This window comes from Aegilops tauschii, chromosome 2 (genome assembly GCF_002575655.3).
Source record: "Aegilops tauschii subsp. strangulata cultivar AL8/78 chromosome 2, Aet v6.0, whole genome shotgun sequence".
Classification (NCBI taxonomy): domain Eukaryota; kingdom Viridiplantae; phylum Streptophyta; class Magnoliopsida; order Poales; family Poaceae; genus Aegilops; species Aegilops tauschii.
The window spans coordinates 570,300,261-570,372,349 of NC_053036.3; the positions used below are offsets into that span (position 1 = coordinate 570,300,261).

The 72,089-nt window shown below is 46.5% G+C and overlaps 2 protein-coding genes across 2 annotated transcripts; both read right to left on the minus strand.

Annotated features, from left to right (window-relative positions):
• Nucleotides 1-16,088: 16,088 nt before the first annotated feature.
• On the minus strand, nt 16,089-18,081 carry LOC109734072 (indolin-2-one monooxygenase). Its single transcript, XM_020293301.4, has 2 exons — nt 16,985-18,081; nt 16,089-16,896 (listed from the first exon to the last, which is right to left on the minus strand). The coding sequence occupies exons 1-2, from the start codon at nt 17,921-17,923 to the stop codon at nt 16,231-16,233; spliced, it is 1,605 nt and encodes a 534-aa protein (XP_020148890.1). The 5' UTR covers nt 17,924-18,081; the 3' UTR covers nt 16,089-16,230.
• Nucleotides 18,082-28,658: 10,577 nt separating this feature from the next.
• Nucleotides 28,659-29,417, minus strand: LOC109734241 (ethylene-responsive transcription factor 1B-like). Its single transcript, XM_020293458.3, has one exon. It carries the CDS (start codon nt 29,415-29,417, stop codon nt 28,659-28,661), a length of 759 nt encoding a protein of 252 aa, XP_020149047.1.
• Nucleotides 29,418-72,089: the final 42,672 nt, after the last annotated feature.

Below are 72,089 nucleotides of genomic sequence, written 5' to 3' on the forward strand. Positions count from 1 at the left end.
ACTGGGCCACTAAAATATATATAGGGAAATGTATTTATTATATTTACAAATTATTCTTAAACAATGATTTTTTTGTATGTATATGAAATGTTTCTGAAATTGATTAAAACATGACTGTAATAATTGAAACGCGATGGAAATGTATGTAATTATTTTGTACTTATATCAATGTTTATGAATTAGTTTGTAAAATCATTTTGAAACAATAAAAAGTGAGAAGATAATTAATAATCTTTGAATAAATATATTTTTAAAATGTCACTGAATGTTTGGAAGATTTTTTAAGAGGTAAATACATCAGTGGTACTTGAACTTGCTATGAATGTTCATTTTAGTGCCTAAAGTTAAATAATATGTTGAACAAGTTCTAAAGTGCGCTGACGTAGTAGTGTATGTGGCTGATGTGGCATGGGGCCCACTTATAAATAAGAAACATAAAATTACTATAATACTATATATGTCTCAATGACTAATGGGTCCCGATTGTCAGGGAAATTAAAATAAAAAAATAGCCCAGCAGGACTTGAACCTGACACCTCGAGCTATAGCCTGTGCTGGCCACCACGCCTACCAGCAGCATGTTAATTTTGCTTAAAAATGTAAAGAGTCTGTAAATTATAATGACAATAATACAAATAAAGTTCAACTATTCATGTTAGAAATACTCTGCATAAAACTAAACTAATAATCTTTCAATAAATGTCCTTTAATTTTTAAACTGTTCACGTATTATTTAAATATAAACCATGCCTGTAAAAAATATTATTCACTAGAATTTTATTATTTATTTAATTTTTTAAAAAATTATCCATCACCGTATATTTTAAATTTTTGTATCGAGTAAATATTTTTTTAACATTCATGGATTATATTTAAAATAGTGCTTTTCTAAATAATATGTGAATATTTAAAAAAATGCAGGAACATTTTTTAGGATGCTATTTTATTGCATGCTTTTATATATTTATTTTGTGTGCGCACGAATATTTGTGTACCATGAGCTTATTATTTATGCACCACAAATATTTGTAACCGACAACATGGCCTTGTTTATGGACATTTTTATAAATAATATGTGCACACGAATATTTGTTTACCATGAGGTAATTACTAATTACACATGAATATTAGAATGTAACTCTTATTATTAGGATTATTATTTATGTACTTTTTTCTTTTAACAAAAAGAAATAACGTGTGCTAAATGGGCCGCACTGATGGAATTAGCATCGTATCCGCACGTTTGTGTCAAGTTTTGTAAATAGTTCGGCGTATTTTTCAAGTTCGAGCACTAAACTAAACATCCATGGCAAGTTCGAACACCACTGAGGTATTACCTCACCACTGAGGTATTACCTCAATGAAAAAAAATCTAAAAAGATATCAAACTTCTTTTGAAAATTACTTTAGCAGTAACATGCGCAGACAGACCATACTCAACCTAAAGTAACATACGCATCAAATGAACACACGTTAGTTCATAAATACTCTGCATCCACACAAAGCTCGCACATTTTACCAAGACGAAATCAACATGAATGTCACCACAAGAAAACCATGTGGCTAGCAAAAAGAGTATAATTTTATTAGTAAGAGCATCTGTTGCTGATCCCCTAAACAATAGAAAAGTAAATAGCAAAATAAAGTCAATGGAGTAAAATTTACTTCTTTATAAGTGGTCGGACCTATCCGATTCCCTAAATTTAGTGAAGTAAAAAAATTAGCATAAGTTTTTTTATCCTAGCCACATGAACTTCAAACACTTACACAATATATCATCAAGCATTCAAATTTTTGAAGATAAACATTCTCAACATATAAACCATTCACAAACATAAAGGCATCACTTCACCGGTCAAGTTTGATCCAAAATCATCACAGCATAGCATGTTTTATGTTGCGGATCGAGGCTAACCAATGGCATGCGCGAGCACGAACTCAAACACCTTCCTTACCAAAGAAATCACCAGCACCACCACCATACACATGCTCACCATCATCATCACCACCATCCTATCAGCCCACATAACCGCCACCATCCTCTCGGCCGCTGCCACCACCACCACCACCATTCCGAAGAGAGACCTCTGTTGAGGTAAAGATCTCCCCACAAGTTAGCTCCCAATACTTTCTTACGGTATCATCCACTGTGGTTGGGCTCACGAACATGATAGCATGACTTTGGCTTTCTTGGCATCCTGAAGTCTCTCCTCAAGTGCAAACCTACGCTCCTACGTCTTCAACTTTCTCTCTTCGGCCACCAACTTGGATTTTCATTTCCCGTCCTCCAATATCTTGAACTCATCCCACACCGAATCATAGTTGAGATAATCAAGCCCAAGCATATGAGACACCTCTAAAGACGCAAGATTCGGCCGTGTTCATCTCCGCCCTACGACAACAACAACAATAAACTCCATCATCGTCGGCCACCAACAATCACCGCAGAAAACATTGGCTGAAATGATTTATTTACCTCATAGCCATTTCCTCGAGCACTTGGCGGTCGCAGCTCTTTTTGTCGACTGAGGTAGCTGGACGCAATGAAGCATTAGCCGTATGGGTGGCCGGAGACGCCATACGAGCCACCGGACGGGGAAGAGGGGCCGGAGTAACCTTCTTCTTCGTCTTCTTCGTGGCCTCCTTGGCGAGGGCCGTCGCCATGGACGTCGGTTTCCTATGTCGCTTGCCGCCGCCGGGAGCAGCGGAAGGGCTGCCTACCATCCTTGGGGAGGCAGTGGCCACCCTCCCGGTGTTTGTACCGGCGGTGATAGCCGGTGTGGTGGGCTAGAAAATATTTTTGATCCTTAATCTTTTTTTGTTGCGGTGGAGGGGTGGTTTCTGCTGGCAAAGCGCCCGCGGTGGTGGCCGATAGGGTGGCGAAACAGTCTTGGCTACCCTTTCCGGCGATGGCGGCGTTCATTGGTGGCGACTGCGGCACGTGGGGAGGTGGCGCCAGAAAGGATGGATCCGCACGGGCGGGAGTAAAGGTGGAAGGACAACTTTACTTAGCCGCGTGGGGGTCGTGTGTTTTTAGGCGCCGGGGGGGGGGGGGGGGGGGGATTTTGACCGAGGAGTAAAGTTTTACTCTGTTATAGGATTTAGTACTTCGGCTAGGTCTAGTTTAAAGGAGTAAACTCAAAATCTTAATTTTTCAGGGATCGGCTAGAGATGCTCTAAGTTACTAAATATAGCTAAAAGTGTTGGGAACGTAGCATGCAATTTCAAAATTTTCCTACACTCATGCAAGATCTATCTAGCAGATGCATAGCAACGAGAGGGGGAGAGTGTGTCCACGTACCCTCGTAGACCGAAAGAGGAAGTGTTAGGTTAACGCGGTTGATGTAGTCGAACGTCTTCACGATCCAACCGATCTAGTACCGAACGTACAACACCTCCGAGTTCAGCACACGTTCAGCTCGACGACGTCCCTCGAACTCTTGATCCAGCAGAGGGTCGAGGGAGAATTCCGTCAGCACGATGGCGTGGTGACAATGATGGTGATGTGATCCGCGCAGGGCTTCGCCTAAGCACTACGACGCTATGACCTGAGGAGTAAACTGTGGAGGGGGCACTGCTACCTCTTAGCATGTGTTGGTTTTCCCTTGAAGAGGAAAGGGTGATGCAGCAAAGTAGCGTAAGTATTTCCCACAGTTTTTGAGAACCAAGGTATCAATCCAGTAGGACGGCACACGCAAGTCCCTTGTACCTACACAAACAAATAAGAACCTTGCAACCAACGCGATAAAGGGGTTGTCCATCCCTTCACGGCCTCTTGCAAAAGTGAGATCTGATAGAGATGATAAGATAATATTTTTGGAATTTTTATGATAAAGTTTGAAAGTAAAGATTGCAAAGTAAAAATAGATTAGAAACTTATATGATGGAAAATAGACCCGGGGGCCATAGGTTTCACTAGTGGCTTCTCTCAAGATAGCATCAGTATTACGGTGGGTGAACAAATTACTGTCGAGCAATTGATAGAAAAGTGCATAATTATGAGAATATCTAGGCATGATCATGTATATAGGCATCACGTCCGTGACAAGTAGACTGACTCCTGATTGCATCTACTACTATTACTCCACACATCGACCGCTATCCAGCATGCATCTAGAGTATTAAGTTCATAAGAACAGAGTAACGCATTAGGCAAGATGACATGATGTAGAGGGATAAACTCAAGCAATATGATATAAACCCCATCTTTTTATCCTCAATGGCAACAATACAATACGTGTCATTTCCCCTACTGTCACTGGGATCGAGCAACGCAAGATTGAACCCAAAGCTAAGCACTTCTCCCATTGCAAGAAAGATCAGTCTAGTAGGCCAAACCAAACTGATAATTCGAAGAGACTTACAAAGATAACCAATCATACATAAAAGAATTCAGAGAAGATTCAAATATTGTTCATAGATAATCTTGATCATAAACCCACAATTCATCGGATCTCGACAAACACACCGCAAAAAGAGTTACATCGAATAGATCTCCAAGAAGATCGAGGAGAACTTTGTATTGAGATCCAAAGAGAGAGAAGAAGCCATCTAGCTAATAACTATGGACCCGAAGGTCTGTGGTAAACTACTCACACATCATCGGAGAGGCTATGGTGTTGATGTAGAAGCCCTCCGTGATCGATTCCCCCTCCGGCGGAGCGCCGGAAAAGGCCCCAAGATGGGATCTCACGGGTACACAAGGTTGAGGCGGTGGAAATAGGGTTTCGTGGTGCTCCTGGATGTTTTCGGGGTACATGGGTATATATAGGAGGAAGAAATAGGTCGGTGGAGCTACGAGGGGCCCATGAGGGTGGGGGCGCGCCCAGGGCGGGCAGGCGCGCCTCCCTGCCTCGTGGCCTCCTCCTTGATTTCTTGACGTCCACTCCAAGTCCTCTGGATCACGTTTGTTCCAAAAATCACGCTCCCGAAGGTTTCATTCCGTTTGGACTCCGTTTGATATTCCTTTTCTGCGAAAACCTGAAATAGGCAAAAAACTGCAATTTGCACTGGGCCTTGGGTTAATAGGTTAGTCCCAAAAATAATATAAAAGTGTATAGTGAAGCCCATTAAACATCCAAAATAGAATATATAATAGCATGGAACAATCAAAAATTATAGATACGTTGGAGACATATCAGGCACCGCACACGGCTAAGAGAACAATTGATGTGCTATGGGGTGCCCGCCTGCCCCCGTATATAAAGGAGGGGAGGAGGAAGCGGCCGGCCAGGAGGGGCGCGCCATGGGGGGAGTCCTACTAGGACTCCACTCCTGGTAGGATTCGCCCCCCCCCTTTTCCTTTCTTATCGGAAGGGAAAAGGAAGGAGAGGGAGAGGTAAAGGGAAAGGGGGGCGCCGCCCCATCCCCCTAGTCCAATTCAGACTGCTATGGGGGGGGGCACGGCCACCCCTTGTAGCCCTCCTCTCTCTCCACTAAGGCTCATGCTGGCCCAATACTTCCCTGGGGGGTTCCGGTAACCCCTCAGTACTCTGGTAAAATACCCGAACCACTCTAAACCATTCCGATGTCCAAATACTACCTTCCAATATACGAATCTTTACCTCTCAACCATTTAGAGACTCCTCGTCATGTCCGTGATCTCATCCGGGACTTCGAACAAACTTCGGTCACCAAAACACATAACTCATAATACAAATCGTTATCGGACATTAAGCATGCGGACCCTACGGGTTCGAGAACTATGTAGACATGACCGTGACACATCTCCGGTCAATAACCAATAGCGGAACCTAGATGCTCATATCGGTTCCTACATATTCTACGAAGATCATTGCCGGTCAAACCGCAATAACAACATACGTTATTCCCTTTGTCATTGGTATGTTACTTGCCCGAGATTCGATCGTCGGTATCATCATACCTAGTTCAATCTCGTTACCGGGAAGTCTCTTTACTCGTTCCATAATGCATCATCCAGTAACTAACTCATTAGTCACATTGCTTGCAAGGCTTATAGTGATGTGCATTACCGAGAGGGCCCAAAGATACCTCTCCGATAATCAGAGTGACAAATCCTAATATTGATCTATGCCAACCCAACAAACACCTTCGGAGACACCTGTAGAGCATCTTTATAATCACCCAATTACATTGTGACGTTTGATAGCACACAAGGTGTTCCTCTTGTATTCGGGAGTTGCATAATCTCATGGTGAGAGGAATATGTATAAGTCATGAAGAAAGCAATAGCAATAAAACATAACAATCATTATGCTAAGCTAACTGATGGGTCTTGTCCATCACATCATTCTCTAATGATGTGATCCCGTTCATCAAATGACAACACATGTCTATGGTTAGGAAACTTAACCATCTTTGATTAACGAGCTAGTCAAGTAGAGGCATACTAGGGACACTCTGTTTTGTCTATGTATTCACACATGTACTAAGTTTCCAGTTAATACAATTCTAGCTTGAATAATAAACATTTATCATGATATAAGGAAATATAAATAACAACTTTATTATTGCCTCTAGGGCATATTTCCTTCAGTCTCCCACTTGCACTAGAGTCAATAATCCAGATTACATAGTAATGATTCTAACACCCATGGAGTCTTGGTGCTGATCATGTTTTGCTCGTGGAAGAGGCTTAGTCAACGGGTCTGCAACATTCAGATCCGTATGTATCTTGCAAATCTCTATGTCTCCCTGCTTGACTTGATTGTGGATGGAGTTGAAGCATCTCTTGATGTGTTTGGTTCTCTTGTGAAATCTGGATTCCTTCGCCAAGGCAATTGCTCCAGTATTATCACTAAAGATTTTCATTGGACCCCATGCACTAGGTATTACACCTAGATCGGTTATGAACTCCTTCATCCAGACACCTACATTTGCTGCATCGACATAACCATTTATGATAAGCTCCATAAACAAGAAACATATCCTTAGTACTTTTCAGGTATTTCAGGATATTCTTGACCGCTGTCCAGTGATCCACTCCTTGATTACTTTGGTACCTCCCTGCTAAACTTATAGCAAGGCACACATCAGGTCTGGTACACAGCATTGCATACATGATAGAACCTATGGCTGAGGCATAGGGAATGACTTTCATTTTCTCTCTATCTTCTGCAGTGGTCGGGCATTGAGTCTGACTCAACTTCACACCTTGTAACATAGGCAGGAACCCTTTCTTTGACTGATCCATTTTGAACTTCTTCAAAACTTTATCAAGGTATGTGCTTTGTGGAAGTCCAATTAAGCGTCTTGATCTATCTCTATAGATCTTGATGCCCAATATATAAGCAGCTTCACCGAGGTCTTTCATTGAAAAATTCTTATTCAAGTATCCTTTTATGCTATCTCAAAATTATGTATTATTTTCAGTCTACAATATGTCATCCACATATAATATTAGAAATGCTACTGAGCTCCCACTCACTTTCTTGTAAATACAGGCTTCTCCAAAAGTCTGTATAAAACCATATGCTTTGATCACACTATCAAAGCACTTATTCCAACTCCGAGAGGCTTGCACCAGTCCATAAATGGATCGCTGGAGCTTGCACACTTTGTTAGCACCTTTAGGATCGACAAAACCTTCTGGTTGCATCATATACAACTCTTCTTTAAGAAATCCATTAAGGAAGGCAGTTTTGACGTCCATTTGCCAAATTTCATAATCATAAAATGCGGCAATTGCTAACATGATTCGGACAGACTTAAGCATTGCTACGGGTGAGAAGTTCTCATCGTAGTCAACTCCTTGAACTTGTCGAAAACCTTTCGCAACAAGTCGCGCTTTGTAGACAGTAACATTACCGTCAGCGTCAGTCTTCTTCTTGAAGATCCATTTATTCTCTATGTCTTGCCGATCATCAGGCAAGTCAACCAAAGTCCACAGTTTGTTCTCATACATGGATCCCATCTCAGATTTCATGGCCTCAAGCCATTTCGCGGAATCTGGGCTCATCATCGCTTCCTCATAGTTCGTAGGTTCGTCATGGTCTAGTAACATGACTTCCAGAACAGGATTACCGTACCACTCTGGTGCGGACCGTACTCTGGTTGACCTATGAGGTTCGGTAGTAACTTTATCTGAAGTTTCATGATCATCATCATTAACTTTCTCACTAATTGGTGTAGGCATCACTGGAACTGATTTCTGTGATGAACCATTTTCCAATTTGAGGGAAGGTACAACTACCTCATCAAGTTCTACTTTCCTCCCACTCACTTCTTTCGAGAGAAACTCCTTCTCTAGAAAGGATCCATTCTTAGCAATAAAGGTTTTTCCTTCGAATTTGTGATAGAAGGTGTACCCAACAGTTTCTTTTGGGTATCCTATGAAGACGCACTTCTCCGATTTGGGTTCGAGCTTATCAGGCTGAAGCTTTTTCACATAAGCATCGCAACCTCAAACTTTAAGAAATGATAACTTAGGTTTCTTGATAAACCAGAGTTCATACAGTGTCGTCTCAACGGATTAGATGATGCCCTATTTAACGTGAATGCAGCTGTCTCTAATGAATAACCCCAAAACGATAGTGGTAAATCGGTAAGAGACATCATAGATCGCACCATATCCAATAAAGTACGGTTACGACGTTCGGACACATCATTACGCTGTGGTGTTCCAGGTGGCGTGACTTGTGAAATTATTCCACATTGTTTTAAATGAAGGCCAAACTCGTAACTCAAATATTCGCCTCCGCGATCAGATCGTACAAACTTTATTTTCTTGTTATGATGATTCTCCACTTCACTCTGAAATTCTTTGAACTTTTCAAATGTTTCAGACTTGTGTTTCATTAAGTAGATATACCCATATCTGCTCAAATCATCTGTGAAGGTCTAGAAAATAACGATACCCGCCGGGAGCCTCAACACTCATCGGAATGTATACATCGGTATGTATTATTTCCAATAAGTTAGTGGCTCGCTCCATTGTTCTGGAGAACGGAGTCTTAGTCATCTTGCCAATGAGGCATGGTTCGCAAGCATCAAATGATTCACAATCAAGTGATTACAAAAGTCCATCTGCATGGAGTTTCTTCATGCGCTTTACACCAATATGACCTAAACGGTAGTGCCACAAGAATGTTGCACTATCATTATCAACTTTGCATCTTTTGGCATCAATATATGAATATTTGTGTATCACTACGATTGAGACTCAATAAACCATTTATATTAAGTGTATAAACATAGAAGGTTTTATTCATGTAAACAGAACAACAATTATTCTTTGACTTAAATGAATAATCGTATTGCAATAAAAATGATCCAATCATATTCATGCTCAACGCAAACACCAAATAACATTTATTTTAGCTTCAACACTAATCAAAGGTAAAAAGGAGTGTGCGATGGTGATCTTATCAACCTTGTAATCATTTCCAATACACATCGTCACCTCATTCTTAACTAGTCTCTGTTTATCTTGCAACTCCTGTTTTCGAGTTACTACTCTTAGCAACTGAACCAGTATCAAATACCAAGGGGTTGCTATAAACACTAGTAAAGTACACATCAATAACATGTATATCAAATATACCTTTGTTCACTTTGCCATCCTTCTTATCCGCCAAGTATTTGGGGTAGTTCTGCTTCCAGTGACCATTTCCTTTGCAGTAGAAGCACTCAGTGTCAGGCTTGGGTCTAACTTTGGGATTCTTCATGGGAGTGGCAACTTGCTTGCCATTCTTCTTTGAAGTTCCCTTTCTTTTCCTTTGCCCTTTTACTTGAAACTAGTGGTCTTGTCAACCATCAACACTTGATGCTTTTTCTTGATTTCTACCTTCGCCGATTTCAGCATCGCGAAGAGCTCGGGAATCGTTTTCGTCATCCCTTGCATATTATAGTTCATCACGAAGTTCTAGTAACTTGGTGATAGTGACTAGAGAATTCTGTCAATCACTATCTTATCTGGAAGATTAACTCCCACTTGATTCAAGCGATTGTAGTACCCAGACATTCTGAGCACATGCTCACTAGCTGAGCTATTCTCCTCCATCTTGTAGGCAAAGTACTTGTCAGAGGTCTCACACCTCTCGACATGGGCATCAGTCTGAAATACTAATTTCAACTCTTGGAACATCTCATATGATCCATGGCGTTCAAAATGGTTTTTTTAAGTCCCGGTTCTAAGCCGTAAAGAATGGTGCACTAAACTATCAAGTAGTCATCATACCGAGCTTGTCAAACGTTCATAACGTTGGCATCTGCTCCTGCAATAGGTCTGTCACCTAGTGGTGCATTAAGGACATAATTCTTTGTGTGCAGCGACGAGGATAATCCTCGGATCACGGATCCAGTCCGCATCATTGCTACTATCATCTTTCAACTTAGTTTTCTCTAGGAACGTATTAAAAATAAACAGGGAGCTACATCGCAAGCTATTGATCTACAACATAGGTATGCAAATACTATCAGGACTAAGTTCATGATAAATTTAAGTTCAGTTAATCATATTACTTGAGAACTCCCACTTAGATAGACATTCCTCTAGTCATATAAATGATCACGTGATCCATATCAGCTAAACCATGTCCGATCATCACGTGAGATGGAGTAGCTTTCAATGGTGAACATCATATGTTGATCATATCTACTATATGATTCACGTTCGACCTTTCGGTCTTAGTGTTCCGAGGCCATATCTACATATGCTAGGCTCGTCAAGTTTAACCCGAGTATTCTGCGTGTGCAAAACTGGCTTGCACCCATTGTATGTGAACGTAGAGCTTATCACACCCGATCATCACGTGGTGTCTCGGCACGACGAACTGTAGCAACGGTGCATACTCAGGGAGAACACTTGTACCTTGAAATCTTGTGAGGGATCATCTTATAATGCTACCGCCGTACTAAGCAAAATAAGATGCATAAAGGATAAACATCACATGCAATCAAAATAAGTGATACGATATGGCCATCAACATCTTGTGCCTTTGATCTCCATCTCCAAAGCACCGTCATGATCACCATCGTCACCGGCTTGACACCTTGATCTCCATCGTAGCATCGTTGTCGTCTCGCCAACTATTGCTTCTACGACTATCGCTACCGCTTAGTGATAAAGTAAAGCAATTACATGGCGATTGCATTTCATACAATAAAGCGACAACCATAAGGCTCCTGCCAGTTGCCGATAACTGTTACAAAACATGATCATCTCATACAACAATTTATATCTCATCACGTCTTGACCATAGCACATCACAACATGCCCTGCAAAAACAAGTTAGACGTCCTCTACTTTGTTGTTGCAAGTTTTACATGTCTACTACGGGCTTCTAGCAAGAACCGTTCTTACCTACGCATCAAAACCACAACGATTTTTCGTCAAGTGTGCTGTTTTAACCTTCAACGAGGACCGGGCATAGTCAAACTCGATTCAACTAAAGTTGGAGAAACAGACACCCGCCAGCCACCTGTGTGCGAAGTACGTCGGTAGAACCAGTCTCATGAACGCGGTCATGTAATGTCGGTCCGGGCCGCTTCATCCAACAATACCGCCGAATCAAAGTAAGATGTTGCTGGGAAGCAGTATGACTATTATCGCCCATAACTCTTTGTGTTCTACTCGTGCATATAACATCTACGCATAGACCTGGTTCGGATGCCACTGTTGGGGAACGCAGTATTTCAAAAATGTTACCTACGATCACGCAAGATCTATCTAGGAGATGCATAGCAATGAGCAGGGAGAGTGTGTCCATGTACCCTCGTAGACCGAAAGCGGAAGCGTTTAGTAACGCGGTTGATGTAGTCGAACATCTTCACGATCCAACCGATCCAAGTACCGAATGTACGGCACCTCCGTGTTCAGCACACGTTCAGCACAATAACGTCCCACGAGCTCTTGATCCAGCAGATGCTCGGGGGAGAGTTCCGTTAGCACGACAGCATGGTGACGGTGTTGTGGATGTGATTCGCGCAGGGCTTCACCTAAGCACCACGACTATATAATCTGAGGTGTAATCTATGGAGGCGGGCACCGCACACGGTTAAGAGAAACTTGTGTGTTCTAGGTGCCCCCTCTCCCCACATATATATAGGTTGGAGGGGGGAAGAGGCAGCCTTAGGGCACCCCCAAGTAGGCCGAATCCTACTTGGGGTGCAAGCCCAATTCGGCCCCCCTTCTATTTCAGCATATGGGAAGGAAAGAGAAGGGGGAAGAGAAGGAAAGGGTGGAGGTCGAACCCTCCTCCTTCCTTTATTCTTCCCCTTCCTTTCCTCCTACTCCTATTCGACCAAGGAGGGGCGCACCAGCCCACCAGGGGCTGGTCTGTCCCTCACTTGGTCCAATAGGCCCATAACTTTGCCGGGGGTGCCCGGAACCCCTTCCGGGGACCCGATATCACCCGGAACACTTTCGGTATCCAAATATCATCGTCCTATATATGAATCTTTACCTCTCAACCATTTCAAGACTCCTCGTCATGTCTGTGATCTCATTCGGGACTCTGAACAAACTTCGGTCACCAAAAACACATAACTCATAATACAAATTGTCATCGAACGTTAAGCGCGCGGACCCTACGGGTTCGAGAACTATGTAGACATGACCGAGACACCTCTCCGGTCAATAACCAATAGCGGAACCTGGATGCTCATATTGGCTCCCACATATTCTACGAAGATCTTTATCGGTCAAACCGCATAACAACATACGTTATTCCCTTTATCATCGGTATGTTACTTGCCCGAGATTCGATCATCGGTATCATCATACCTAGTTCAATCTCGTTACCGGCAAGTCTCTTTACTCGTTCGGTAATGCATCATCCTGTAACTAACTCATTAGTCACATTGCTTGCAAGGCTTATAGTGATGTGCATTACCGAGAGGGCCCAGAGATACCTCTCTGATATACGGAGTGACAAATCCTAATCTTGATCAATGCCAACCCAACAAACACCTTCGGAGATACCTGTAGAGCATCTTTATAATCACCCAGTTACGTTGTGACGTTTGATAGCCCCCCTTTTTCCTTTCTTACCGGAGGGGAAAAGGAAGGAGAGGGAGAGGGAGAGGGAAAGGGGGGCGCCGCCCCCTCCCCTAGTCCAATTCGGACTGCCATGGGGGGGGGGGGGGGCGGCCACCCCTTGCAGCCCTCCTCTCTCTCCACTAAGGCCCATGTTGGCCCAATACTTTCCCGGGGGGTTCCGGTAACCCCTCGGTACTCCGGTAAAATACCCGAACCACTCGAAACCATTCCGATGTCCGAATACTACCTTCCAATATATGAATCTTTACCTCACGTCATCGAACGTTAAGCGTGCGGACCCTACGGGTTCGAGAACTATGTAGACATGACTGAGACACATCTCCGATCAATAACCAATAGCGGAACCTGGATGCTCATATTGGTTCCTACATATTCTACGAAGATCATTATCGGTCAAACCGCAATAACAACATACGTTATTCCCTTTGTCATCGGTATGTTACTTGCCTGAGATTCGATCGTCGGTATCATCATACCTAGTTCATTCTCGTTACCGGCAAGTCTCTTTACTCGTTCCGTAATGCATCATCCCGTAACTAATTCATTAGTCACATTGCTTGCAAGGCTTATAGTGATGTGCATTACCGACAGGGCCCAGAGATACCTCTCTGATACTCGAAGTGACAAATCCTAATCTTGATCTATGTCAACCCAACAAACACCTTCGGAGACACATGTAGAGCATCTTTATAATCACCCAGTTACGTTGTGACGTTTGATAGCACACAAGGTGTTCCTCTGGTATTCGGGAGTTGCATAATCTCATAGTCAGAGGAAAATGTATAAGTCATGAAGAAAGCAATAGCAATAAGCCTTAACGATCATTATGCTAAGCTAACGGATGGGTCTTGTCCATCACATCATTTTCTAATGATGTGATCTCGTTCATCAAATGACAACACATGTCTATGGTTAGGAAACTTAAGCATCTTTGATTAACGAGCTAGTCAAGTAGAGGCATACTAGGGGCACTCTGTTTTGTCTATGTATTCACACATGTACCAAGTTTCCAGTTAATACAATTCTAGCATGAATAATAAACATTTATCATGATATAAGGAAATATAGATAACAATTTTATTTTTGCCTCTAGGGCATATTTCCTTCAAAAAGGTCTATTCTTTATGTATAAGCCCAATTTTAGGCTTGAAATTTTGTGTACATGAATACTCTGTACATGTTGTAAAAAACCCAAACGCCCCCGCGTCGCCCCCCATCTGGGTGACTCGGGCGGACACCGAACGCTAGTCCTCGGGACCTCACAGATCCCGTTCTTCCCTTTGGCGCCGCTAGAGGAAGCCACCGAGCAAAGCCCGGCGGTGGCGGAGGTTCTCTCCCCTTCCGTGCCAATTTGGGTGATGTGGGGCACCTCCCCGGATCTGGGTCGCTAGCGGCGCGGGTTCTTGCCACCGGCGATGGCGCGTGGTGGCGAGGTTGTGGTGGCCCATGGTGACGAACCAAGGCTTGTGCCAGGGGGGTGCTTGGCTAACTCCCGACGATGGCTTGGGCGGCGGCATTGGTCACGCGTCGGCAGATCTCGTCGCTCCGGCCCTTGTGGAGAACTCTGGATCTGGGGCAGTGGCCCTGATAGGTATTGCGGCGGCGCCCTCGGCCGGCGGTGCTCATAGTGGATTTCCTCCCATTGCAGACTCTCTCTCCCGCTTCATTTGGTGGCTTGCGGTCTCGTCCTCAGCCTCGGTGCGTTGGTGGGGGCTGGTAGAGGTGGACTCGGACTGAAGAAAACTCTGGATGGCTCTCTCATCCCGGCGGTGGCGATGACCAAGGTCGCCGCTCCCCTTTTGCAGGCGCCGTCGACGTACCTCCTCTGCACTCTGACAAAATGCCCGAGTGAAGACCCAAAATCTACTCAGATTGGGCAGCGGCGGCACTAGGTTTGTCGTGCCCTTCTTGGAGGCGTCGCCTATGGTGTTCGGGTGCTCGATTAGAGGAACTGCGGGCGGAGGGGATGGGACCAGTGGCAGGAGGTGGTGTTCGCGAAGGAAGACCGGCATGGCATCTAGCACATCGACAACGGCGGGTATCGGCAGTGGACGCGTGTTGATGGACGAGCGCAGGATGCTGGCGCTGTCTGGTGTCGTGGTGGCGTCGACGTCAGTTGGGTCTGGCAAGGTCGATGTGTCAGTGCCTACTCTTAAGATGGATCGATAGAAGACGGTGGCGGCGGCTTCTGCAGCATGCACTGCAGTGACCACTAAGAGTGTGTCGGGCAGGTGTGTGCCCCAGACCCGGCAATGCGGCTTGGTTGGGGCCTCCGGCTTTAGATGTTGGCCTTTGTTGTGAGGTCAAGGTACGCGACACACATAATCTGCACCCTTTCATCAAGTTGATAGAAATAACGATAAATGTTGTCAAGATAATGGCTTCTGACTTTTTGATGTATTATTTTGTAAGGTCTTGGAGTATATGCGGATTGATTGCACGAACCTAATTAAATGCTTTTTCGAAACAACAAGCACCCCCCTCACTCCGGGTTTGAGGGCGTTTTCGGCTGGGACCCCTTCGTCAGTCCGTCGTGGTGGGCGTGCCTGGGCGCCCTCATATCCGCCCCATATTTGGGTTGGATATGGGGGGTGCCGGTCAGCTCGGGCGTTTGAGGGCCGTTTGAGGGGCCCGTCTGGGTCAAAAAATCGTGACCGGGCGGCTTGATTGGGCGTTTAAAACGGGTTTTGAGGGATCCAGTTGTAGATGCTCTAAGGGGGTGTTTGGTTCAGAAGTCCTAGGACTTTTTCTAGTCCCAGGGACTAATAAAAAAAGACTCTCTAGTAGAGTCTTTTTCTAGTCCCTGTAGAAAAAGTCCCTCCCGTTTGGTTCCTAGGGACTTTTTAAGGACTTTTTCTAGTCTCTGGGACTAAAAAGTCCCTGAATCAAACACCCCCTAAGTCTCTGGTTTGTGCCATCGTATATGAAGTTGATAATTATGGCAATTACGTCCTCAGTTAGTTATTTACTGGAAATTGACGTGTTTGTTAATTAAACTTATCATTCTCGCGTCAACTAAAATTGACATAAAAGACGTTTGATTTGCCATGCGCAGATCCCGAACGTCCTGGAGTTATCATTTCCGTTTCTTTATGTATAAGTCGAATTTTGGGCTTGAAATTTCGTGACATAACATGAATATTGCGTGTACATGCTGTAAAACATCCAGTTTTCTGATGACTTCTTTGACTGCCTATGCGGATTGATTGCGCGCACCTAATTAAATGCTTTTTCGAAACAAACATGCCTCACTCCTCGCGGCGAGATCTTGGAGTTGGAACAAGGAGGAGCTTCTCCTTACGGCGGATCGACAAGCTGAACACTTCAGTCATGTCGACCCCCTTCGTCCCCGCCGGCAGCTCCCAGTCGAAATGGTACACGAGGTTCGCTAGCATCATCTCCACGGCAGTGTTGGCGAAGTTTATGCCGGGGCAGATCCTCCGCCCGGACCCGAACGGCAGAAACTTAAAGTCCTTCCCCTTGCTGTCGACCGCCGCCGCGCTGCCTCCTTGGAGGAACCTCTCCGGCGCGAACTCGTCCGGCGCCTCCCAGGACGCGGGGTCCCTCGCGAGGGCCCACGCGTTGACCATGAGCCGCGTCCCGGCAGGGATCGCGTAGCCGTCGACCTCGCAGTCTGCGATCGAGAGGTGGGGGAGGAGCAGCGGCACCGGCGGGTGCAGCCTCAGCGTCTCCTTCACGGTGGCCCTCAGGTAGGCCATGTCGCCCAGCTCCTCCTCCGTTACCACGTCTTGTTGTGATTGTCCTTCGTCGACCTTGCCTACGGCCGCCGCCGGCGCTCGCCTCCTCCTCACCTCCGCTTGCAGTTTGGCCATGACGTGCGGGTTGTTCATCAGCTCTGCCATCGCGAATTCCAGCACCAGATATGTCGTCTCTGTCCCCGCCTCAAACATGTCCTGTTAATTACCATACCAATAAATTACCGCTGAATGGATTAATTTGACAGTTTTGCTGAAGTATCGGAGTAGTAATTACTGTATGTACCAGCAAGATCGCCTTGACGTTGTCCGTGGTGAGGCCGTACTCTTCCTGCTGGGCGAGCAACACGTGTATGAAGTCTGCGCTGGCATCGTCCTGCTCGCGCTGGCGCCCGTGCTCGTCGATGAGCTTGTGGAGCAGCTCGTCCCACCTCTTGCGAACCCTCCTAGCCCTGGGACACACCACCATGCCGGTGAACACGTCCGCCACTGCCAAGCTCGGGAAGTAATCCTCAACGTTGAACCCTCCCAGGAGCGACATGTTGATGTCGATCAGCTCGCGGAGCAGCTTGTTCCTGCCATCGTCGCGGTGGTTTCTCCCGAGCACCGCCCGGCACACCACGTCGTTCGCGTACGAGCCCAGGAGCTCGCTCATGTCCACCGGCGCCGCGGGCCCCGCGGTCGCCGCCGCGTCACGGATCTTAGCCATGGCTATGCGCGCCTCCTCCTCGCGGTCGTGGCGGAACGAGTGCACCTTCTTGGCGCTGAGCATGTGCGTGGTGACCACCTTCCTGGCCTGTCGCCAGGGCTCGCCGTAGGGCGCGAAGGCGACGTCGGTCCGCTTGTAGAAGATGATGTCGGCGACGGCGGAGCACGACCTGGACGCGAGCGCGTGGTCGTGCGTGCGCAGGACGGCCGCGGCGGCGCGCGGCGAGGACACGACCACCGTGTCCACCGCGCCGAGGCGGAGGAGCATGAGGTCCCGGCCGTGCTTACTGGCGAGGTCGCGGAAGGAGACGTGAGGGAGGGGGCCGACAAGGTGGAGGTGCCCGATCACCGGGAGCGCGCGCGGAGGGGAAGGTGGGAGCGGCAGGTTCAGCCGCTGCTTGCTCCTCCGGTTCCATCTTTTCGCACCGACGAGAAGTAGAACGAGTGGGACGAGGAACAGAAGAAGCAATGCATGTGCAGATGTGGCTGCGCCATGGATTGCTGCTTCACCAGCCATGGATCCAATCCAAGGCAGATGGCGTACTGATAATCTGATATAATCCCGATGATGCTATGCCCCTGTATATATGCACCGTTCTGCGTGTCTTTTAGTTTTGAGATGGCACACCGCTCTTGCCGTGCGGTGGACCGCTTTGCGTGCCAGCCTCTGATTTCGCAGAAAATATCTGGTCGGATGTGTGATCAGCAAAATCGATTGATCGAGTGTCTCAAAAAATGAAAAGATGAGGATAATACAACTAGCAAAATCCTTCCGTCCCCAAGTGTTGGATTGTTGAAATATAAGTGCATTGCCCATATTTCTTCAGAATTTTGAATGTACTAACTAGCGCATGCAATTTTAAACGTGACATATGTGGTAAGCAATGCATCAGAGCCACGTAAAACTTTTTTTTTAGGAAAAAGAGCCACTAAATTCTGACTCCAGGACTAACTGAAATACCCCATAAAAAGACCAAGTGTTTTTGAGAAAAAAAAGGACCAAGTGAAAGAATTTAGAAATGGTGTTAAAGCTCACTTTCGGTCTTAGGTTTTTTTAGGCAACCTCGCAAAGCTTTATTACATCGTCACAATGTTTACAGGGACGAAAGAAATGCCTTCGCGCTGGCCTAACCAAACATGGCGGCCAACACTCAAAGTTAAAGCATGTTTTGCTAAGCTGTGAGCGTCAAAGTTTGAGCTCCTAGACTGATAAACTACGTTACAAGAAATAAAAGAAGATGATTGTAACTCAATCTCCCTAATCACTTGGCCGAAGGCCGCAGCACTTCTCCTGCCAATCTCGTTTGCCACGCCCTTGCAATCTGTAGCTGCATGTACCCTTGGTATGTGTAAATCTGCTGCAAGATGAAGGTCCTCTCTTATCGCCAAAGCTTCTAATATTGCAGGATCTTTAATATGCTTGAAAATAAAGGCCGATGCCCCAAGAAAGCCTCCTTCCTGGTCCCTGCAAATCGCCGCGACAGCTCCAAAGCGGCTTCTGCACCCCACAGCTGCGTCAACATCCAGCTTCGCATAGCCGTCCGGAGGAGCGATCCAGATTGGGTGGTGCACACTTCCTCTCCCTGACGCAACTGTATTTGGGGCTATAAACTGAAGTTCAGTCATATAAGAATTTATGAACCCATGTGTCGCATGGGGGGATTTGAAAATGCCTTCATACAAAGCTTTCCTCCTTGCACCCCATATGGCCTAGAGTGAAACTGAGAACCGAATAAAGTCATCAGGTTTTAGAGACCTCATCATAGCAAATAACCACATTTTTGGGCACTCTTGAAGGAAATATGCCCTAGAGGCAATAATAAAGTATTATTTATTTCCTTGTATCATGATAAATGTTTATTATTCATGCTAGAATTGTATTAACCGGAAACATAATACATGTGTGAATATATAGACAAACAGAGTGTCACTAGTATGCCTCTACTTGACTAGCTCGTTAATCAAAGATGGTTATGTTTCCTAGCCATAGACATAAGTTGTCATTTGATTAACGAGATCACCTCATTAGGAGAATGACGTGATTGACTTGACCCATTCCGTTAGCTTAGCACTCGATCGTTTAGTATGTTGCTATTGCTTTCTTCATGACTTATACATGTTCCTATGACTATGAGATTATGCAACTCCCGTTTACCGGAGGAACACTTTGTGTGCTACCAAACGTCACAACGTAAATGGGTGATTATAAAGGTGCTCTACAGGTGTCTCCAAAGGTACTTGTTGGGTTGGCGTATTTCGAGATTAGGATTTGTTACTCCAATTGTCGGAGAGGTATCTCTGGGCCCACTCGGTAATGCACATCACTATAAGCCTTGCAAGCATTGTGACTAATGAGTTAGTTGCGGGATGATGTGTTACGGAACGAGTAAAGAGACTTGCCGGTAACGAGATTGAACTAGGTATCGAGATACCGACGATCAAATCTCGGGCAAGTAACATACCGGTGACAAAGGGAACAACGTATATTGTTATGCGGTCTGACCGATAAAGATCTTCGTAGAATATGTGGGAGCCAATATGGGCATCCAGGTCCCGCTTTTGGTTATTGACCGGAGACGTGTCTCGGTCATGTCTACATAGTTCTCGAACCCGTAGGGTCCGCACGCTTAACGTTACGATGACAGTTTTATTGAGTTTTGATGTACCGAAGGAGTTAGGAGTCCCGGATGAGATCGGGGATATGACGAGGAGTCTCGAAATGGTCGAGACGTAAAGATCGATATATTGGACGACTATATTCGGACTTCGGAAAGGTTTCGAGTGATTCGGGTATTTTTCGGAGTACCGGAGAGTTACGGGAATTCGTATTGGGCCTTAATGGGCCATACGGGAAAGGAGAGAAAGGCCTCAAAAGGTGGCCGCACCCCTCCCCATGGTCTGGTCCGAATTGGACTAGGGAAGGGGGGCGCACCCTTCCTTCTTTCTCCTTCCCCCTTCCCTTCTCCTACTCCCACAAGGAAAGGAGGAGTCCTACTCCCGGTGGGACTAGGACTCCCCCCTATGGCGTGCCTCTCCCCTTGGCCGGCTGCCTCCCCCTTGCTCCTTTATATACGGGGGCAGGGGGGCACCCCAGAGACACAACAATTGATCCTTGAGATCTCTTAGCCGTGTGCGGTGCCCCCCTCCACCATATTACACCTCGATAATACCGTTGCGGAGCTTAGGCGAAGCCCTGCGTCGGTGGAACATCATCATCGTCACCACGCCGTCGTGCTAACGAAACTCTCCCTCAACACTCGGCTGGATCGGAGTTCGAGGGACGTCATCGAGCTGAACGTGTGTAGAACTCGGAGGTGCCGTACGTTCGGTACTTGATCGGTCGGATCGTGAAGACGTACGACTACATCAAGCGCGTTGTGATAACGCTTCCGCTGTCGGTCTACGAGGGTACGTGGACAACACTCTCCCCTCTCGTTGCTATGCATCACCATGATCTTGCGTGTGCGTAGGAAATTTTTTGAAATTACTACGTACCCAACAACTCTTGCTGCTGAGAACTAAGTTGATCGAAAATGATCTCCGAGGAAAGCGCCCAGGTGCATCGCGCCATCGGGCAGTTCAGCAGCGCATATCTCCAAGAATCGGTTGCCCCGCACAAACCACATGCCCTCGACGTTGCCATATTCCGCCTGTGTAAGAAGTCTCTCGACGGTATGGAGTGTCGGGCGAGGCGCCATAGGAAGACCTTGATTTTGCTTGGTACTGCAACCTTCCAAATGGACTTCCATTCCTTGCTTTCCCCCTCGTTGGAAGATGGTGTTTCTCTTTCGTCCAGCCAGCCCTCTCTATCGTGTTTAGTTCGAACTAACATGCGGTATGCAGACCCGATAGAAAAATTTCCTCGGGGTTCTTCGCCCCAGGACCAAAAGTCAGCAACTCGTCTCGTGCGTAGAGGAATTTGCAATATTGCAATATATAGTCAGTAGGTTTGACACTCTTTCTGCAGCCTCAACACTAGATTTGAAAAGCAACAAGTTGTCATCTGCAAAATAGAAGGTGGTTCACGGCAGGTGCCGTTGGCGCCACTCTAATACCTGTGACTGTAGATGACTGTGAACTGAATTTCAGGAGGCACGAAAGGCCCTCTGCTGCAATCAAAAATAGGTAAGGAGAGATAGGATCTCCCTGCCGAATTCCTCGTGATGGATAAAACCGCTCGAGCCTCTCTCCATTAAACAGAACTGAGAAAGAGACTGAAGATACCATGGCCATGACTGTATCAATCCAACTTGATGCAAACCCCAACTTCTCCATCATAGCCCTCAAGTAGGTCCACTCCAGCATATCGTAGGCTTTCATCATATCTAATTTCAAAGCACAAAAACTGTTGTTTCTTGACCTACTTCTCTTCATAAAATGTAAGCATTCATAGGCACATATTATATTTTCCGTAATCAATCTTCCTGGCACAAACGCAGATTGCTCCTCAGAGATAATATCTGGTAAAACAAGCTTCAACCTATTTGCAATAACCTTCGATGCGATCTTGTATAGAACATTGCATAAACTGATAGGTCTGAACTGCGAGAGAAGGTTGGGAGTAGTCACCTTGGGGATCAGCACTAAAACTGTGTCATTAATGGTCTCTGGGCTTTCTTCCCCCTTAACTATTCTCAGGACTATCTTCGTCACGTCCTCACCGCACACATCCCAGTGCTTTTGATAGAATAGTGCCGGGAAACCATCTGGGCCAGGTGCCTTAGTGGGAAACATTTGAAAAAGCGTCGTTTTCACCTCATCATTAGTGTACGGAGCACACAAAACTGCATTCATAGCATCGGTCACCTTTCTTGGCACATGATCATAACCTGCTGTATATCTTGCACCCCTTCTGAAGTATATAGATTTTGGTAAAAGTCGTTCGCCATTGCCCTTAATTCAGCTGGGTCATCCACCAACACCCCAATGGAATTTTCCAATGCTTTGATCATAATCTTTTTCCTTCTGAGACTCGCACGCATGTGGAAGAACTTAGTATTCTTGTCACCCGAGGCCAACCAGTCAATTCTTGCCCGCTGTCTCCACATTATCTCCTCACGATGATATAGCTCAATTAGTCTCTCATTATGAAAGTGCGTTATATCGATTAGAGGGGGGTGAATAGGTGGTTTTTATGAATTCTTCACTGAGGAATTTGCCGGTGAGGAAATTCCTTAGCGAAGAACTACTTGCAGCGGAATAAGTACTCAAGAGTAAGCATAGCAGAACATAGGCATAGTCATCATGATGAAATGAAGACAAACACAGAGTATAGAAAGCGTAAACACGGGATAGCACAGGATGAAGACAAACAGACTGAAGAAATTGAACTGAGAAAAATTGAGAAAGTCTTCAGTCAAAGTCTTCAAACACAGATATGAACAAGTGCACAACACAGTTATGAGGAAATGAAAGAGTTGAGGAAATAGAACCAGTAAACTTGGTGAAGACAATGATTTGGTAGACCAGTTCCAACTGCTGTCTCAGTTGTACGTCTGGTTGGAGCGGCTAGGTATTTAAACCTGAGGACACCTAGTCCTCACCGTATTCTCCTTGAGCTAAGGTCACACAGACCTCGCCCAATCACTCGTGGTAAGTCTTCAGGTGACTTCCAAACCTTCACAAACTCGGTCACTTGGCGATCCACAATTTCCTCTTGGATGCTCTAGACCATGACGCCTAACCGTCTGGAAGAAGCACAGTCTTCAAAGGTAACAAGCGTTGGATCCACGCAGGATCAATCTCTTCAGTGATGCTCAATCACTTGAGGTTTGTAGGTGTTTGGGTTTGGGTTTTCCTCACTTGATGATTTTCGCTCAAAGTCCTCGGAGGATGGGATGCTCTCAAATGACAAGTGTCAGTTTCTCTCGGAGCAGCCAACCAGCTAGTGGTTGTAGGGGGCGGCTATTTATAGCCTAGGGAGCAGCCCGGCATGATAAGACATAAATGCCCTTAAATGATATGACCGTTAGGTGGGTAGTATTTTGGGACAGCTAGCGCATAGCACAGCAACGGTCGGAAATTTGAGTATCAAATTCCTCAGGGCTATCATGTTCCTCACTGTGTAGGCAATCCGCACTGGCGAATTCCTAACTCCTCAGTCAGAACAAATTCCTCAGAGACCAGAAGAACTTCGTCTCTGTCACTGAAGAATATGACTGAACTGTATGAGATTTCCAATGGCTTCACTCGAAGGGATTGGTAGGTGTAGGATTTTGAGTTGAGCATCACATGGAAATTTTTCCTTAGTATTTCCTCGACCCCCTTTAACAGTACGGTGTTTCCTATGACTCAAGAAAGAGAAAATGAAACTACGAAAACAAAAGTCTTCACGCTTCATGTTCCTCAAATGAATACCAAGTCTTCAAGGTCACACCAATTTCTTCACTTTCAAAGTCTTCAGAAAGTCTTCAGAAATCCAAAGTCTTCAGTCGAAGAACTTCATTTTTAGGGGTCGACTTTCTCTGTAAATATCAAACTCCTCATAGACTTATAGACCTGTGTACACTCATAAACACATTAGTCCCTTAACCTATAAGTCTTCAATACACCAAAATCACTAAGGGGCACTAGATGCACTTACACATTAGTCTTAATCTCAACATGTGTGGGTGCAACCCTGAGCGGATCACCACGAAGCTCATCCAACTTCCTTTTCAAGTCCTTAATCTCCTTTGTTACACTCCCAAAAGACTGCCTGCTCCAGTTCGTTAGACCCGCAGAAACCCGCTGAAGCTTGTCATGCAGTTCCTGGACATTATTGCATGTGCCCTACGCCGCCCACTCTGTCTATACAAAACCCTTCAGCTCCTCGTGCTTCTCCCACATCGCTTCGTAGCGGAAAGTGCGCTGCTGTGGATCTCTCTGTCCCCGCCCGAGGTCCAGGAGAAGTGGACTGTGATCTGATGTCGCGGCCGTTAGGTGCTCGAGAGTAGCCGAAGTAAATTGAGCCATCCAAGGTGCGTTCGCCAGCGCCCGATCTAGTCTGCACCTGGTATATGTCCCTCCAGCAACTCTCTTTTCAAATGTCCACGGTCTTCCCTTGTAGCCAATATCAATTAACATGCAAATATCGAGTGTACCTCTAAAAGCTTGTATTTGAGTGTTGCTTCTCATTCCAATACCAATGTGTTCGTTTGAACGTAATACCTCGTTGAAGTCCCCAATGCACACCCATGGAAGGGAACTGGATGTGCTGATATTTTTCAGAACGTCCCAAGTACGGTATCTCAGGTGAGTTTGAGCCTCGCCATATACACACGTCATTCTCCAAGCTTCATGATTTTCTTCCCCTACAGACATGTCCAGATGGTAACGAGAGTAACCGAAAATATCAATCTTTATTTCATTGTTCCAGAATAATCCAATCCCACCACTTCTACCATCACTATCAACCGCATACGCATTATCATAACCCAAAGTACCAGCTAAGCTTTCTACCCTAGATCCTTCTATCTGAGTTTCAACGATACATAAAAGGGTAGGGGCAAACTTCCTCACGAATTTGCGAAGTTCTTGGACTGTCGCGGCGTTGCCCACACCGCGGCAGTTCCAGCAGAAAGTACTCATTGGGCCCGGCGGCGCTCCTCGAAGGAGCCCGCCAAGTTTTCACCGGGATGCTTGAGCTTTCCCTTTCTTCTCCTTCTGTCCTGGAACGCTTCGGGTCTCTGATCAGGAGAGGGCTGACCACACTAGTACCCACCGGAACAATGGAAAGATCCGAGGCACTTGGCTCCCCCTGCTGCTTCTCCGGCGCCATAGCATTCTTCCCTGGTTCCTCCCTTTCCATCCGCTTCCTGCCAGGATCATCAACAGACATATCCTCCATGCTTGGCTGCAGCCCTCCATCATGATCATCATATCTCCCAGCCCAGCCCAAGAGACCAACATCTGGGCTGGTCTCAGACTCGACCTTTCCCGCCCAAAAGCCCAAGTAAAGCCCAAAATGAGGTTTAAATAATCATTTTAGTTAGAAATAGGTATAATACTATAGTTAAATATCCTAAAATAATTATTTGAAAATTATGCGATGTTCACATGTTTCGTGTCGGTCCAGGCCTAGGCTTGGGATTTTCACTCCAGGCTTTTGCCTGACTTGAAACCCGGCCCAGCCCGGAGCATGATCGGGTTTAAGTACATGTGCATTGCCCATATTTTTAGTTTGGATCAAATGTGGAAAATGCAACTCCACACAAATATGAACTTCTCGGCCACATTACACCTTTGCATTCCATCATAAGATTGGTGATTTCATTTTGTATTTAACACCCTCAACTATAGTCGTTTTCATCACAAGACCTCTCTTATTTTGCAGAACACACATTAAGCTTCTTTCATATGTCATTCTTTTCCACATCCTCGGTCCTTTGGTTCACCACAAGTAATCTTCGCCAAAATAAAGTTTTTTACAATAGTTTTCTTATTTATTTTCTTGGAGATAAAAAAATCATGGACTCTTGGAAAAAAGTTATTTTACATTTCTCTTGGAAATAATCATGGACACTTCAAACAATCCTGAAAAATATTCATTTAATTTTCCTATTTATTTCTTGGAAAAAGGATCAAAACTACATAGAAGATGAAGTAATTTTCGCCATTCATTGTTTCCACGCATCACCATCGATGTAATGAAAGCGCACACATAGAAAAAACTCGACAAATATCCACATATTCTTTTTTTTGCGGGATAAACTTCCAAACTATTCATCTTCAATCATGGTAATACGACGAACACTAGAAATAATAACAATTACATCCAGATCCGTAGACCACCTAGCGACGACTATAAGCACTAAAGCGAGCCGAAGACGCGCCACTGTCATCGCCCCTCCCTCGCCGGAGCCGGGCAAACCTTGTTGTAATAGACAGTCGGGAAGTCATCGTGCTAAGACTCCATAGAACCAACGCACCAGAACAGCAACCGCAGCTGATGAAGAGTGCAGATAGGAAGGATCCAACCTGAAGACACGCGAACAAAGGCGAACGACGAACAGATCCAACCTGATCCACCAAAGATGGATCCACTGGAGACACACCTCCACACGCCCACCGACGATGCTAGACGCATCACCGGAACGGGGACTAGGCGGGGAGACCTTTATTCTATAGTCAGGGAGCCGCCGCCGTCTCGCCTTCCTGAGTAGGACACAAACCCTAACTAACCTCGAAAAAAGATCTAAAAACGGAGCCCTCCAACTGGCAAGGGCCGGGATCCACTCCGCCCCCATGGCCCTAAGGCCACGGGAGACGGGGCAGACCGGCACCGGCGCTGGCGGGAGGCCGAGGAACCCTAGCTTTTTGGGTAGGCGGCGGCTGGCTATCCACATATTATTTTCAGTTTATTATACACTAGAAGACAATGAACAGTGAATGAAAAATTATCACCATTGATTTTTTCCATGCTTCAACATCAAAATCATGAAAGCAAACAAATCAAACAACCTCAAAGAAAATTCATTGCACTTTATTGTCCCATAGTAAAAGGATCGTGAACACGTATCAACTGGAGTAATTACCACCACTCATTTTTTTCCATGCTTCAACATCAAGATCATGAAAGTGGACAAAACCAAACACTCTTGAGTAGCATTCGTTACATTCTTTCTATGGATATCACCATAAAAATATCGTGAACACGTGAAAAAGGTAATTCCATTCATTTTCCCATGCTTTATTACCAAAATTCTTCCATGGAGAACTCAAACAATCTTTACGATGTTTCATTCGTCGAACGAACAAATTCTATACGAAACTTCTCTAGTTCCTGCCAGTGTAAAAATAGAAAGAAAAATGAGGTGACCAGCATGAATAGAAAAATAAAGTTGGTTCCTAATAAAGCATTTTTGACCTCTTGGAGCATCAAAGATTTCTTTCCGAACACTATGCCAAATCATGAGCCATCGTGGAACCGTAACCAACTGATGTTTAGATAAAAAAAAAATGAGTTGTAGTTAAGTCCGACGATAACTAGAGAAAAACAATACGAGCCATACCCAACAATTGTTTTTGCTCAAAGCTACTCGGATTTCCAAACACGCTGAAAATTGGCATGGACATCACCCACCTAAAACATCATCCATGTCAAAATTAATCAGATTTATTATTATTATTTTCTAGTTATTTTATTTTATTTTACTGTTCACACACAGGAGCAGATGACCTCGGGAGCCATTTAGCCTCTGCGTGTGTGTGTGCGCGTGCGCGCGCGCGTGGGCGTGTGTGTGTGTGTGAATAAAGATCTATTCACCTCCTTCCTTGAAGGGACGATGTGACCATGAAAGACTTTTTGTTGGACCGTCAGATTAGGGAAAATATAAGAGTAGTTAAGTGTATAACAAACAAGTAAGAAGTTTTTCTTTTGGTTCATTTCTCTCGTATTGAGTGTTCCGTTTTCTTTCTGGCAGCAAGATTTCCAAAACCAACTGAAGGTAGACATGACAATCTGATTTCACATGGAAAAGTAGTGTGTCCCTTGTTGGGACAGAGAATAGGAAAGACCCCTCCAAGGGTCTTAGTGATAGCCCTAAAAAAAAGGGTCTTGGTGTTCAGATAGATTCAAACTTTGCATATGCAAGTACTGGGAAGTTTGAACATGTACCATAGGGTTTTGGGATAAATCTGCATGGCATGTGGAATCGCAGATGCTGCGTTTTTTTTCAGGCTTTGCTGTCTAGCCTTTTGTCACTTCAGATTATCTTAAAGTAGCAAAAAGGCCCGTGCGTTGCAACGGGAGGAAAAAAATCTACTCATATCTCTAGCTGGGTCAGTTGGACAAACTGTGCGTGCCCGGTTGACAGGTCATGAGATCGAACCCTCCCATCGGCAATTTTATTTTTCTCCAGATCAACCAAATACCGTACGTGAAATTAATTGAAGCGGGACCAAATGAAGCGGGACGAAACTAAGAATATCACCTCACTTTAACCGTAGGTATAGATTGAAAGGCATGGTTCGTACCGGTTTCTGAACTTGGGAGTGCCTCCATTTAATATGATAACATGATATGTGATGCAATGGATTAGGGGAAAAGTTCCACTGCACCACCCAGACAGCAATATGCATACACAAATGCAGCTAGCTAGGCAAGGAGAAAAGAAGGAAAACTGTTTCCTGGCGTACACGAATTTACTTATGCACTGTATAGTAGTATACACATTGCATTTTCTTCGGACACTGAGAAGTCGCATGCGATGCGATCAAATTGGCACGAGCCCACGGGAGCTATGCTAATCCAAGCACACAAGCTCGCAATGTCAGAACGACGACGTCGCCGTTGTATGGAAATGATCCATGGGCGGCTCGGACACCCAGAGGAGCTCCTCCAGGTACTCGGCGCCCAGGTCCTCCAGCACCACCACGCCCGCCATCGCCGGCCGCGCGTCCTCCTTCACGGCGGCAACCCGGCGCTGCTGCTTCACGGGCCTCTTGTTGGGCGACCGCCTGCGCATGCGGTGGCGTCGCTTGAGCGCGAGCACGGGCGAGCCCACGACGGCGCCGAGCGCGAGCGCGCGGAGCGACTCCCGGACGCGCTCGACGGGGAAGTTGAGCACGGCGGCGTCGCCGCGCGCGGAGAAGGCGGCCTGGTCGTAGGCCATGGCGGCCGCCTCGGGGCTGCCGAAGGTGCCGAGCCACACGCGGGCGCCGTTCCGCGTCGAGTCCCGGATCTCCGCCGCGAACTTGCCCCACGGGCGCGTGCGCACCCCGATGAAGTCCTTGGCAATGGGCGTCGCCGCGGGGGCTTGGTGAGCGCGGCGCCTGGGCGAGCTGCTGCCGGCGGGCACATGTGGTGCGGCAGCCCCCACGCCCACGACCGTCATGTCGGAGGAGGACGAGCTCGAAGAAAGAGAGGGGTCAGAGCAGGAGGCACGATCCGTGGACTCCAAGAGGGTGCCGAGGAAGGTCATGTCGTCCATGTCGCTCGTGTCGAAGTCCGACGACGATGCGGCGTCGTGGCGGGGGTGGTGGTGATAGTAGGATCCGGGTTGGAAGGTGAAGGTGAAATGCTGCTCCATTGGTTGACCGGCCGTGCCTGATCGATGAGCAGACAGAGGTGGGCAGAGGCAGTGGCTGCTTCCTGCTTGGTTCGGGGTTTTGCGGGGCTTGACAAGCAACAGGAAGTGCGCGGGGGTTTTATACAGCTCCCCAGTACCTCACCTACATAAACCTCCTGATTTGACCGGAATAGTTTAAAAAGCGAACGGACTACGGCGCTCAGCGATGATCTAACCATGACATCAAAGCGGGCCAATCAGCGGGTACGAGGCAACCAGCCGGTCCGGTGGACGTGGGAGAGACTCACCGGATATACAAGAGGCGACAGAATGCTCGATCCGGCTGACGTATGGCGGCGGGATACGACGAAACACCAAGGCGTCGACATGACGCTTCGAGGTGTTCGGAGTAGCCTTACCATGCCCTTCGCCTACGATATGGAGTTTCAGGGTGGGATTCCTTGGGATTGGGGCATCCCCCAAGTATAGGATCTCAATCCATTTTTTTGAAAATAAAACATGTTTGAACATTCTTAAAAATTTCGTAGACACATATCAATGTTTGATGTACAACTTAAAAAAACTTCAGCTTCTAATTCGACCAAGACTAATACTCCTTCTGTAAGCAAATGTAAAATGTTTAGTGGCCTAACGGCATCTCCAACGCTGACCCACGGACTGGACACCACATTCTTCCGCGGATGGGGGGCTATCCGCAAACACGGATGCGGGAGCCGGACATTCAATGCTATCCGCAAACATTTCAAACTGATTTAAACAAACCAAACGAAATTTAAACAAACACAACGGATTTCATTCAAGATCGGACATAATTTACATCGAAAGGTCCATATTTCGACCGTTTAACTATAAACTTGAAAACAAAACCTAAACACTATAGCGGACGACCACCTTGTAGGCGTGGCTGCCTGGCCCTGCCGCACCGCCATCGTTGTCCGTGCCGTCGTTGTGGTCGTCCCTCCAGCGGTGAAGGATGCCGGAGGGCCGCGATAGCCTTGTCCAGCGACTCCGCCTCCTCCTACGTGGTGCGGAGGTCCGCTGCGGCCAATGCCGACAACGCCTACAGAGCTCTGACGGCGGCCTTGCCCCTGCCGGCATTGGCGGAGGAGTCGCTAAGAGACCACTCCTTGCCGATCCTGGCGAGCTCGTCGTCAAGGCGGCGGTGGCGACTGGCGCCCATCTCCACGGTGGTGACGGATCGGTCGAGGGCCATGCAACGACGAGGCTTGGGTCATTGCAGACCCATTCCGGCGCTGCGCCAGACTCAGTGAACGTGGAGCGGCAGACATCGTTGCGTCGGTCATACCGTTCATGTTGCCTCGCGGCGCGCTCCTCCTCGGACAAGACGACCCTTGAGCCTGAGGCGCCGCCGCCACCACCACCTCCTTGACGTGACATCCGATCTGGATGTCGCCATGGTTTCGGGGGGGGGGGGGGCACGGGCTCCTCCTTGACCCGCCGGAGTGCCCCGCTTGGTGCGGTAGCGCAGCGAGGATGGTGGCTCCTCTTTGACCTCACTGATGGCAATGGTGGCGTCGGGCTCATCTGACGGAGCGACTGCTCCGTCATGATCTTCATCTGACAGACGAATTCATTTTTCATCAAAGCGGCCTCCGCGAGGAGGCGGGGCTACTAGTGTGGCTGCTGCTGCGGCTCCTGGTCCTCCTCGTCAATGGAGGAGATGCCGATCTCGTCCTTGCCGGAGGAGCCGGTCGGCGTGGATGCTGAGGAGCCAAGAGAACGAGGGCACTGGTGCCATGATCTGCCCGGCGACGAGCTGCCACCGCCTCCGTCCGCCATCACGGAGGACCAGGACTTCGATATCATCGTCGGAGTTGGAGAAGGGGCTCGGAGAGGATGAGCGGACCGGAGAGAACAAACTAAGGATGTGCATCATTGGCGCACGACTTAAATAGCTGCGGCTAGGCCATGCGAAGGGTCGGTCAACCGCTTCGACGTGGCACAATAGCTGGAGTTAGTTCCTCGGGAAGTTGCGTCAGTAGTGAAGTGGCAGCTCCCGAGAGGCCGCGTCGGTTAGCGCCACCCTCCCGTCTAGTCATGCTACTCGACATCAATGTTCGACGCTACATGCTCTGGGCCGGCATAAATGCGGCGTGGAAAGTGACACGTGCATCGGATGGAAAGCGCATGAGAGTCGGGTGGAATTTTTTGGTGGGCCAGGTTAGTTAGACGAGGGCGTGGCAGCAGTCCAGACCCCCACAAAAGCCAACCCAATTTATCTCCGGTTTGTGGGAAAAAATACGTCTGGATCGGCCTGCGGACCGATACATGCATGCGTTGGATGTCAAAACATGTTCGGACCACGTGGTCCGGACAATTGCGGTTGGTTTGAGAGTCAGCATTGGAGATACGCTAAGTAGAAACAAAAAGGACAAAATCAAATGTGAATATTGTCAAAATACCATTTACCCAAAGCTGCCACTATTCACATTTGAATTTGTTTTTTTTAATCTCTAATTGTACATCGAGTTTTGAGCTGATTTTTTCTAAAGTTGTCGACACACATTTCAGATTTTGTGAGAATTTATAAATATAATTTTTTGTGTGGTTGGTCTTATTGATCTCACGTAATGTGAGATCCTATAGTAATCTTCACCCGGCATTCCATCCTATTGAGTTGATACTATATTCATTAACTTTTCATGTATAAAAAATGCCACAGCCACATATATCCGCAGAGCATAGCCCTTCCCCAATTGTTCTAAACAAAGGCAAAAGCTTTGCCTTTTTCATTAATTAAAAAGAAGATACTTGCTCGATTAATTATGGAAAACCAAGCAAAAAACGGTATAAGCAGGGAAGGTCCCCTCGAAATCGACACACCCAAAGCCACGTCCACGCTCGCCAACATGGCAAACACAACAGAAGATGCACACCATAATACACCACAAACCTCAGGTGGACTATTCCAAAAATAAGAAACACCATAACCGGAGCGATAAACAAATCCTTGAGACTAAAATCTTGCAAGAGTTGTCACAGTTCCCAAGCCAACATTCATCACCTGGTTGACTTTCTTGACCTTCCTCTCATTGACAAGGCGTTTAAAACCTTGGGTGACTTAAGGCACAACAAGGAGTCCATTGATTAGCACGGTGAAGTCAAGATAATTGGCATCACGCCCTATTGCCAAAGTGCAACCTTTTCCAACAACCCACACATAATCAGGGGCAGAAGTAGAAAGGTTGAGCTCATCGACCACCTTGCCAATGGATACCATCTCGTGGTGACTTGCGGGCGCCAATGCACAAGGCTCCACAGGTTAAACTAACTCTGATGGCATCAATTGAACACAATTGATGTAGTCCACACCTCTTGGTACCCATCTTCTACATATGCATCCAGTAGTGGTGGCAGGTATAAGCTAGGACCCAGGCAACCTTTGGGCACTGTAGTGCTATATCTAGCTATAGTATAAAAAGGAAATGCATCTCACGCCCCAAGCAGTAGTACAGGCTGCCTGGGACTGGCGCCGCCACCGCCTGCATCATCGACAATGGCCATCAAAGACGGCGTCTGAGGAGCAAGGTCTTTGTGAGGCTCGGTTCAACCCATGTGCATCATTCGACACCTCCACTCTCTCTAACAAGTTGATTACACATACCAACCACAAGAACAAAGAGTCCTCTAGAATGCATAGTGGACGGAGCACCATCTCGAACATATCTTGCACTTCAACCCCAAACGGAGCCCCCATTTCCCCACTATTCGTGTTGTTGCGCCGTCACAAGCACTTGCAATAGTGAGCAATGTTTTGCATGGTCCCCAGTCGTCCCACAGTCCCAACATAATTCTCCGCCTCCCGTTAGGCCCAAATCAAAGCCGAGGTGGCGGCAATGGTAGCCATGGGCTATACCGCCACCTATCGGGGGCTGTTTTGAGCTCCTCTTCGAAGGAGGACGATGAGGAGATGTTGCTACATGGCGGCGGTGCGGTGCAATTCCTCTCATGGGAGGAGGCGTAGCATGAGTACGAGCATTCCCTCATTGAGGAGGAGGAGGAGCACCGCCTCCGAGTATGTCGAAGCCGTCACCATCCTCATCGACCCCGATGCAGATGTGAACTGTTGCACCATTCAGGGCTCGGTGGAGGATGATCACGAGGTTGAGAGCAACCCCTGGACCTTAATCATAATCGAGAGGGATCGCGACGCCATGTCGGCGAAGCTCGGCGACACCTATTCCGGTTTCATCCTGGATGCTGAGACCAAGCAATGAAAGTCATCACATCAACAAAGAGACAACTCATTCAACAAGAAAACGACACAAATTCGTTGTTGTTGAACCCGACAAATGAAGGCCCCAATAAGAGTCCTCACCTCAGGCATGAGACGGTGTTTTGATCATGATATTGATTACAGATCTTCCGATAGCCGTTAAGACTGTGAAATGATGGTCATTAGTCGAATCGGTATAAGGGCATCTCTAGCAGACTCCTTATATCCTACTGAACTGTAAAATAACCGCCAGTTTTCAGTTTTGGATGAAAAAATAGCCTGAACAGACACCTTATACAACTTTGACCTTTAATTTTTTAAGGGTTGCGGTAAAAAGCTCCTCCTGATATGCAAAAGCACAATTTCCGCGTCTGCTTCTACGGTGTCCTGGATGTCGGCGGCTTCATGCGAGCCGTCCTGGACCCCAGCGGCTCCATATTTGGCCGCTTTGGGCGTTGTCCGTCGGCTTCGTAGAAGCAAGCTAGCTGACCGGGGCCACGGGCGAGAGGAAGAATAAGACGTGGGAAAAAATGTAAGCGAATACTCGGTTTTACAGTTTAAGTTTGAAAGGTTTGTTCGACCGCAGCTCAAACCACTCTTAAAACGCGTTTTCATGAACTAAAAACCACATTTTCAGTTCCACAGTTTAAGGAGTCTGCTAGAAATGCTCTAAACCTGCACCTGTTGATTAGCCGACTGGCCGTGGAGACCCGATGTGCATGTTTGTAACCAGGGCTTGGTTGACCGAAGATTAGCAAGATGCGGGCTGAACGACCTGGACGACATATCCTGGAAGTAAAACTCCGTTAAACCTAGTTCAGTTCATATCCTGAACGTTGAAAACCGTTAAACCAGCTGGTTCACGAGACTTCTTACCATGTTAACCAATTTTTTTAATGGACCATGTTATTAAAAAAAATAACACAGTACAGATATAAGCGCTCAAACTACCATGTTATCCAATTCAACCTGTATAATTGACTGTTATTTTTGTCAGAATAATTGACTGTTATGTTGTGGAGGTTGTATCATCACTAATTATGAGCAATATTTGCTCGCAAAAACAAATATGTGCAATATAATAGCGCTACTGGGTTGTACGGACCGCCAGGACTTAATATGCAAATGAACACTAAAGGTAATGTCTTGAAATAGGCTCTCGCCCCGCTTTATATATAAAACAACAACACCCAGTTACACGGCGGAATGATAAAATGTGATGTGGTAGCCCTCCGATATAGCAGATATCTAAATACAGGCCAACACAGTTGCACAGGACTACGTTGCCGAACAACGAGTTACAGGATGACCAGAATACAACGCTACGACACGATCTAGGACACCTAGCCTCCACGGCAACACCCTCAGGAGGGGAATGCAAGCACCACCGCTGCCGAGCCCAAAAGACAAGGGTTTTCACCCAGAGACTCGCCACAGAGAGAACCACGACGTCTTCAAGAAGATCACGGCACCCGCAGATGTCGTCGCCGTCGGCGCAAAGCGCAAAGCTTTCACTCGGCAGCTCACCTGTGTCACCAAGAGGCACCCATGCCAGTCGCGATGAGGACCGGCCTCCAGATCCGAATTTGGGCAACACCACTGCCAAGGACATATAGTGAGCCTGAGCCTCCCACCGCTAACCCCCTCGTCGTCCAGACGACCAAGAGGCGTGGCAACCACTGCCGTCATGGAACCTGCCGGAAAGCCACCATACGGACCACCCTCCGGGACCACCACCCCGGCATCCATGTCCCGAGTCACCAGCAATCGTCGACGTCACAACACACAACCACGGTGGGAAGAACAGAAGGGATCTCCTTCCGCCCCCTAGCCCGGCATGAGTCACCTGGCCTGGGTGAGCGCCTCCACCGTAGGGGGCATCCTGCAACGGCAACAGAGGCTTGTGCTGGATATGCCACTATCTGTTTCACCAGTCTTTTATCCCTTTCCCTTTTCTGAGATGGATCGGGATTTTAGGAGGGCGGTTATGCCTTTTGCCATACTCATCTGAGCTTTCCAAATATCGTTTTCGGCAGTTCCTCTCCTGGTGTTAATTAAACGACAATGCTATTTTCCTGCCGACTGGGGGTTTGCAACAAACGCGTACGACTCGCGAGCCGTTCGATTCGAATCCAACGTCGTGCGTCGGCCGTGGTGCGCGCAGCGCGCGTGGCGATAGCCGTTACCTCGCTTCCCTCTCGATGACAAGCGGGCCCCGCGAAACCGCCCGTCTCGCCCAATGCCCACGATCCCCACTCCCCCCTTTCCCTCTTCGCCTGCATTACTTCTCCCCCGTCTGCTGCTGCGGTTTGCATTCGAATCCCCTCTCGCTACCATCCCCCTCGTCCGCGACGCGGTTGCTAGTGGTGGAGCGCTCCGGTTCGCGGCGGACGGCGTCTGAATCTGCGGTGAGCAACGCATTCCCACCCCTTTGGCTTCCTGTTTTGCTCCGCTGTTATCTCCCCGCCGGTCCGCCATTGATTTTTACTGCACGGAGCCTTCGAATCCGGTGGGTTGTTGTTCCCATTAGGTTAGATTATGTTAGTTTAGGCCGGCTTCTAGTTTCTGAATCGGCGTTGAGGAGCGCATCCCCCCCACCCGCCCCGCTCTGGATTCCTGTTGCTCCGCCGGCATGCTCCACCGTTGATTTTTGGTGTTCGGACCCTTTGATTCCGGCCGGTTGTTGTTCCCATTAGGTTAGATTAGGTCGCCTTCTAGTTCCAACTGAACATGGCTCTGAAATCTGGTTCAATTTGTGTGAAATTAGTTGGCTGGTGGGTGCGGATATGTTTTCGTGGTGGTAAGCGTGGTCGGTTCTACTTAGGATTTTCCCACACGTTTTTTTGTTCTCCTGTTAGTGTCGTGGATGTGTGCTACCTCTTGAGTGATCGTGACAAGCAAGCAATCCAACACACAAGCAAACAAGAAGCAAGCGAAAAAGAGGCGAACGGAAAGAGAGGGCGAATAAAATGGCAAGGGTGAAGTGGGGGAGAGGAAAACGAGAGGCAAATGGCAAATAATGTAATGCGAGGGATAAGAGTTTGTGATGGGTACTTGGTATGTCTTGACTTGTGCGTAGACTCCCCAGCAACGGCGCCAGAAATCCTTCTTGCTACCTCTTGAGCACTGCGTTGGTTTTCCCTTGAAGAGGAAAGGGTGATGCAGCAAAGTAGCGTAAGTATTTCCCTCAGTTTTTGAGAACCAAGGTATCAATTCAGTAGGAGGCCACGCTCAAGTCCCTTGCACCTACACAAACAAATAAGAATCTTGCAACCAATGCGATAAAGGGGTTGTCAATCCCTTCACGGCCACTTGCAAAAGTGAGATCTAATAGAGAAGATAAGATAATATTCTTGGTATTTTTATGATAAAGATTAAAAGTAAAGATTGCAAAATAAACGGTAATAGAAATAGCTTGTTGACGGGAAATTAATATGATGGAAAATAGACTCAGGGGCCATAGGTTTCACTAGTGGCTTATCTCAAGATAGCATAAGTATTACGGTGGGTGAACAAATTACTGTCGAGCATTGATAGAATTGAGCATAGTTATGAGAATATCTAGGTATGATCATGTATATAGGCATCACGTCTGTGACAAGTAGCACTACAAAAAATACACTTCCGTGATGATACGTGTTTGTCACAGTAGGTCGCATTTTTTGTCATGCATGTACATCCATGACAATTTTATGACAGAATCAAGATAGTCATACCTGTGCTATCGTAGAAGTGTTCCATGACATTACCAAAATTATCATCACGGAAGTGTCCACTTCCATGACGATAAATCGCGCGTCACAGAAGTGCTTTCGTCAAGGGTGACCGACACGTGGCATCCACCATAACGGAACGCTGTTAAGCTATCGGGTCCGGTTTTGGATCCGGTAACCCGCTAACAGCCCCGACCAATGGGGATTTTCCACGTGTAAAATCATCATTGGCTGGAGGAAACACGTGTCGGCTCACCGTTGGGGCAGATGTCATCGACTCATTGGACAGGAGGCGCCTATGATAGGTCAACACGTGGCACGGCCCAACAGTGGCCCATTCCGGTGAAAAGGTCGGCCCGTTTGACTTGGTCAAAAGGTGGTGGGCCGGCCCACGGCAAGCCTGTTAACGACCTGTTCGCATATAGCCCATTTACAGCCCGCTAACCCAGGGCCCGTTTACGGCCTATCCGAATTAGGCCCAGTAGCGTCATCTGGGCCGTCCAATATAATTCCGGCCCGTTTTAACTTCTGGCCCATGTATGGCCCATGACGTCTTTTGGCCCATATGAGGCCCTTAGTAAACCTCGGCCCATTAACGGCCCGTGGTAAAGCTGGCCCGTAATGAACAGTGTATCACTTTATACCCATTAACGGCCCATTATTCCGTTGGGCCGTTTCCAGCCCATGTTATCTTTCGGCCTTCTCAGGGCCCATTTATTCTTGGGCTCATTTTTAGCATTCGTTTACTTTCGGCCCATTACTGTCATTTTCTGCTTGTGGGCCAAATACAGCCCGTGGTTACAGTCGGCCCGTTTGTGGCCCGTTAATGCGTTGGGCCGTTTTCATAGCGTCATCAAATACGGCCTATTAACGACGGCCCGATATGGTCAGCCCATGAACGGACGATTTCAACTCTAGCCCATTTACGGCCATAATGTGGTCTGTTATTGGCCCATGTTTGGCCAACCGATCATACGGCCCGTAGAAGGCCCATTGATGATACGGCCCGTAGAAGGCCCATTGTGTCTACGCCCCGTAGAAGGCCATTGTTTCTATGGCCCTTAGAAGGCCCATTGTTTCTATGGCCCTTAGAAGGCCCATTGTTTCTACGGCCCGAAGGAGGCCCATGTTAACTACAGTAAATATGTAGCCCATTGTTAATGTGGCCTAGTTTTAAAAAATAGGTTATTTCGGCCACTAGCAAACCGCAGAAAAAGAACTGCACTGAAATAAATAAACAAGACAACGGAAATAAATAAGCAAGCAACTTACGCTAGGCTATCATGGCTATTACACATATTACATCCACTGGGCATCAAAGTTCACCACAAGTGCAAATATAGGGAACAAAGCAGCATATAAACGCCGCAGCAAAACAAGTCCAGAACTGAAACCACTTCAGAAGAGCTCAAGAAACAATATCCTGGGTACCCATAATGCTAGCAAGATGCTTAGCAAGCTTATTAACTTTCTCTTGTTTGGCGCTTAAATCCTCCAGCACTTGCTGTTGCACCAGAAAGTATGCATCTGAATTCTGCAGGGACTTCCTCAGTCCTTCGGCTTCCTGTCGCATAACATCTGATCGATGTCTTTCAACTTGAAGTTGAGACTCAAGAAGCCGAACTGATTCAGGCAGCGAGTTCGAAGAGCTGGTGCCAGCAGTAGTAGCCAGTAACTCGAACACTACATCAAGACAGGACTTTGGGGTTGTCTCAGTGTCTTCAATATAGTTTTTATCAGCTTTCTTGGAGAACAACAGGGATGTCTCACTATCTTGAACCTGATCTGCATTACTTCCTTTACCATTGCATAACGGGGTACTCTTCTCCAATATTTTATCCGCGTTCTAAATGAGAAACAAACAAACACATCACAGGTTTACAATGTAGTATATGAAACTCATTTTGGTAAACCAGTTTAGTAGTAAGGTGGACAATATAACAGCATGAAACAAACATATATCTATCTAGTATGGTCACTGTATGGTCTATATCATTCTAGTTTGTGTTGCCAAATCAAGATAGATACAGTTCGAATCATATCTATTTAAGACAAAGCAGCATAGATAGAATATAAGTGTGGGAAACTACACAGCAATAACAACACTTGTAATGTGCATGGCATGAGAACATAACTGTTTATTCAATTGAAACTGAAATCAACATAGAGCAAGTTACAACAGCAAACACGTTAAAGAAACAGGTTTAAAACCTACCTGTTGCGCCATTGGAGTTTCAATTGCATCCTTAAAATTTGAAATTAGTTGGTATGAGTAAATACAGTGATGCAAGAGCAAAGTAGTATGAACCATAGCTATGGAACCTGACCTGAGAACAATTCTTCTTCTGCTTTAAGCATTGACTTGGGGTTCGGAGTGGTGGTCCTCGTGCTTTGGGCACTGCAGTTGCCTTACTAACTGCTCGTGTTTGGGTGCTCTGTGGTGGAGATGGTGCTGTGTCAACGGGAACTGGGTTACTATCTGCTGGGGTTGGGGTTAGAAGGGGTGTAGCTAGTTCTCTGTCCAACTGGGTAGGGGTACAATCTGCGTGAGTCTGGGTTATGTGTGGTGGGGCTGGTTCTTGGGCAAGTACAACCGTGGTTCTATCTCCATCGACAGGTAGCACGATCTTTTCTGAAGACCGTGTTTTTACTCCCACAGATACTGCCATCACCCCCTCCAATTGAAATGGCTGATAAACAAGAAAAGTAATTGAATGTACAGACATTGTAAGATAGACAGGCGCAATGGATAGTAGGGAAGAAAATAGGGCATGAAATAATTCACGTTTATGTTGTCTAACCAAACAGAATAGCAGGACATAATTTCAAATATATGATGGCTAATTAAACAGGATAGAATGACACAATTTCACATGTATGATGGCTAACTAAACAGGATAGAATGACATACTTCAAAAATATGATGACTATGTAAACAGGATGACATGATATAACTATACGATGTGTCTATTAAAGTGGTTGGCATGCCATAAATCACAAACATGCCGTCGATGGAAACATGATGGCATGATATAATTCACGGATAGAATGACATAATTCAAAATATGATGACTATGTGAACAGGATGAGATGATATAACTATATTATGTCTTTAGAAAATGGGTTGGCATGCCATAATTCAGATACATGCTGTCTATGTAAACATCATGGCATGATATAATTCAAATATATGATTTATATACTAAGGAAGTGAGCAGAGGGCAATCGCATATATGATGTGTCAACTAAGGAGATGGCATTCAAGATCGTGTATATGATGTAAAAACTAAGCATTACAATAGAACATATGCAGGATATGGGTAATATAACCCTGCCAAGTTTGAGCATACACCTCAGGGGGATAATAGGACTGATCATCTGCCTCTGAATCCTCCTCTGATGAGCTATCTGTAACCAGCAACATATCTTCTTCACCAGGTAGCATTGTCTGCTCTGAAGACCTTGTTTTCACTCCAGATTTCTCCATCACCAATTCAAATGGCTGATGCACAGGAAGAGCAGTTGAATATACAAACATTGTCGACAAAAGCAATGAGAAATACAAAAAAAGTACGGCATGATATAATTCACATATATGACGCTTGGCTAAACAACATGGCATTGCATAATTCACATATATAATGCCTTGCAACAAGATAGCATTGCATAATTCACATATATAATGTCTTGCAAAAAGATGGCATTGCATAATTCACATATATGGTAATTAGACACTAAACAGGTGGCATTCACACAAATCATGTCTAAACTAAGCAAATGACATAGCAATGCAAGATACCATATGCACGATATGAGCAACATAACCCTGCCAAGTTAGAGCATGCACCTCGGGGGGGGGGGGATAGGACTGGTCATCTGTCTCTGAATCCTCCTCTGAGGAGCTATCCGTAACCAGTGAGATATGCGCTTCGTCAGATAGCATAGTCTGCTCTGAAGACCTTGTTTTCACTCCAGAATTTTCCATCACCGTGTCAAATGGCTGATGCACACGAAGAGTAGTTGAATGTACTAACATTGTTGACAAATGTAATACATAACGAAAAAAAGGATGGCCTGATATAATTCACATATAAGATGACTGGCTAAGCATGGTGGCATTGCAAAATTCACATATATGATGCCTGGCTAAACAAGATGGCATTGCATCATTCACATAAACGATGAATAAACTAAACAGATGGCATTCACACAAAGCATGTCTAAACTAAGCAGTTGACATATTTGATGTATAAAGTAAGCAATGCAAGGCACCATATGCATGATATAATCAACATCAGCATGCCAAGTTAGAGCGAAGACCTCATGGGGTAAATAGGAGTGGTCTTCTGCTTCTGAATCCCCCTCAGAACAGTTATCTTCCTCTTGATTACGATCCGAAATGGGTGGAGGGGGGGCTGCCTTTGCGCCCACCATGGAGCGACGTCTGCATGAAATTTTATTGCCATGCAAGGCTCGTCTCTTTTGCTCTACATGCTCAGTTCCATTGTGTACAATAACTGACATGCATAGGAATAAAACATAGTGAGATTATGTAAGGAGTGCATGCACAAATCCAGAGTGATGGTAGCAAACTGTGGATAGACCCAAAACCAATGACAGCAGGCAGATAATAGCTTTAGTTAAAAAATATAGATAATGGCTCCTTTAATGTTTGTTTGCACCCAACATGAAACTCATGGTAGACACCCGAGATTAACCAGATAGTAGACAGATAGTACTGATTGCTGCCCCAATATGTACCCCACAACCATTTAAAAACTCAAGTTTCAGCATAAGTTTGGACCTGAGTCGGAGTCTAATAGGTGAACACGACGATAAAGTAGCATGTCATCATATTAAGCGATGCATAACGTAAGCACACACGAAAGAGTGCGACCTCTCTTGCGGACCCGTGTAGTCCTCAAGGTCATCTGCTCAGTTGATGATGGTAATGCAGTTGTCGTGGCTGCCGGCGGCGGGGAAGAAGATTTGAGGCGGCGAAAGATAGTCTGGAGAGCGGATCCCTGCTGTGGTGAACCCTTCCGTCATTGGAGCAGCTGAGCTGGGGTGGAACACAACACCGCGGGAGCAGGACAAACCACACAAGGTTTTCTTTGACACATATCTGTAACAGAAGTAATTCTGTAAGGACTTGTTTGAATTTGAGGATTCTAACAATGCAGGGATAGGAAATAGACAGGAATAGGATAGGAATGCACGTGCAAAACAGAGAATTTAAAAACACAGGATTTCTGCCAATCTGGGTGTTTGGTTCACAAGAATTGGAAGATCACAGGATGCAAAGAAGCATGGTGAGATTAAGTCAAACCACAAGAAGTGTACAACCTCTTTGGCGAAGCCATGTCGATCTCAGCGTGATTGGGTTAGCCGCTGAGGATGCTCCGGCTGACTTGGCTGTCGGAGGAGGGGAAGAAGATCTTAGGCGTCTGGAGATGGAGCCCGAGGTATTGGTCCGCTGTGATGGAGGGTTTCATCGTTGGAGTAGCTCCGGTGAGTTGTACGACGCCGAGGCTGAAGCAGGACAAGAGAGACAACGTTAACCTGAGTGGAATTCTAATAGCATCTCCAATAGATGACGTAAAATACATAACCACAAAGTGCTAGATGTATATATCAGCCGCTCATCTCTGAACTTAACTATGGAAACTGAATTTAACTGTCGAAACTGAACTTAACTGTCAAAACTGAATTTTACTGTCAAAACTGAATTTTACTGTCGAAACTGAACGCACTAGAGGTGAGGCTACACGTCGGTCGACTGACTTTTTCATCTCTGGTCAGTCGATTTTGCAGCCGTTGGATACGAAATCAAGGGCCTGCAGTTCATCTTCAACCTCCACCCCCCTGAGCTGCCAGCCATCACCGGCCAAACAGCCGCCCCCTGCCGCCCGCGGCCGGCGGTGCGCCACCCCGCCCGCCCCGAAAACACTCCCCACCGCCGGTCCGCGGCCGCCCCGGCCATCCCTCTAGGCCCCCCCGTGCTGAGCTTTTTCTCCGGCGATCCCCATGCCACCGCCCCCACCCTGAACCCTAAGATAGATAGTGGGGTACTTCTCCGGCAAGCCCCCCTCCCCGCTGCGGCTGGTTCTTCCTTAACTACGGCGAGCCCCCCCCCCCACCCCCTGAAAATCGACTGACCCAAAAGTCGATTCAGTCGACTAAAGTGTAGCTAAATTGGAGCAGCATCGCAAGCAAGAGCAAGAGCAAGAGCAGACCAGGCAGGGGACCGAGAGCAAGAGCAGAGCAGCAGCGCGAGCGAGAGCTAAAGCAGAGCAGCAGCTCCTACTGATGTGGACGTCGCCGCCGAGGGAGTGACGCCGTGGAGGAAGTGGCCGGCAATGCCGCGTTGGATGGAGCTGTGCCGTGTCGGCTCGGGACCGAGCGCCGGCAGCACCGTGAGATCGAATCAAGAAGAAAATGCGGCGATTAGTGTGCAACCTCTTTGGTGGCGCCGATTAGGCCGCAGCTTCATCCGAGGAAACGGTGATGCTGATGCTCTTCCGGTGGTGCAGGTGAAGACGGCGGTGTGGGAATGGAGGTGGCGCGAAAGACGAGGGGAACGTCGGGGCAGCTCCTTCGAGGTGGAGGACGGGGTGGCTGAACCGGCGGGACGACTAGATCAGCGACGGATCCTCATCCGGTACGGTGGATGAGGGACGTCGAGGTGTTTCTGTGGACGACGTCGTCGGGGAAGAGGCTCCGGCTGGGTGGCGGACGGAGGAGGGTGTGGGGCTTCGCGGGTTTTCCCAGCCTCGGTGTACGAATGGGTGGGCGGATGGGATGGGAGAGGGGAACCATGGCTTAGGGACGCGCTTGTCTGAAATGTGGGGTAAGTTACGAAAGTACCCCCACCAATTTGAGGCAGTTCTTTCGGTTCAGGGGTCACGGGCATTTCGCGTGTCGGGATTTCACAGGAGGTGGGAGTTTTCGCACGCGTTGTAATTTTGGGATAGCAAGGCGCGGGTTGAGATGGAGGGAGTTGTCGGAGCACAACGAGACAAAGATATATCTTAAATATTTCGGCCTAACAAGGCGCGAGTTAAAGAGGCGGGAGTTTCGCAACACGATAGACAGAGACGCTAGCTTGAAATTTCGGCATAACAAGGCGTGGCTTGAAATTTCGGGAGAACAAGCTTAACGTGTACCCAAAAGAAAAAAACACAATTTAGACTAGTATGATATACTACGTACAATGTGTTTAACACGCACAACAAACACACAGACACCATTTAGACTAGTAAGGTACACGTGCATTGCACGCATGAGATTTGGCAACCAAATTTGAATAAATACCACATTATAGCATGTAAGCTTTGAGTCATATATGCATGATGTAGATGTTCGTTTAATTCTTATAGTTCATTTCATTCAAAATCATCTAGTTTTTATAAGAAACCTAATCTATTTTAAGATTCATGGAATTGTGTGTTGTAAGGCATAAAGTAAAAACAAATGTAGAAAAACATTTGGGCAATTCTGATACGGAAGATTCTAGAACAAAGAAGACGTGCTTGTGTTTTGAGTTTTGTGCATTATGCTTAAGTTCAATCATAGAGTCTTCTAGATTGTACATGTGGCAAAATCTGGTGGAATCTAGATGATATCCAACGGCCAGTAGTGCTCAAATTTGCCAGCTCTGCACCATCGGATTGGCCTCATCCAATGACCATCTTTCAAAGTTAAAGTTATCCGCACACTATATAAAAAATATAATATATAATATATATACATAGGGGTATAGATATAAATATGTGATGCAAAAGCCACACATCATCTCCAATTAGAATAGTGTCTGCATGCATGGATGCAATGTGGCCAAACGATGTCTGCCATCGGTATCTCAAATTCAAACCAGTCTGACCTTGTTCAATGTGTATACATTACAACATGCTCATTTCCAAACCACACCGCGCCGATCTCCGTTATATTCATGCATGCATGGGTTTCAAACATCATGATCTCTTATTGAAATATTTGAATTCAACTTTACATTGATTATGACCTCACCTAGTCTTTTACACCCACACATTGGTCTTCTCTTTATAATTGTACCACTAACTTTCTCTCGTGCATGCATGCACACACACTACCAGTCGGCATTATCCATCGCACACATGCAATCTTTTTCTTCAGGTCGGTCTCCCATGAAGGCGCACACACACACATCCCCCTCTCCATCATATCGGGCATTCTTTATCTCTCACGTGCATGCGCAACGATCGATGTTCTATGTGTGTGTGTGTGTATGTAGCTAGGTCTTTCATAGTTTTCCACATAAACCGATCAATCTATATATCTAGTGAGGTCTCACCCTCTTTCCCACGTCGACATAGATCAATCTATACCTCTCTATATAGGATTACATATATAGCTAATACACCCACATTAATTATATATCCGACGCCCCCCTCTCATCATCCATGCCTTCCGCTTCATCTCTCAGATGCGCGCACAATGGCGAAGACAGGGAGCAGCAAGGGCCCTGCCCCCCCCCCCTAACATCACTATATATCGAGGCTAATATGAATGTGATCATTAGAAAATTGCTGGTAAAAATGGTTTAAGTTGATGAATTGGCCCTCCTCGTAAAGGATTAGCAATGCTTGGCCCCCCTAGCTCATGGGACATTTTTCATGGCTCCGCCACTGCGCGCAACAGCGCACGTTCTTGCCCCCTCTCTCTAAATATCGATCTCGCAGTTGTGCACTCCTTCATAGTCTCCCTCCACTTGGCCCCTCGCACCATCTTCTAGCCCCCCACCGGATTTTGCCACATGTACAATCTAGCAGACTCCATGGTTGAACTTAAGCATAATGCACAAATCTCAAAACAACAGTGGTTCTCCTTTGTTCTAGAATCCTCCATATCATAACTGCCCAAACTTTTTTTCTAGTTGAATTGCCATTATTTTTTTTACTTTATGCTTTACAACGCACAATTCCATGAATCATAAAATAGATTAAGGGCTTCTTTGATTCAAAGGATTCTCGAAGGAATTTTGGAGGATTCTAATCCTTAGGAATTTTTCCTATCTTGGTTGTTTGATTCGTAGGATTGTAAACCATAGGATTTTTTCCATATGATTCATTTGCACTAGATTTCATAGGAAACATCCCATCCACTCAAACCTCTTTGAAAGAATTCTGCGTTTTCTATGCACAATCAAACACTCGTACCATCCTGTAGGATTCAAGACGACATTCCACTCTAATCCCATGTTCTTCCTATTCCCGCGTTTTGGAAATCCTACGAATCAAAGAGGCCCTATGTTTTTTATAAAAACTAATTGATTTTGAATGAGATGAACTATAAGAATTAAACGAAGGTCTACATCAGGCATATATGACTCAGAGCTTACATGCTACAGTGTGGTATTTATTCATAATTTGGTTGCAAAATCTGACGCGTGCAATGCACATGTACCTTACTAGTACTTCGAGTATGTGCAAAACACAATGGCACGGTACACATTGTCTCTCTTACATTTCATGAAGCCACGTGGCACATGTGGAGGCATTGTCGCGACATCCTTGTGTGGATTGATCACAGTGACGTGCTGCTGGTTCCAGAAGAATGTACTCGTCCTCCCTGAGCCGCACTGGCGGTACATGCACGAAGCGAAGATGTGCATGCATGCCACGCATGCACTCATTCCCTCGCACGCACACGCGGGTAAACGGGCGGACGCAATTTTGTACCAAGATCCACCCCATGTGATAATTTGACGCGTGTAAAGTCCTTCACTTCATTGATGGTCAATTAATACAGCGCATGCAAATTGAGTGGACATGAGGGCGGAAGAAAGACATTACTACTCCACTGCGCGCATGCGAGTAGTTAAATCATGGGTTGCTAGTAGTACTTCCATTGGTCTCCTTCGTATTTTGTGCCAATTTTTGACAGTAACATAATATTTACACATCTGAGCAGTATAGTATACTTGAAATTTATGTACCACTAAACTCATCGGGGGCCGTTTCAGGCCTCGAAACCAAAAACCATCAATTAATCTTTACCTTGTTCCCATCACATTCAAAAGTACTAGTGCTACAATTAAGTGCAAGCCTGCTCACACCTATCAGTACGTACCAAACCTGAACTTGTTCCCACTATGCAGGTTTTAGTACTAGTGCTAGTACTTAGGTTATAAAAAGGGGAACTACCTAACCAAAAATTACTCGACCTTCCTCCTCATAAGTCCTCCTTCTTCGTCCGTCCTTGCCATGGCCGGTGTGCAGAGCTCTAGGTCGAGAACTACTCGTAACAAGGGAGGGGCAACCAAGGCTGCGGAAAAAAAGAGGGCTCGTCGCCACGCGGAGACCTTGAAGATCTCTCACGGGCAGGCGATGGCTCCCAGGAGCGCCCTAGACGCGGAGGCGAACATGCCGAGCTGGCGGTGCTGGAGTCGTTATCCCTCGACGGCATGCCCGATCAGCTCAATAAGCACCTCAATAAGCAGAAGGAGTTCATCCACGGCTTGGTGGAGCTGCTGAAGGAGAGCCTCGACGACATGCCCGCTGAGCTCAATGAGCAGGGGGAGTTGACCGCCGGCTTGGTGATGCTGCTGAAGAAGAGCATTGCCTCGGAGAAGAAGGCGACCGGCGAAATCCTGCAACTTCAGGAGGACAAGGCGAAGCTCTGCCACGAGCTCGACCTGCTGAAGGAGGAGAACGCCGGCTGGAAGAAGCTGCATGAGAATAGTAGTTCCTCGATGAAGATGTTGCAGGCCCTCGTCATGGAACAGAAGGAGGAGTTGGCGAAGCTCCGCATCGAGCACCCGACTGCTGTGAAGGTACGTAATGCGGCCGTGGAACAGATGATGAAGGCTCGCGTCGAGAAATCCCGCGTCATGGACACAATGATGAAGATGGCGGAGGAGACGCGCAAGGAGATGGAGGTCGTGGAGGCGATGAAGAAGCAGTTACGACTCCGCGGCCAGCAACTCTTCATGTAGTGAGAGCAGCGCCCCAGACTTGTGTGTGCGTCTTCCTTCTTGTTTTGGGGGTGATAATCCTCCTTCTTCTTTTGCTCCTGTGTTTCTTATTTTGCTTCGGGTGTTTCGCCGCACGTGTCACCTTCTCTGCGAGGCATGAATAGAACAATGCTAAAAATGAGATGACTAGCAAACTAGATCATTCTTTATCGCCAATAGAACAATGCCTCTTGCTAGTAACTAGTCTATGCTACTCTCCACTATGACCAGCCAAAGTCGAGGCGCGGATACCAACGAGGGCCTGGTTGTGTCTATACTTGGACAACTCACCCGACTGCATGCGCACCAGGCAGACGAAGCTCGTGTCGTGTTGGTGCCGTGTGCGGCCTGCACATTAACCAAAACCTCGCGCCTCCATCTTAGCCTCCGCGTTTTAAACTTCTCAATCTCAAGGCCAAGGAGCAACATGAAACCTATGATAGAGCTAATCGGATGGTTGAGAACACTACAATTCGTAGCTACAGATGCGTGTGTGAGAGAGGACGAGTGCGTGCGTGCACCTCTTCTCGGAGTACAAGTGTATGTGGGTGGCATAAACCTAGGGAGCAGTGATGGTACGTGCGAGAAGTCCCGAGAGATAGGTGTAATGCGTTTAAAAAAAGACTAGTCTATAGCTCACCACGAGGCTATTCCTGTCGAACGCCAAGCGTAAGATATGTATCCGACGGTGCCAGTTTTTGCACGTACACAGCAGTAGAAAAAGAACTAGTACCATGGCATATGCTACACCACGGCCGAGAAAACGTGCCGACGTTATGCCATTCGGGAATAGTGACGCACTTCGAAACTAGAACCGCCAATAAATTTTGAGCGCGTCTCGTCACATTCCAAATTACTACTACTACCACGCTATATTTAATTGCAAACCCGTTCACACCGATTACAACCTAAACGGTTTCCCACTTAGGAGTGTACTAGTAGTACTCGGTTATAAATACTACTATGCTAAGATGACTGCACATTCCTCCTCAACTCCTCATCCACAAAAAACAAACAAGTCAATCAAGCCATGGCCAGAGTGAGTTCTGGGTCGAGAGATTTCCACCAAGGAGAGGTGAGCATAGAAGAGGAAGCACGAGAGATGTCCCGCCTCGCCGCGAAAGCAGCCGACATGTCCAGCCGCGTAGCAGTAGCAGCACAGAGGTCCCGCCGCGCCGCCGAAGCAGCACGGAGGTCCCGCCGCGCCGTCGATGTAGCAGACTGGTCCAGCCACGCCGCGGAAGCAGCAGAGATGTCCCGCCGCACCGCGGCGGCCTGGGAAAATTTCTCGCGGGCAGGCGAGGACTCTTACAGGCGCATGCGTGCGATGGTCCATAGCCAGATGGATCAGATCTCCGGCTGGGCGAGGTTGCAGGACGAGGCTACCGGCATCATGCGGCAACTAGGGGAGGGCAATGCGAAGCTCCGGGGCGAGCACGACCTGCTGAGGGCGAAGATCGCCGGAAGGGCGAAGCATGCGGAGGAGACCGCTACCTTGTTGCAGAGGATGGGCGTCATCGTCAAGAAACTTATGGACGAGAATGCCATGCTCCGCATCGAGCGCAACGGGCTGGTGGAGGAATCCGTGGATGCTGCCAAGCACCGTATTAAGGACATGAAACTGATGAAAGAGATCATCGCCCGCCGCGAGAACTAGTCTCCGCGACCTGCAGTGCATAAAGAAAGTAGAGATCAGCGATCCAAATCGTTGTATGCGTCATCCTTCTTCTTTTGCCCTTGTGTATTTCGGGCGTAGCTGCATGTGGCCTTTTAAATTATCTTCCTAATTATGAAGACAATTATTATCCACTCTCGTCGTCCTTATATATATTCATCAGTCTTGCTATAAGTCGCAGTAGATGCTATATAGGTCCGTCAGATCTTACATCAAGATCCGTGCAAAATTTTCTTTTCAGATTTTCTTTTTTCTCTCTTAAATCTCAGTCGAGTGAGACATTGCCACGCCATTAAACAGAGGCTCGGGCGTCATTAATGGAGACCTTGGGAGAGAGGTGGACGTCAGATGGAGGTCAAAGGGCTCTCCTCCCGATAAGCACGCGCAGGGGTCTGATCGCACGCCTCCCGTACTCAAATAGCTACCCTGCACGGCGCCTCCTAGCTAATAAAAAAAGGGACGCGTGGCGGCACATAAATGGTAAATAGAACGCCCACGGTTTCAATAATACTTGTGTTTCCGATTGTAACGTGACAACACTTGTTCCAAAATGACTTTGTTGATTGTTAATGTGTGCGCCTTCGCAAATCGGACAGCAAAATTACCACAGCATGTTGGTGCCATGTCATGACACCAAGCCAAGTTTCATGATTTTCATGCATGTTTCGGATTTACAGGAACTAAAAAACCAAGTTCCAGCCGAGCCATGACGCCCAGATGTTTGAATTTCATTCCCATTTCTGGCATGGGACCTAGAAATTTACCCGAGGACACACATGTGATTTTTCAACCAGCTTTGGTGCATTGGAGCATGTGCTTGTATTTAAAATTTGAATTATGCACACAAAGGTGACACGTTCCCTCTCAGAACCACGAGCCTTCTTGAGAGAAGCTCCGGTTTGCAAAAAGCTTATACCAAAACTTGTTCCTATTCTGCAAAAAAAAATTACCACAGCATGGTAGTACCATGACATGACACCATGCCAAGTTTCATGATTTTCAGGCGTGTTTTGGATTTACAAGAATTTTAAAACCAAGCTTCTCAATGTTCTCGGCTGAACCACAATGCCCAGATGTTTAAATTTCATTCCCATTTCTTGCATGGGACCTAGAAATTCACCCGAGGACACACATGTGATTTTTCAGTCAACTTTGGTGCACGGGAGCATGTGCTTGTAGTTCAAATTTGAATTATGCACATTAAATGACCAGAAACTCAATTAATGTATAAAAAAGGCCAAACGAACCCGGAATAATTCCAAAATTTAACAGGGCACTCATATAGTACCATGTTGCCTCTTTAAAGAAAATCTGGGGGGGAGGAAGCGTATATTGTTTTGCACACAAAGGTATAAAGAAATAAAGAAATAAAGAAATTAGCATACCTATTTAATTCTTGGGTTCTTATTATTTATGCCACTAGTTGTGTATCACTACTCAGTTTTGCCATTAGAAGTTACAACTACTCAAAAAATGCCTTCGATCCGTGAGATGCCTGCTCAAAAATGCAATTAGATATCTAAAAAATGCCATCGTTAAGTTAGATGTTTGCTCAGAAATGCCATTAGACATTGTTATTTTCACGTCAAACCCGTTGACCATGTTACATGACAAAAATAAGCCGATTCTCACAATGATAAGTTAATGGTGTCCAGCACAACACACCCCTCAAATAAAACTAACTACCCTGGAATTCTTTGACAAAACTAAGCACCCTGAAATTCTTTGACAACTAAACTGCTGGCTATATGATGTTGGCCATATATATTGTACGTATATAATGTCAAGAAACGAGTGGTAGTACTATACTAACTAAAAGATGAAATGTACGAAATATAACGAGAAGAAACATAACATAGTTGTGCTGGGGGCCCAGCACAACACACCCCTCAAATAAAACTAAGCACACCAGAAATTAAACGAAGCAACTAATCCGGTAGACACTGCATTAGAACCACCATGAGCAACGACACTGCCACCTTACTCGGAGTCCTCGTCCACGTCCTCGACTTCGTCCTTGTCCCTCTTCCTCTTGGGCGATACTTATTTGCTTGAACCGCACACTTGGCTCTTGCTCTTCATCCAACCCTTGTAGATATGGAAACAAAGGTAGCCATCCATTGCAGCGTAGTGGATGTGGTCTATATCTAGTACATTCCACTGCCATACATGACGATGAAACGTGCACGGAGGTTTCTCTAGTTTACCGTACGAAGGATGAACCATGGCTTCTGCCAGGGTCAGCATTGAAGGCTGAGAGGAGGACACCAGGCTTGCCTTCTGGAGATCAAAGGGCTGCCCTACAACGAGGCCTATCCGACCCAGGATTTCCTTGTCATTCCTAAAGTCTACAGTAACGAATTTGACTCGGCCGCCCTTGAGGAACTTCTTAAATTCCTCGCACTCAACGTCGACATGGCATATGTGGTAGACCAAGCATAAGTCATGCACACAAACCTGGATCACGGCGGGCTTCTTCTTCTCTGCCTCCTTTAGTTTCTTCTCGCTTCCCAGGACTGTGGTGTACTCAACATCTAGCCCAGCGACCCACTCATCATTTGAGTTTTTGAACATGCGTTTGAAGCGAGCAAGGCATTCTTTCACCGTTGCGGAAGAACGGGTGTAGATGACGTCGAACTCATCGCCGGTGATGGTTCTAACCTTGTACTCACCGCCGATCATGGAGATTTGGGACGCCATGGATTTGGGAGGATGGTTAGGATTAGTGGAACTGCCGTAATGTGAAAGGACGGGATGACTAGGAGCGGTTTATTGATTGTAAAAATGTCGAGTGGGGGGCGCGTGCGAATGGCAGGGTAGTGGCTTGCCTGGTGGATAAATGGATTCATGCACAGTACTATGGGGGCCCAATTAGATGTCATGTCAAGCGTCGGGAAAATTACGGGTGATACGAAGCTTTCCATTCTCCCATGATACGGGCTTCCGAGAGCCCTTGGATCTGAGATCGAATGGTTGCATGGCGTGATTCTAGACCTATGGGTGAATATCCTACCCTGGAGGGTTATTCTGCAAATTTTCAGCAACTTAGCATGCGACTGTTCGATCTCAGATCCAAGGGCTGCCAGCAGCCTGTATCATGGTCGCGCCTACCACGACCGTCGCCTCGCTCGCGCGGTCGCGCCCTTGGAGATTTAACACGATGCGTTAGGCTATCTGATGTTGGCATGTCATACATAGTCATCACTTAGTCACTCATACAACAAGGTTAGCTATAAGGTTGGCTATAAGAGTACTTTTTGTTTACTTCTCTCTATCTATTTCTTTGTAGTATTTATTGTATTTGCCAAAGAGTGACCTCTTCCAATTAAATGGTGCTTAGAGAGGTGCTATGGGCATTAAATGGCTTAGCAACTCAAGTCCCCAATGCATAGGTGCTTAGTTTTTTGTTGCTAAGTTTGCTTCATCTAGGTACACGCGCTTATCACCGTTTCTTCCTGGGGTCACCAAACTAGTCTCTCTCTTCTTAATTAACCTGCCACATCAGACTTTATGCCTATGTGGCAGGCTTAGCACCTGTAGGATCAAGTACAATAGTGGGCTATAAGCCCGCTTTACATGGCATTTTTGCATATGTGGGGGAAAGAGGCAAGGAAAAAGTGGAGGAGTGGGCTTTCAAGCAAGAGCCAGCCTCTACATGGTGGAGCATCGGGAGAGGCACCTGTATGGAGGTGGTCAGGAATCGGGAGACTCACACCGGTTGTAGCGCCGAAGTTAAAATGATAATGGCAAGTCAAATCACCGGGCCCCACCTGTCCAGAAGTAACTCGCTGTCAAATCACACAGCCCTACGTTTGCAGCAGCCTACTCCCTCATCTTCTCGCGTCTCTGTCGAACCGACTAGGCGGAACTGCCCCGCCTACCGCGCGGGAAAAGGCCCGCCCTCGACTTTTAAATAGTACAGCATACTAATTTTGTATCCATGGATTGCGCCATGGAGCAAAGCCTCAAGAAAACGGCGGTACACATGTACAAAGTATACCGCACGCCCGTCGCGTTCGCGTCGCACCCCAGACGGTCGGTCGGTCTGGCACGCCGCTCTCCGAATGGAATGCGCGTTATATTGCATTTGCACACACATGTGGGACCACAATTGAGAACCGACCATAGGCACACTCCCCGGCCCCGCAAGTCGGGTGAGTTAATAGAAGAGAGAGATGACCGATAGTACTACTAGAGAGGTGTTGTAGGAGTACATACGTTGGTACCTGGACGATCCCTGCAAGACACGGGAGATTAGTTCGTCCATGCATGTGACCAGACTCTAGCAGACATGCTTGGATTGGCTATCGTCTACATATCGTGCAGGCTATGTTGTACAGGGCTGTAGTTCTGGTGAGAAATCTAAAAAAAGGTTTCTCGTCATCTCGCAAAATTAGGTGTCATGTGCTTCGGATCACTGCGAGGGTTAAACAGCGACAACTGAGTTGGGATAGTCATTGGGGGCACATGCACGAAGACTACTTGGCTGCCATCTAGGTCAAGCCGGCTATGTTAATTAGGACATCTATCGACGGACCCCTTTTCTACGAGTTTATCTTTAATTTGAGCTTTGATCCTCGTCAAGTTTGTCCGTCGGGATTCATCTTGTCTCCTTTGGGCAGTGAGGTTATGATTTCCTATCATGTGGCATTTTTTCGTGTTATATGTTATAATCCGGTGCTTCAGATCAAAATGGCAACAACTGCGCCTCCGGGGCACGTGCATGAAGACTTCTCGATAGTCATTGCTGAGGTCAAGCCGGCTCCGGCCGGTAGATAAAAGAAAACTAGTACTCCACTATATAGGCAGGAGCCTCCACGCTTGCTTGCTAGTGTTGCTCTCTTCACACTGTCTCGTCCTCTCCAGATCTAAACATGATAGCGGTGGCCACACTCTCTCTCTCTCTACTCATCGCTGGTCACAGATCCAGCCGGATCCTCTCCGCCGGGGAAGGTGAGAAGGTGCAACGTTCACATGGTCGTCCTCGGCGACGGCTCTTACCCACTGCTGGCGCGTCCCGATCAGCGTGCCTTGCCGTTCTGTCCCAAGCATCGCTGGCGAGGGAGGGCCTCCCACCCCTTCTTCCTCGCTGCCGTAGTGTGGGCAGATCCGGCCTCCCGCCGCCCACCTAGCGACATCCCGGCGACCCTCAGGTATAACTTCCTTCGAAACCGGCCTTGCTCTACTTCCCGAGCTCCTGACGTCACTGCATTTGTATCTTTTACTATTTCTCAGGCCCCCTCATGTAGATAGGATCGATCGGCTGTTCGAAAACCACCTAATTTTTTACTGTTAAGAGGTAAAACTAGTTCAAGCACTCGAATCTACTAGTACTTGGTTCAGACAAGGAAGAAAGGGGGTGGGGGTGGGGGAAGATTTGTTACCTGAATCTATGACTTGGTCGAAAGAGGAAATAATGGGGGCGAAAAGTAGTAGAGACTGGCTATCCAACTGGTCTCTAGGTCTAATAGGGAAATAAAGGGAACGCAGCACAAACTCAATATAAACCCGATCTATTGGTTGAAAAAGGAAAGAAAGTGGGGACTGGGGGACAAGTCAACAGAGTAAGTCCAGCACTAGATTTGCTAGCCTCACACAGTATAAGGTGGCTATATACCGAACAAAAATGGGACCAACCCAGATATCCTCTTCTGATGTTTGTTGCCCCGAGCCGCTCTTATGTAATGCCACTGGTAAAATGTAGCAGTCGCACTGTTAAAAGTAAGGACATGTTAAACAAATGTTGTTTTCAACGTAATGCCTCCAGTAATATGAATCAATGGCACTTTTTTCATGTCCTGCTAAATTTCCCATTAAGATAAGTTGCTTCTTTTTGTTAGAGATGCAACTATCCTGGTCCGCCTACTCTCCAGGAGCTTCACGACCAACCTTGATGTTGCTCAATTTTATTGCAACTAGTGAAGAAGAAGCTCTGTGGGTTTCGTTTTCTGATGGAAATGGAACCGGAGCTGGAGCCCTTTTCTTAAAAGAAGAAGAAGAAGAAGCTGCTAGCTCATGGGACATTGCTTCATTTTAGGTGAACTGCACCAAAAGGTCCGATGAATTGAATCATCCATGTTGGTGACTGGTGTCATCCCTTCTACGATGGCGTTGACTGCAGATATGGTTCCCATCATGAGGTATGTTCCTTTTTGGTCTGACCATTTGCCAAAGATCCTGCATGTTGATCCTGCTCTTGTGCTACTGTTTTGGCACTGCCATGATAAAGCAGTAATGTTATTATTTTGCACCTTAATCTAGTGGCACTATTAATTTTAGGCAATGTTTTGGCAGCGCTAGTGCCACTATTTTTTTATATATCGAAAGAGGGGGTTCCCTCCGATTTCATTAAAGAAACCCAACCATAGAGAACCATTATCCGACAACATCTCAGTGTAAACGGGCAGTTATGCAACAACTACTAGAACGGGCTGAGTACTAGCAGGAGACAAGTTCGCCACATAAGCTAGGCAGGTAGGGGGGCGCAGCACCAGCTCGACCAAGTTTGGATTACAACCCAAATGCTACCACAGAAACATTAGGGGGAAGATAGGGACTGAAAGAGCCAGCTTCAGCATCCTAGTCTAAGCACCCCCGGCCTTCATCCTTGCGACGCACGGTACACCTCGTTTGCCACCTGCTCGACCCGAGTGTCACTGATAAAATGAAGTAATAATACAGTTAAAATAGAGCGAGTGTCCTCTCTATCATTTCATTCCAATGTAGATAAAGTAATTGCTTCTCTTTGTTAATGTATGTTTCATCAACTAGTCCCATTGTTAATGTTTAAGCATTTCTGCAAACTGGGGTGCTTAATTTTAGTTGATCTGCACAAAAATAGAGATTTGAATGTCTCAAGGCCCCTCCTTGTACTACCGCTGTACATTGATGTTCATCACTGGCAGAAGGTGTATCGGGGAGACTTGGGTCGATTTCCAGTATGATGTAATATTTTCTTTTGTTCATTAGTGTATGTTTCATCAACTAGTGCCACTATAGTGTAATCACACCTTTTCATTATCTGTGCAAACAGGGTTATTCAGCTGCATTTTGGTGGAACTGCACAAATGTATGGATGGAACCGGCATATATGCAGAGTGCGAGGTGCCAAGTAAAAATTACCAACACCAACCCTACTCCATCTAAGCATTGGCATCCACCACCATCAGTGGGATATGTGGCGCTCACTGTGGACGGATCTTTCTCGGCAGCAAATCCTCTAACCAAATACTAGTAGCTTAGACTTAAAAAATACTAGTAGCTTATATTGGCAGGTTTCTAGGGTTGTACTCTTTTCTGAAAGAAGCACCAATCTATTTTTCTTTATTTGTACACAGTGTCACAACTTTGACCCAAAGGTCCAGAGCTATTTTAGGGAGATTGGCGTAGTACTCGGAGACTGATTGTAAGCATGATTTTTATTAGTTGTCACACTGATTGTAAGCATGAGCAGATGGAAGATTAGGTTAGTGCGAAGCTTACCTTAAACCCTACCGACGCCATTGAAACGAGGCGAGCATCGAGGGAACCGTGGAGAACGGCGGGGAAGCGACGTCGCGCCATCCGGCCTCCTCTTGCGGTGGGGGAACGAATACTCCGGTGGCTCCGGCTGGCTCTGCACCCTTACGAACGGCACACCGTACTCGATCGATTCATTATCCTATGGGTTCTCGACCTTCGACCTGTACGCCCACCACCTCCACCTAACTTTCGCCTCGGGCGAATCTGTCTGCTCCATCGCCCAGAGGAGATACTCGATGAACTCGAAGGACTGCGGCGTGACTGCCGCCGAGGAGTACATCGCCGCCCTCATTGCCGTCGTCTCGCTCTTTCGCATACATTGCCACATGGCCCTCACCGTCCTCGAAATCTCCCACTCATTGTCAAACCAAGTAAGGATCTCCTTCAACCTGGCTAACTTTGCCTGGTCGCCACCGGCGATCTGCCTGATTCGTTGATGCATCCCCTTCATAGATGTCCTTCTGAGTGGTCCGGTGCTAGCTTTGGAAGATGGGAGGAGAGACGGTGGTCTTGCAATAGAGAAGAGGGAGAGGCGAGACGGTGGTTTTGGAATGGAGATGATGGAGAGGAGAGGGGGTGGTTTTGAAATGGAGAAGAGGGAGAGGCGAGACGGTGGTTTTGGAATGGAAATGATGGAGAGGAGAGGTTCCCCTGCCTTTCGGTCGCTGACAGGTGGGCCCCATGCTTGGTGGGACCCATGTGTCAGTGTCTCAATGGCAGGATGGGCTACGTCAGGGGATCCTCGTCCGAGGAGAGAGGAGGTGGTTTTGCAATGGAGAAGAGGGAGAGGCGAGACGGTGGTTTTGGAATGGAGATGATGGAGAGGAGAGGAGGTGGTTTTGCAATGGAGAAGAGGGAGAGGAGCGTGCCGCGGCGATTTAGGATTGGACAAGAGGGCCGGCGCGCTTGACTGGATCAAAATCAAAATCAATTTACCCTTCAATTAAGAAAGCGACCCCACATTAACTAGTCTCCCTTTTATTCTGGGTCATAATTGACCATGATTTTTGCAAATAAAATATATGTTATACGTTGCAAAAATAATATAATTTGAAAGTACATTCAGATACGAACCAAACAATACATTTTTGGTGACATGCATTCACATTTTGCTTGTCAAATACAGTATGTGGTCAAACTTTGACCCAAAATACGCAAAACAAAAAAATACTTCCAAGACCAGCGCCGCTCTTCCGCTCTTCTCCTCTTAAACCACTGCCGCTCCTCTCCTGTTCCAATCTAAATCCAGCACCGCTCCTCTCCTCTTCCATTTCAAAACCACCGCCCCTCCTCTCCTGTTCCAATCCAAAACCAGCGTCGCTCCTCTCCCGTTCTAAACCAAAACCAGCGCTGCTCCTCTCCTCTTCCATTAAAAATCCACCGCCGGTGAGTGAAGGTGCTGTGGAGAAGTAGATCGATGGAGGAGTACAACCGATACGTGAGGATCACAGACGGCGACCCTGTGAAGCTAGCTAGGATGTTTGAGATACAGTCTTGGTTTGACAACAAGGACCAACTAGCGGCGACGGCGACATCCATGGCCAAATATCTGCAACAGAGCGAAAAGGCGGCGATACTCCCGGAGGGAGTCGCGCGGGAGTACATAGAGCTGCTCCTCTGGGCCATGGAGCAAACAGATTCACCGAATCCGATCGTGAGGTAGCGGTGGTGGGAGTATCGATCCCAGATGAAGCATCCACCAGAGATTGAAGGATCGAGCATCTACAGGGTGCCGTTTGTGAGGGTGTCGTGCCAGAGCGAGCCGGTGGAGTCTTCGTCGACCGAACCCAACTGCAAGAGGAGAAAAATAGTTGGCCCAACGACGCTTCCCTGCCATCCTCTCCCTCGCCATTCACATCGTCTCACGGGGCGGCTGTCTGCCGCCGAGGAATAGGATGGATTGCCCCCCTCCCCCAGACCAATAGTCGGGCAGGTTGTGAATTGTCAGGAGGAGCTTAGGGTTGTTAGTATTTGCAGGTTGTGAATTGTGTTTTGTGTTGTGTATTTTGAGAGTACTTTCAGATATGAATGTCTTTTGAATTTCAGATTTGCAGTATTGAGCATATGAAGTATTTTATGAATTCTAGAGATCTATTTTTAGCACTTAAAAAAATGTAGTTTCATAGGAGTATAAAAGTGCAGACAATGTGATTCTCAGAGAAGAAACTGCAAGTTTCAGTTTCAGATAAGAAACTCCAAGTTCAGTTTCAGATAAGAAACTGCAACTTTCAGAGGCAAATCATTTATATTAACGCGGCCTTTTCAAACAGTGTTAACATCATGCTGGAAGTTTTATTCATGGTCGAAACTGGAACTACCAGCCAGTTAACATCATGCTGATCAACATTCATGCATAGCACATCTTCATATGATGCACAGTCAAAAAGATATGCTATTTTCAAGATGCCCACACAATGTCGAGTGTGCGAAAAATAGAGAAAATGAGGGACGCCGCTATCTGCCATTGTGAACATGCTGAACAAACGAGGGGAATCTGGAGAGGACTATACGTGGAGAGGCGGACAATCGGGACTCACCAGGTCTATGGCCGTACGCAAGCAAGTGCCTCATCGAAAAAATACTTCCTCCTAATGCTATACTGACGTTGGGGCCCACGGGTTTGTCAACATAGTTACTTTTTTTAGGTGCTTCAACGTAGTTACTATAGGAGATAAATTCACAACGAAGCCGGGGAGCTGGCACGTATCATTTATTATCACTGGGGCAGCAAGTATCAGCTGGGTTTTGGGCTGCCCCGTCTAGGCTTTCTTTTTTGACATGTGCAACCCACGACCTCGGATGGGAGGTCCATAGGCCTACCTATGGACCTCCCATCCGAGATTTTATTTTTCCTGAAACATCGGCAGCCCAATTTATGTATTTTTTTGAAGAAAACGCAGAGGTCTGTTCTATTTTTCTATATAAGAATAGGAACGCCTGGTCCAACTTATGTTTCCCTTCTAACTATATTATATATATTTAAATTATTTTATATGTTATTATATATTATTGTTATTGTCATCATATATTTAACAGATACTTACATATGTAAGAAAACAATATCCCACATCTTATTAACTTATAAAAATAATTTCTTAACAATAAAATCCTGGATTTTTTTTTGCAACGAAAATCCTGATGATTGTGTACAAAAGCTTGCTAAGATTTAAGGACCAATGTAATAATAAATCACTTATTATATATATATATATAACAAAATGCTCAGCCCCTGTTTATTTTTTGATAACATTGCTGCGCCCACCCCAACATTATAATTAGAATAAGCCGAGCAAATCGTCTATTTCGAGAAAGTGCAAAAGGCCTATAATTTTTTAGGAAAAACATAAATGGGCCGCATGGACGCTACATTATTAGTTCACCCAGCCCAGCTAATGGACTGTAGTTCAAAAAAAGAGATCAAATGGACAGTAAATTCAACCCCGCAAAAAAAAGACTGTAAATTCTGAAAAAATGGGTTGAATACGTACCACATTTTTGGAGGCTGAAATGTGGGCCAATAGGTCGAAGCCAATGCAAGTCGTTGTCAACTTAGTCAACAAATGATTCTGACATCGTTAGCCATTGGATTTACATCCAACGACCGGCATCCATCTTCAATCTCTCGTCTTCTTCCTACAGCGCCGCCGGGACTACCTGCTCCCGCCTCCTGCTGCTAGCAGCTCTGCTTTGCACGCTTCGCTGTGAAGCGCTACTCCACCGTTGGCCAGGCCATCCCTCCACCCCTCCACACCTCCTGTTCTTCTCCACCGACTGCCGAACCACACCGCACCAGAACCAGTTAACCCTCGTACACCTCTCCGTCTGCGACTCTACTCCCGCGTCTTCCCATCTCCGGCTCGTTGTTGTCCGGGGCCTCGCCGTCGTCCACCACCTTGGATGCGCTTGGCGCGGAGTGGTCAACGTGGTCAACGAACGACACCATCGGAAGTAGACTGTGCGTGGAGAGGCCGATAGCTGGGTCCACGGCCGCACGCAAGGAAATGCCTCCTTATTACGCGCAAAATAATGATTCCTCCACCTGACAGCTGGGACCCACCGGAAGGGCCTCTGTATTTCACGAAAAACGTTCCCACCGCTGACAGGTCGGATCCACCAGCTATATTTTCACATGCAAGGAAGTGCCTCCTTATTACGCACAAAAAAATGAATACCCCCCTGCTATCTGGGACCCACAATAGTGGGAGGCTGACTTGTGGGCCAACTAAGTTGACGGGGACGGAGGGCTTTGTCAACTTAGTTAATATGAACGATTCTAGCTCCAGTGACCGTATGATGTCCATCCAGCGGCCGTAGTGCTTCTTCAACCTCTGGTCTTCTTGCTCCAGCCGCCCAAAGCAGCGCCGGTCGTGCCTCGTGCTCCTGCCTCCTGTGGCCGGCTGCGATGCGGCGGAGGCCTCACCGCCCCCTACTACTCCCACCGCTGGCCAGGCCATCCCTCTACTCACCCACACCCCCTGTTATTCTGCGGCAACGGTAGCCTCACACCGCAGCGAACCAGTGAACCCTCGTACTCCTCTACGCGTGGGCATCCACTGTCGCGTCTTCCCCGGCTCTGCGTCGTCCCCTTCCTAGGCCTCGCCGTCGTCCACCGCCCTGGTGCTCTCGGCGCGGCGAGGTCAACGTAGTCAAGGAACGGCTTCCATCGGACATGGACTGTACGTGGAGAGGCTGACAACTGGGTCCACGGCCGCAGTAAGGAAGTGCCTCCTTATTACGCGCAAAATAATTATTCCTCCACCTGACAGCGGGGACCCACCGGAGGGGCCACCGTATTTCACGAAAAAAAACGTTTCCCCCTGACTGCTAGGACCCACCAGCTACATCTTCGCACGCAAGGAAGTGCGTCCGGGCAAAAAAAAATGATTCGCCCCCCTGACTGCTGGGACCCACCAGCTACATCTTCGCACGCAAGGAAGTGCCTGACAGTCGGGACCCACCTGGTCGAAGCGTACGTAGCGTTGTCATTCTGGTCGCGAATGTACACGTACATATAGCGGCCAGGGTGCAAGAAAGTAAATACGACCACGTACGTACATACGAGCGGGGTCTCGAACGCCTACTCGCGCGTACGTACGGCCAGGGCTCGTGTACATGGCTGGGTCGGAACGAAGAAACAGCGTCGTCGTCATGTTCATGGGAAGGCAACGGAATGCGTCGTGTTCATCGGGAGGCAACGGAACGCGTGGGAGCCAACCGGCTTGGACGGAACAGCCGATGGAAACGAGGCTAGGCGTACCGCAGAACGGAGGAAACGGCCTTGTGTTCGACCGGACACGTTCGAAATGGGATCCTGTTCATCGGGAGGGGTCTGGCGTACCACAAAACGGAGGAAACAGACCTCCTACGGTCGAAACGGGGGTCCTGTTGATCGGGAGGGGTGTGGCATACCGCAAAACGGAGGAAACAGACTTGTGTTGGAGCGCTACGGTCGAAACAGGGGTCCTGTTCATCGGGAGGGGTGTGGCGTACCGCAAAACGGGACTCCATGGGATACTGTTCATCTCCACCGTCGACCCCCTCCAGCCTCCACGGGCTACTGTTCATCCACCGTCGACCTCCTCCAGCCTCCACTTGCGACTGTTCATCCACGGGCTCCTGTTCATCCAGCCTCCACCACGCGCTACTCCACCGGCTACTATTCAACCAGCCCTCTCCACGGGCTCCTGTTCAACCACCCCTCCACCGTCTACTATTCATCCTGCCCTCCACGGGGTGGTCCTGTTCATCCTGCCCTCCACGGGGTCCTGTTCATCAAGCCCCAACCGGCTCGAATGATCGGGGTCCTGTTCATCCACCCCCACCGGGAACTGTTCATCCAAACCCCCCAACAACGCTCACTGTTCATCCAGAGGCAACGCCACGGGGTCCTGTTCATCCACCCCCACCGGGAACTGTTCATCCAAACCCCCCCAGCAACGCTCACTGTTCATCCAGAGGCAGCATCGATCGGCTTCAGTTAGCAGCAGTAGCGAAGGAATCGCTCGATCGGGTTCAGTTAACAGCCATCGATCGATCGCTCGGGTTCAGTAACGCGTAGCCTGCAGTGCAATCGCTCGGGTTCAGTTAGAGCCCAACGCCTCGCACCCACGCGGGTGCGTGTACGAGAGAAACGCGCATCGCTCGGCCCCGACCACCCACCGTAACCGGGAACACCCCGATATTGTCCTCGCCCTCGCTTCTACCACGGTTTTTTCCATCATGGACGGCCCAAAGAATGTCATGCAGCTGCGTCTGCAGCCCGCCCAGGACGAAAAGCCATTTTCTGTCATGATTTTTCGTCATAGAAGTAGGACCCCACCACATCTATGATGATACCGTGTTTTGTCACAATTATCGTCATAGAAGTGTCATAAGTATGACAGAAAAGATTTTCGTTCGGCCCAAAATGTCACGGATGTGCCTTTTTTTGTAGTGTAGACCGACTCCTACCTTCATCTACTACTATTACTCCACACATCGACCGCTATCCAGCATGAATCTAGAGTATTAAGTTCATAAGAACGGAGTAATGCTTTAAGCAAGATGACATGATGTAGAGGGATAAACTCATGCAATATGATATAAACCCCATCTTTTTATCCTCGATGGCAACAATACAATATGTGTCGTTTCCCCTACTGTCACTGGGATCGAGCACCGCAAGATTGAACCCAAAGCTAAGCACTTCTCCCATTGCAAGAAAGATCAATCTAGTAGGACAAACCAAACCGATAATTCGAAGAGACATGCAAAGATAACCAATCATACATAAAAGAATTCAGAGAAGGTTCAAATATTGTTCATAGATAATCTTGATCATAAACCCACAATTCATCGGATCTTGACAAACACACCGCAAAAGAAGATTACATCGAATAGATCTCCAAGAGAATCGAGGAGAACTTTGTATTGAGATCCAAAGAGAGAGAAGAAGCCATCTAGCTAATAACTATGGACCCGAAGGTCTGAGGTAAACTACTCACACATCATCGGAGAGGCTATGGTGTTGATGTAGAAGCCCTCCGTGATCAATGCCCCCTCCGGCGGAGCGCCGGAATAGGCCCCAAGATGGGATCTCACGGGTACAGAAGGTTGCGGTGGTGGAATTAGGTTTTCGTGGTGCTCCTCGATGGTTTGGGGGTACGTAGGTATATATAGGAGGAAGAAGTAGGTCGGTGGAGCCACGAGGGGCCCATGAGGGTGGAGGGCGTGCCTAGGGGGGTAGGCGCGCCCCCTGCCTCGTGGCCTCCTTGTTGATTGCTTGACGTCCACTCCAAGTCCTCTGGATCACATTTGTTCCAAAATTCACGCTCTCGGAGGTTTCATTCCGTTTGGATTTCGTTTGATATTCTTTTTCTGCGAAACACTGAAATAGGCAAAAAAACAGCAATTTGGGCTGGGCCTCCGGTTAATAGGCTAGTCCCAAAAATAATATAAAAGTGTATAAATAAGCCCATTAAACATCCAAAACAGAATATATAATAGCATGGAACAATCAAAAATTATAGATACGTTGGAGACGTATCAATGTGGTTTTTTAGGACATGCAATAGTGTTTGGTGTTTATGGATTTTAAGATGTTCATTATTGACTGAGTATTTCAAAAGTAACCCTAAGTTTATGTTGGTTTTGTTTGATGCGGTCTGTCTATCGTGTAGGCTTGTGGTGCTCTAATTAGCATGTTTACAATGCTTGTTTTTCCTGTGATGTTTTGTTCTGTTTAATTACCATGATGTTTGTATTGAACTTGCCAATGACATTGCACTCAAATTACCAGATGCTGAAGCACTGCTATTTATCGGTGTTGTTTTTTGTGGTTAACTTATCATGATGTTGGTATTACACTTACCATTATCATGTTACTATAGTTACCAGTATTTTTCTAGTCTAACTACATGCAGCACAATGCTCATTTCTTATTCAATGGTCTGGTTGTTTTTTGTGTGCTTACCGACATCATTTTTGTGGTTATTAATGACCATGTGTCAATGCTAATTTTATCACTTGTAATTTGGTTGTACATCATCAAATTGATGCCGCCTTTCTAACTTACCAATACTATTGTGCCTCATTTATCAGTTACACATGCTTTTATATACCTGTGCCATCTGTTTTGCTATAGTTTAGCAGGTGTGGTGAACCAAGTGCAGTTTGCTTGATTTATTTATCAGTTGTATTATTGCTTTGTCAAACACTAGTTTTATAAATGTTGCTGTTAATTGTGATATCAGTTTTTCACAAGTCATCTAATTGGTTTCATTTGCTTTCTTTTTTGTTTCTACGTGACAGGGACACAATGCCGAGGAAGCGCAAAGGAGATGGTGATGAATCGATGAGGTTCCTTCGAAAAAGGCGAAACGCCCTCCTCCGCGGAACAGAGCCTCACCCAGTTCGCTTCTTCTAGCATGCAAGGACATGAATGATGACAGGAAGGCTACCATTGATGATATGGATTTCATAAGCCTTCGGAATATCCAGTGTGACCATCTATTCAACAATCTCAGTGTGTGGCTTGTTGATCTGTACGACCCCGATTCCCGTGATTTGGTCATACCAGGGCGAGGCAGGCTTCCGGTTAATGAGCATTACGTGCATCGTGTTATGGGCGTGCCTCATGGAGGGAAGGATGTCCCTTACAACCTCCCTAATGAAGCTGATATTGAGTTAGGGCTTGAGTTGTTTGGAGAGCTTGGATATGCCCCTAAAATAACTGATCTTGTTGATCTCATAAAGGGTTCTGAAAATGCTGATGATACTTTCAAGCGTATGTGGCTTTTGCTTGCGGGAAATACAATCATTGCCCCGACCACCTCCAACAAAGTTAGCCCCTGATGGTATGTTGTGCTGGTAAGTTGTTTTGTAATTCTGTCATTTTCTTTCTTGTGTGCCTGATAACTTTACTGTATGCCAGTGTGGTAACTTTCATAGTTTTTGTGGTCCATTCGGTGAACTTCAGTTTCTTTTGTTTTTCAACTTGCAACGTGACATCGATGGTATTAAAAATCTCAATTGGTCCAAATTTATTGCTGATGAACTACACAAGGCGCTACTGAAACGCAAGCCTACCAGGGGTTGCCTTCTCTTCTACAATGTAAGTGACGATGCTTTCCTCTTACCTTCTTTTTTGTCATTTGTCATCCTTTTGTCATTTTGTGTCTGTTTTTTGTTCTTGTTTACCATGACGCTTGTATTTTTCTTATCAGCTGTTGTACATTCATGCGATTGATCTTTCTGGACTCGGCATCGTATTGCCTGATGGTCCTTTTCCCATCAATGTCTGGACGAAGAAGCAGATAACTCTTGTCCTCAACAAGGATGTTCAGGCTAACAAAGTTTCTTTCGGGAAACTACCGGTAATCTATATCTATGTTTTTCAGTTCACGCACTGCTTTGCAACTGCATTTTCTTTTCACTGCTTTTTGTTGTTACTTATCTGACTTGTCACTACATTTCTTTTCCAGTTGAAGCCTGAGTTTGGCATGAATTTCTGTCTGTTTGGTGATCTGGAAGGTCTTGACAAGTTTATGCGTGTTCATAGTGTCGCAAGCTGCAGTCAGGAGGTGAGCACGTAACCTCGTTTTTTTTGCTATTCTATGTTTTTTCATAGGCTGATAACCATTTTGTTGCACTCAATGTGGTGACCCTCTTTTTGATGTCAACTTGACACTCTTTACTAACTTGTTTGTTTCCAATGTGTCATATCCTCTATAAAGGATAATAATTATGTTGCAACCATGTGATAATTCTTAGTGTGATGCCTTGATAACTTTGTTGCATTCCTGTGATAACTTGATATCAAGATAACTTTGGTTGCATTCCTGTGACGATTCTTTTTTTCTAAAGCCTTAGATAACTTAAGTTTTTTGCTGATATCTAATTGTGCTATTTTAGCTTTCTCGTATATTGATCTTCATTTTCGTGGTGACTGAATGTTTGTTAAATCATGAATACTTTCATGTGTTTACTGCAACGACACCACACATTTGTTTGGTATTGTTCATGTGTGTGCTTTTTGTGAACTCATGATAACTTTTGTTGCATTTTGGTGATAACTTACTATTTATTTTTATTTTTTGCATTTTTCTGTTGAACAGAAATTTGCCAAATCAACTCAGATAGTTGCTCGGTTCACGTCCTCCATGGCTGGCACAGTAGGCGATCTTGTGCAATCATTTACTGCTTTGGATGATGAGGGCCATTCAGACGCATCCCGTCAGCTAGACGCTGGATTGAATGTTCTTTCTTCTGCTGCCCGTACGATGACAAGGACCACACGCTCATCGCAAGGCATGCGGCCAGAAAGCCCTGGAAAGAATGTTGCTGAGGATTCTGATAGTGATGACGAGTACCACGGAGGCAATGATGCTGATTCTGATGCTGACTTCGATGATGACGACGATGGTGATGATATGGATTATCGAGTTGTTCGTCGTCACCATAATGATCCTTTCGTTGCTTCAGGCAGTGGTACCGCGACTGTAGATACGGGCAGCGGTCCAACTGATGATGACACCACACATCTGGATGATGCAACTGTCAAAGCTCATGAGAACACAGGACCAGATGTTGAAGACACGCCTGTCCGCTCTGTCGATGAGAACCTCAACGAGTCTCGGATCATGCTCACTAGCACCTCTCACCCAGCATCAGTCAGATCAGGTGATGGAGGGCTTAGCCAGCAAGGTCTGATAGACACGCAAGCTGAGGCAGCCACTGAATCTTCTATCAAGCGGTGTGGTTCTCAGCTTCTAAAAAAATTGGCTTACCAGAGGTGCAAGAAACTGAGGCTACCATCACCCCCCCCCCCCCCGTGCAGCTTCACCAACTGTGCCGCTCCGTCCAACTTCACCAGTTGTGCCCCCCAGCCCATCGCAAAGGCCGTCTTCACCAAATGCACTTTCAGCAGCTGAAATTCATTTAGCTGTGAAGAAAGTGGTGGTCCAGGAGCTTGGTATACGTGTGGCTGAAAAGGGAACTGGTGTCGCCGTCCCACTATCCACCATGCGGAAGGAGGCCCCACGCAGGTGAATGATTTTTTCCATGGTCTTTTTTATGAAGTTGTGCCTGATACAACATGGTAAATCCAGTTGTTTGAGTAAGGTAGTTTGGGTAGTTTCATCCTGATAATTAACTTGCTCATATTTCCCTTGCAGGGCACCTGCCAAGCAATCTGCTGCTGCTAAGGATTCAGAGATTGCACCAGTAAAAATGTATTCACATTCTTACTTTCGTTTATGTTCAGTAGTTCTTTTCTGTTTCTCTATCTATTTTCATGTGCACTGAAACTATAGTTAGGTTTTACACCTACCAACAGGCTGGTTATTTTGTTCTTCTTGTCTGATAACTTATTTTGATGAACATTGATAACTCAAATATGCCCCCTGATAATTTGGACTTACTAATCTTGGTAACTGTTTGTGCTTGTAACATTTGTTTTTTTTTCATGCAGTGCACCTATGAAACAAGTTGCTTCTGCTAAGGGTTCACCAAGTGTATCAGGAAAAAGGTGTTTACATACCTTTCTTGTTTGTAGTTATACAAAACAAATTGCTGATTTTTTTGTTCATAACATTTGATAACTTTATATTCCTAGTCCTTGATAACTTTGTATTTTTTCCCTGGATGTTATTTACACCTAAAGTATGTTACAGCTCTTTTTGTTTGTAACATGTGGTAACTTAGGTTTAACAACATGTGTACTCTCACTACTACTCTTGTGTACCCATGTTTCGGTCGTTCAAAAGATAAATCCGCTGTTAAAAAGGTGAAATTCGCCAAGACCAGATCCTCTCCACGACTAAGGGCGGCATTGTCGCGGATAACATCATCGGAGACAACAGAAGTTATCCATCTTGATGAATCGCCCACAGAGACATCTCCGTCTGATAAAGCAGTAGCAGCTAGCAAGGGCGCATCTGATGCTGTTGCGGCGACAGCAGCTGGTGTTTCTGATGACCCTGTAGATCAGCTCGCTGCAGCGGCCACTGTTATTGCTGTTGTTGAAGATATCGCCAGCGCGGCTGAGGTTGTTGAATGTGAAAATGAAGTCGTTCCCAATGTAGTGCATGATGAAGGTGAAGGTATTTCTCTCTCCCATCACCTTTTTTTCTTGTATGTAACGATGATTTATGTTGACGATGTGTTAAATATTTTTCCGCTGTAGCCGTTCGTGTCACTAAAGAAGTTGTGGGAGGTACCCGAGTAAATATGCCTACTGATACGGCTATAGCTGGAGGTCAAGAGAATGATGCCCAGAATCATGCGGCCACGGGTTGGTGATACGTCTCCAACGTATCTATATTTTTTATTGTTCCATGCTATTATATTATCTGTTTTGGATGTTTAATGGGCTTTACTAAGCACTTTTATATTATTTTTGGGACTAACCTACTAACCCAAGGCCCAGTGAAAATTTCTGTTCTTTTTGCATATTTCAGTGTTTCACAGAAAAGGAATATCAAACGGAATCCAAACGGAATAAAACCTTAGGGAGAGTTATTTTTGGAACAAACGTGATCCAGGGGACTTGGAGTGGACGTCAAGAAAGAAGCGAGGAGGCCACGAGGCAGGGAGGCGCGCCTGCCCCCCCCCCCTAGGCGCGCCCCCCACCCTCATGGGCCCCTCGCAGCTCCACCGACCTACTTCTTCCTCCTATATATATCCATATACCCCAAAAACATCCAGGAGCACCACGAAACCCTATTTCCACCGCCGCAACCTTCTGTACCCGTGAGATCCCATCTTGGGGCCTTTTTCCGGCGCTCCGCGGCAAGGGGAATGGATCACGGAGGGCTTCTACATCAACACCATAGCCTCTTCGATGATGTGTGAGTAGTTTACCACAGACCTTCGGGTCCATAGTTATTAGCTAGATGGCTTCTTCTCTCTCTTTGGATCTCAATACAAAGTTCTCCTCGATCTTCTTGGAGATCTATTCGATGTAATTCTTTTTGCGGTGTGTTTGTCGAGATCCGATGAATTGTGGGTTTATGATCAAGATTATCTATGAACAATATTTGGTTCTCCTCTGAATTCTTATATGTATGAATTGTTATCTTTGCAAGTCTCTTCGAATTATTAGTTTGGTTTGGCCTACTAGATTGATCTTTCTTGCAATGGGAGAAGTGCTTAGCTTTGGGTTCAATCTTGCGGTGTCCTTTCCCAGTGACAGCAGGGGAAGCAAGGCACGTATTGTATTGTTGCCATCGAGGATAAAAAGATGGGGTTTATATCATATTGCTTGAGTTTATCCCTCTACATCATGTCATCTTGCTTAATGCGTTACACTGTTCTTATGAACTTAATACTCTAGATGCAGGCAGGAGTCGGTTGATGTGTGGAGTAATAGCAGTAGATGCAGAATCGTTTTGGTCTACTTGTTGCGGACGTGATGCCTATATACATGATCATGCCCACATATTCTCATAACTATGCGCTTTTCTATCAATTGCTCGACAGTAATTCGTTCACCACCCGTAAATTATGCTATCTTGGGAGAAGCCACTAGTGAAACCTATGGCCCCCGGGTCTATCTTCCATCATATTGCTTTCCTATCAATTTACTATTTCCTCTATCTTTTATTTTGCAATCTTTACTTTCCAATCTATATCATAAAAATACCAAAAATATTTATCTTATTATCTCTATCAGATCTCACTTTTGCAAGTGGCCGTGAAGGGATTGACAACCCCTTTATCGCGTTGGTTGCAAGGTTCTTATTTGTTTGTGTAGGTACGAGGCGACTTGTGTGTGTAGTCTCCTACTGGATTGATACCTTGGTTCTCAAAAACTGAGGGAAATACTTACACTGCTTTGTTGCATCACCCTTTCCTCTTCAAGGGAAAACCAACGCATGCTCAAGAGGTACCAAGAAGGATTTCTGGCGCCGTTGCCGGGAAGTCTTACACCAAGTCAAGACATACCAAGTACCCATCACAAACTCTTATCCCTCGCATTACATTATTTGCCATTTGCCTCTTGTTTTCCTCTCCCCCACTTCATCTTTGCCTTTTCTTCGCCCTTCTTCCTGTATGTCTTTTTGTTTGTGTTTCCATGTGCCTTCTATTTGCTTGCATCTTTGCTTTCTAAAAACCTATTGATATGGATCCACTTAAAGTGTTCTACTTGGATCATCTTCGATCTATTTGTGCTCGTGCTGAAACCCCAACTAGTTTAGTTGAGGGAAAATCTTTAGATGAGCATGCTCATTTTCTGTGTCATCGTTTGTCTGAAAAGGGGAAACTCTTATGGTATCAAATAAATAGTTTGCTATGCTATGCTTGGAATCTTTGTGAAATTTATGACTTTACTTGTTGCTCTAAGAACCCTAAAAAACACCTTCCCTACCTATGTGAGTTTAATGATAATGAGATATTATCTTCTTATGGAAAGGGTGTTTATAGTTACTATGATATCGAACAAATTAAAGAATTTGTCGTTTTTAAGGGTGCTCATGAAGTTGCTTCTTTGATTGAAAAGTGTGATATTACTCTCTACAAATCTGAAAATTCTGACATACTTAAATATTGCTAT

What these genes read in the sequence shown, in the direction of transcription:
- LOC109734072 (XM_020293301.4), bottom strand. Translation starts at nt 17,923, where the DNA reads ATGGCTGGTGAAGCAGCAATCCATGGCGCAGCCACATCTGCACATGCA. An exon ending in ACGTCAAGGCGATCTTGCTG is followed by an intron (nt 16,897 to 16,984) that starts GTACATACAGTA and finishes GGTAATTAACAG; the next exon opens with GACATGTTTGAGGCGGGGAC.
- LOC109734241 (XM_020293458.3), bottom strand. Translation starts at nt 29,417, where the DNA reads ATGGAGCAGCATTTCACCTTCACCTTCCAACCCGGATCCTACTATCAC.